At 44.3% G+C, this 69358-nt stretch overlaps 1 protein-coding gene across 1 annotated transcript; it reads left to right on the top strand.

The window, feature by feature from the left end:
• The first annotated feature begins 18323 nt into the window (after positions 1–18323).
• LOC130124394 (junctional cadherin 5-associated protein) lies at positions 18324–45803 on the top strand. The gene is made up of 5 exons (XM_056293851.1): positions 18324–18652; positions 22278–26179; positions 42945–43107; positions 44259–45313; positions 45520–45803. The coding sequence occupies exons 1-5, from the start codon at positions 18324–18326 to the stop codon at positions 45801–45803; spliced, it is 5733 nt and encodes a 1910-aa protein (XP_056149826.1).
• Positions 45804–69358: the final 23555 nt, after the last annotated feature.

Raw genomic sequence — 69358 nt, 5'->3', positions numbered from 1 at the left:
AGATATGGAATTAGTAACACGAGAAAGGGTGTTTTTGTTGTCAAAATTGATATCTTGCATGCGAATATAACTTTTCAAATAAAACTTTGGATGTTAATCTTTGCCTGCCACAATCACAGACAAAGGGATTGGGGAAATAAAAGGCTTCGGGAACGGGACTAGAAGTCAGCACATCGGGTTACTAGGCAGAATCCTGGATGAAAGCCCCGCGTCGTTTCCCCTTTCGACCACTAGATGACAAGGATAGCACGCTCTATCATTGGTCTGCTGCATATCAGCGGGTCCCCGTCTTAGCGGTCCCCCAGGCCAGTGGTTTTCAAACCCACAATACTGCTGGTTTTCTGTCCTGCCTTATAGTGAATCAGGTTCACCTGGTTTTCCATGTTTTCCCTCTCAATCCCTCTCTTTCTGCGCGCGCGCGCGCGTGTGTGTGTGAGAGAGAGAGAGAGAGAGGAGGATAAGCCTGACATCAAGACTGGATGACGGTGTTAAGATAAACACAAATGCTATGGACATATTAATACAATATTCTTATGTCTGTGTGTGAAACTGTTGACCTTCTGTGGGGGAAAAAGCCCTTTATATGGGGGGGAGGGGACCATGATGGAGGTTGACATATTGTTTGCTTGTCAAGATGAAGCCAAATCCTATTAAATGAGGAAATTCTCTCGGGATGAAAAGGGCAATTTTAGTGTTGGACATTTACATCTCACCCTCTGTCTGATGAGATGTCACATTCAAGGTCACACCCGCTCGGTTTTGGAGCAAAAGGGCCAAGTGCCATTCTTCAGAGTTTGATAGCGAGTTCCAGTTTGGCCCAGAGTTGAACCCCCCCCTCCCCGCCGCCCCACATTTATCTGCCATGACTGCAAAAAGGGGGTTTATCGCCACGAACCCCGCCGCGCCAACACTAACAGAGCTTGGGGGAAGAAGAAAAAAACCTCACACCGACGTCTGTATTTCTGTGCAGGCGGGCCGTGGACAGCAGGATTAGACAGCTGTGTTTCTCATGAGTCAAAGTGTATCATGATACATGGCGATAGGTACATTTTTCGCTAAAAATATTCGCCAAGTTGATATTCACTGTCATTTGCGGTGAAATATAAAATGCTTTACTTGTGTGACATTTAGTACAGGAAATGGACTACAAAAAGAAACACGTCCACACACGTTCACACCTAATCAAAATACCAATTGTACCCCCAAAACCTATTAATTTAATACTGTAACGTGCATGGATAATTAGACACGTTGGCCCTTGACTAACGAGTCTGACCCTTTAGTCGACTGGTTAATGTTGTCGCTTGCGCAGTGGGAGACACGGGTTCGCGTCCCGGCTGTGGCGGTCTCGGACTGCCCCCCGAATTCGCTACAATATGCTAATGATATGGACATTACGTCACCAAGCGACCAGCTCACTTTGCAGTGGTTCATCATACAGGCGTGTCAGCTGAAGGAATTTAACTGAGAAAGCCGGTAGCTGAATAAAAATGTGTACCTGCAATTTCTGTAGTTTTCTTCTTTGTTAAATAAAATGCTTATACGGTTATCGATGTGTTGAGCGGGTTCAATGGCCGCAGGGCTGTCGATAAATCCATATCAAAGTGGATTCATTAAAAAAAAACCCGCATTTCTGAAAAAGAAGAAATCTGCACATCATCTTTGCGGTTTGATTCTACCTTTGTCAGATCATTGTTTTGAGGTGACGTCTGCTTTATAGTGTAGCGAATTCGGGGGGCAGTCCGGGGACCGCCACAGGCGGCCTGCTGGGGGGGGAGGAGAAAGGAAAGGGGGGGGAAAGAAGGAAAAAAACATACAATATATCCATTTCTTCCCTACTCATTTATCTTTTTAACATTTTCACACACTTCCGCACTTATTGCAAGGGATATCATCACTTTTATTTTCACATCTCTTGCGGGATTCAAACATATTCTGTGGCGAGAGCAGCCGACACGAGTTTGAAGGAAGCTGGTGTTACGACTATCTCCTTCCTGTGGAAACGTGAGCCAGGGGAGTTATTCGGCAAGAGTTCCGGCCATATGCCATTGGGTTAATCGGGTGGGATAAGGGGAAAAACTAGAAATAAATTAAAAAAATCAATAACAGTAGAACTGATGAGGATTATGTCCACAAAAGCAATGCAGTGGTCTTTGAAAACAGCAACTATAGCCAGAGGTGGGAGATATGCGTCTGTCGCGCTCTTGTAGTCTGAGGTGAAATGATGTCTCGTGACAAGCAAAAAAACTCACGTTAATGCACGAGCGCTCACCAGCCACCTTTCATAGTAACTGCCCTAGCAACGCTGCCACTGAAAATCCTAACCCATACCGAACGCCACCGAACAGCTGATTAGAACGCCATTGTCGCGTCATCCGGAACTTTTCCCCCGGCCGGACCAAATGTACTGTGACAGCTCCAGCGATATGGACTTTATATCACGTGACTTGTTCGGAGCGCTGTTCGGAACTCATTTGGAACGGTTTGATCTCGTTCGGAATGTGTTAGGACTTGTTCGGATCTATTGTTAAATGTTAGGACCTCCTCGGAGGCAGTCCAGAAACCTCATTAAAATGGGTACCCATTGGCAAACTGCAAACGGGACTTCTTATGGTTTTCTTTTAACAATGGCTTTCTTCTTGCGACTCTTCCATAAAGGCCAGATTTGTGCAGTGCATGACCAATAGTTGTCCTGTGGACAGATTCCCCCACCTGAGCTGTGGATCTCTGCAGTTCGTCCAGAGTCACCATGGGCCTCTTGGCTGCATCTCTGATCAGTGCTCTCCTTGTTCGGCCTGTAAGTTTAGGTGGACGGCCTTGTCTTGGTAGGTTTGCAGTTGTGCCATACTCCTTCCATTTCCAGATGATGGCTTGAACAGTGCTCCGTGAGATGTTCAAAGCTTGGGAAATCTTTTTATAGCCTAACCCTGCTTTAAACTTCTCCACAACTTTATCTCTGACCTGTCTGGTGTGTTCCTTGAACTTCATGATGCTGTTTGCTCCCCAATATTCTCTTAACAAACCTCTGAGGCCGTCACAGAACAGCTGTATTTGTACTGAGATTAGATTACACACAGGTTGACTCTATTTAGTCATTAGGTCAACATTCGATCATTCAGCAATCATCAGGCAACTTCTGAAGGCAATTGGTTGCACTCAGAGAAAAGGGGGCCGAATACTTTTGCACACCGCACTTTTCAGTTTTTTATTTGTAAAATTTTTTTAAAATCATGTATAATTTTCTTTGTACTTCACAATTGTGTGCCACTTTGTGTTGGTCTTTCAAATAAAATTCCAATAAAATATATTTATGTTTGTGGTCGTAACGTGACAAAATGTGGAAAAGTTCAAGGGGTATGAATACTTTTGCAAGCCACTGTATTTGCAACATGGATAAAATAATGTTTACATTTATGTTCCGTGGTTTGTTTTAGGGGTGGCACAGTGGTTAGCGCGGTTGCCTCACAGCAAAAAAGTCTTGGGTTCGAGCCCCAGGGTTGTCTAACCTTGGTGGGTCATCCCAAGTCGTCCTCTGTGTGGAGTTTGCATGTTCTCCACGTGTCTGCGTGGGTTTCCTATGGGTGCTCCGGTTCAAAGACATGTAGGTCAGGTGAATCGGCCATACTAAATTGTCCCTAGGAATGAATGTGTGTGCGTGGGTGTGGGTGTGGGTGTGGGCCCTGTGATGGACTGGCAGCCTGTCCAGGGTGTCTCCCTGCCTGCCACCCAATGACTCCTGGGATGGGCTCCAGCGTCCCCGCGGGTAAGGATAAAGGGTTTAAATAATGGATGGATGGATGGATAGTTGTGTTCGTGTGGTTGATGGATGTCAGAAAGCTTAGAAAATAAGTACAAACTATCTGAGACAAGCCACAATCTGTTGCTGACATCTTAACAGACACGATCTGAAATGTCCTGATCCATAGATTCAAATAAGCAGTCATAATTATGGGCCAATACTCTTTGTACCAGATCTGAAAATTATCAGACATTAGGCTACTTCCAAATTAAGCAAAAGTTCCTGATGTGTTCTTGACTGATTATGTTTCCTGATGCTGTCCATCTACTCACAGTCCATGGTTGTCTCCTGTCTAGATGTACCACTAGACCTCACTATGACTCTCTAATGTTGGAACTAAACAAGTACCGATTCCATGCAACCCCACAGTGCTTTCAAGGTGATGTGCAGATCTAACTAACAGCTTATCTCAATGAGATCTAAGCTCTCTGAATCACTAATTGACTAGTACAAAAACACAAGTCAATCTACTTGGCTTGTTGGTTGAGATTAGCAGCTGATCTGTGATTTAAGTGAAAATAGCTTAAAACTTGTGACATAGATGAACAGAAGCACTGCACATACCATAACGTGCTTTTCATGAAATGCCAGCACATGCATTGTCTCGGGATGGTAAAAAGATTATGCCATGTAAAAATCCCAACATATTTTATATTGTGGCAGTCCATATCAACTCAAGTTTAGTTTTCATGGTCTGACAACGGGTGAGTGATTACCTGACCTGCAATTGTGTCTTGAGAAACAAGGTATCAAATCATGCCAGCAAGTCGATCTTCCTAATGTTGCTATACTAGGGAACGTTCAACACATCACAAGCTAGATCTTTGTACCAAAGTGAGTTTCCCACCCTTAGAAAAAGATTTAAAGCATAAGCTTCTAATAAATCACAGTGCCTTTTTTAATTTTTTCAATATGTGATTTAGGTAACTTGAGTTTTTCAGTGACAATTAAGAGTGGGCCCTCTACAGTGTGAGGTAACTGAATGACAAACTCGTAATCTTAATCATTTTTGTTTTAGCTATACTCTGCAGAAGTTTTCAGGGACCAGACCACACTATTTGAGGTGACGGTGCTAGAAGCCCTCTCAGTTTTATGACAGACCTTTCCTCTGACACATCGTCCGTTTTTCCTTCTAACCTTTTTGTCTGGCATTTAAAGGTGGTTATCGAGAAACAAGATGCTGGAAGTCTGCCCCCTTAGTTAAAAAAAGAACTGTTATAGTTATGGTAAGTTGTAAAGCCACCCACGTTTTGCAGACGACAGACCACGTGGCAGACTATGGCCATGGTAAAGTCATTTCCTTTCTGTGAAATGATATGTTCCTATATTACAAAAAGGCCCAGGGAAACACTTAACACTACATGCAGGAAAGTCATCAGAGTGCACAGGAGGCAGGTATAACCTTCAGACTTTTTCCCTCCCCACAATCAGTCTGGGGTGAAATACTGCGGCAGTTAATATTCTTTAAATGTGCTACATGTGTACTTATGTATTTAGCAACTGAAGCCTGTGTGTGGACAAAGTGTTGCCTATCTCAGCTAAAACATTTCACCACATTTCACTCACAATGGTACAGCCTATGTTCATGCCGGTCTAGCGTATGTAGCGCAGTGGGTAGAGCACGGTGCCTACCCTGCCAGGCTCAGGGGTATATTCTCCGCTGGGACCACTCGAGCTAAAAAAGCATGCACCTATAGCACTGTAAGGCCAGTTGGATAGAAGACATATGGTACCATATGGCCTTTAGTGACAGTTAAACTACCTTGTCGGAGTGGAAGGTAGCTACGGGAGAAGAGCTGATTCCAGCTCTCTGCATTCAGCTGGTATTCTTGCCTGGCAGCACTGATGATGTGAGCTGACGTCCAACATGAGACAATCAGATTTACATGTTTAAGGGCTACCACTTAAAAGGAAAACAATCATGATTTTGAACATCATCTCGACATGTTGTGGGGATAACCCTCTATTAGGAATCAGGAATCAGGAACAATTTGTTGTAATTTTTTTCGTGTACTTGCATACATAAAAGAAACAAATTTTCGTTTCTCCCAGCCCACAGCAGTGCAACACAAAAGACAACAGCACACATCCAAAATTTCCCAAAAACGACACCACCAAAAACATACAAAAATGGAGAGAAAAAAGCAAACAAAAAAACCAAAAAAAAACACAAACAGTTAACAACACAGTCCACTCATTGCAACACAGTCCAAAAATGTCACTATCCAGGAGAATGAACGCCAGTCAGGATGACTGTCGGAACTGCCGGTCTACATGTGCTAGCAGTTAGCATTGCCTGCCCCGCCTCTGCATCCTGTCAAACTGCCCTCAGTGTTTCCCCTTCGGGCGCAGCTCCGGTCAGGGCCATGGTTCTTGGGCCCACAGGATGCAGCAGACCAAGCTCCCTCAGCCAATCCAATGCTAGCTCTCCCAGCCAGACACCTTCGACACACCTCCCCTGCACTCCACATGACGACACAAACGCAGACAAAAGCACTGCACAGTCGACGCTAGGTGAGGCCACCGCCAGACCACCTCGGTGTTTCCTCTTAGGCACAGCTCCAGGCAGGACCGTGGTCCTTGGGCCCACAGGATGCAGCAGACCAAGCTCTCTCAGCCAATCCAATGCCATTCAGCGAAAGAAAAAAAAAATCGGCGATCAAAATTAAAATTTCATATGATGACAGAAACTTAGACGCAGACATAATTGTGGATAAAGACCCTGCATAGTCGGTACTGGGTGAGGCTGCCGCAAACACGAGTTCATGCTGCCATCTTCCCACACCAGCAGCAGCCATAATACTGAGCAGTCTACTGTTTGTTTCTGAAATGTCACCAAAATTGTGCAGAAAAAGTGTCTGCTAGTGACATCACTGGCAGACAATCTGTGAATGTGAAAACTACAAGTCTTACTTCCTGGTTTGCTGCTACGTCTGCAGAGCTACATCAAATTAAGCTTCACTGAATGATAAAATGTGATTAACAATGCAAAATATAGTTGTTATAACAAATGCCCGCAAAAAATCATGGATTGTCTGTCAGTTATGTCACTGGCAGACACCTTTTCACATAATTTTGGTGACATTTTAGAAACATAAAGTAGACTACTCAGTATTATGGCTGCTAAAGAGTGTTATCCCTACACATATACATAGTAGATAATGTTGAAAATCTCAATTGGTTTCCTTTAAGTGAGTTGGGAGTGAACTAATTGTTGGAGATGATCCCAAATTACTAGTTAATTGTGAATTTATGTGGCTCACAGCATTGTAAGATGGTGACAGATGTACTCTTAGCCCCCCCCCCCCCCCCGTTCAGGGATGGTCATTCCCTCTTCACATAGATGGCCTCTTTTGACTCCCCGTTCAAACCAGCATTTCTCCCTATCAAGGATGTGCACATCCTCATCCTTGAAAGAGTGGCCACTGGCCTGTAGATGGGTGTAGACTGCAGAGTCCTGGCCTGACACGTTAGCTCTCCTGTGTTGTACCATCCTCTTGGTCAGCATCTGTTTGGTTTCCTCGATGTACAAGTCATGGCAATCCTCCTGGCACTTAACAGTATACACGATATTGCTCTGTGCCCTGGGACCTGATCCTTGAGGTGGACCAATTTCTGGCGCAGCGTGTTTTGGGGTTTGAAAGCAACTGAGACGCAGTGTTTGGAAAATATACGTCTCAACTTTTCCGACACTCCCACCACATACGGAATCACCACTGGTTTATGCTTAGGCCGCTGTTGTCCTTCTCCTCTCTCTGATCGGCCGATGCACTGTTTGGGCGTCTTCCTGGCTTTGACAAACCGCCCAGTTAGGATAACCACACTTAACCAGGGCCCGTTTAATGTGGGATTTCTCCCCTTCCCCAGCTGCTGTGTCGTTGAGGACGTTGTCAGCTCGGTGGTACAGCATCCCGATGACTCCTAGTTTGTGCTCCAGTGGATGATGAGAGTCAAACCTTAAGTACTGATCATTATGTGTTGGTTTATGGTAAACATCAACAATCAAATGTCCCCCATCACCAAAGGCAATTTGACAGTCTAAGAAGGCTACCCTGTCCTTTTTAACATCCTTCCTGGTGAACTTGACGTGGTTGTCCACAGAGTTAATGTGGTTAGTGAAATGTGGTACATCCTGAGATTTAATTTTAAACCAGGTGTCATCTACAAATCTGAACCAATGGCTAAGTAGTGTCCCTGGATAAGACATCAGAGCCCTCTTTTCCACTTCCTCCTTAAACAAGTTGACCACTATAGGTGAAACTGGGGGAACCCATAGCACACCCATACTTCTGCCTATAGTACTGCCCCCTGTATGTGAAGTACATGGATTGAAGACACAGCTAGAGGAGCAGACACACTTGGTCAGTGTTAAGGGTGGTCCTCTTGCTAAGGGTGGGGTCGTCCTGTAATTTCATACGGACCACCTCCACTGCTTCATCAACAGGAACACACGTGAAGAGAGACGTGACATCATAAGAGACCATTGTTTCATCCGCCTCCTAAATGATGTCCCTCACCTTGTCCACAAAATCTCTAGTGTTCTGAATGTGATGTTCAGTACTGCCTACCAGCGGGTTAAGAAGAGATGCCAGAAACTTAGAGATGTTATAGGTCAGTGAGTTAATCATACAAACAATAGGCCGTAATAGCACATCCTGTTTATGTATCTTAGGTAAACCATACAGACTAGGTGTAGCTTCCCCTGGGTATAATCTATCGTACAAAATTCTGTCAATAGCATTGTCCTGTTCTAACAGTTTCAGACAGTCTATCACCTTTTTCTTGTAACCACTTCCCTGATCATGTTGCAGGGCTTTAAGTATTTATGTCGCTGAGTAACATCAGAACTTTCCCTGCATCAGATGAGAAAATCTGGGCTGGGAAAGTAAACGGGTAGTGTGTGGCCTTTGTGGAAGGCATTTAGGCATTTGTCCAGCTGCTCAGTGGACTAGTATAGGACTGTTATTTGCACTGCATGGGCAGCACCTGCCCAGGTGAAGTGACACAGAAAACAAAACAACTCTCCCATTTTAATTTTCAAAAAAGGGAAGATATCACTTTAAACAACACATCTTAATGGGCAAGCAGCTCTCTGGGATGTAGTGCGGCATGCCGGCATGGGCGGGCACACTCAGCTTGCCAAGTAGTCCTGGAATTGGATGGGGGGGGGGGGACACACGCACCGTGGCAAGTCACAATCATGTTCAAGGGTGAGGCGCTGCCATACACTTCCAACTTACATCGAGGGTTTAAGGCACTGGTGTTCAACCATGTGCCACGGAGGGCTATTTGTATGCAGGTTTTCATTCCAACCTAATACTACACCAGCCATTTTTACCGACCTGTCCTCCTCTGTCTGATTGAAGGTGTGCTAGTAAGTGAAATCACCTGGCGTAGCGTTGGGTTGGAGGAAAACCTGAATACACGTGGCTCTCCATGGCACATAGCTGAATACCACTGGGGGTGTCATTCATTGCCACCTATTCTATTTTTATCCATTGGAGAGTGTAAGGTGATTGTAAAGCCCTCTGGGATTTAAGGTTTAGGTCTCTACAAATAAAACCTGACTTGACTTAACTGACATGTGGGAGACGTGTAAGAAACACATGGAAACATAAATTGCCACAAAACTTCATTTTAGCGGTGCCCGGCCATGTGCCACAGAGGCCGGTATGCATGCAGGTTTTCATTGCAACTGACCACTACACCGGCTGATTTCATTGATTAGTCTTTAGTCTTTGGCTGAAGGTGGGTTAGTCGATGAAATCACCAGGTGTGGTGGCGGACCGAATGGAAAACTGCATATTCATGGCACCCCATGGCACATGCCTATGCCGGATTTTTAGATCAGTAAGAAATGGAGCCAGAGCACAGGAGACCTCTGTTGTAGAAATACAGAGGGATAGCTATCATTGTCCTTGTGCGTATGTGTGCGTGCTTGTATGCGCGCGCGCGTGTGCATAAGTGGGCGTAAGAAATAGAAAAAGGGAGATATAGGGCAGCACACTCTTCATTTATTGCTAGCCTACATAGTTGGCATTCAAGTCAACGGGCCACAATCGACGAAAACATGACTGTTGCTATGAAAGAAAAAGAAAAAAAACCCCCAGCAAACTTGAGAGAAACAGTTTGGAAGAAACCATTTTGACATCCCTCCTCACTAGCTGCTAGCATATGACGAGCCCACCCCACCTCCTCCACACAGTGAGGAGAGCCCACTCCAGGCAGCCAGCAACCAGCGCGTCTCTGCCCGCCAATCGGCATGCTCTGCTCGGGCTGTGTGCAGTGCTCTCAGCGACTGGAGCTGGGCGCAGGGGAACCGCGACCATCTAACCAGGTATCTCTCTCTCTCCCTCTCTCTCTCGCGCTCTCTCTCACACACGCACGCTCACATACACACGCACATACTACGCCCTTAGACACGTTTTGCAACGCTATGGCACCCTTTGCTGCAAGATTTTCCGCTCAGCCAACAGCAGCTATTTTTAGGGAGGAGGGGCCGGGTTTTATATATGGATATATGTGAAATCTATGATTTGTATCTCGCGTAGCCTCCGCGGTAGCGCAGGGCAAGCGGGTCTTTGGCGAACACACACACACACACACACACACACACACGCGCGCACACTGTCATCTGCAAAACCTCATCATTCACCGCGCTTCAACTTGCACACACCTCAAAATGTTCGCCCTTCGACAGACCGACGCTCAGCCTGCTGTTTGTTGCAGGACGTGAAACGTGCTGATGTGAGGCGCTGAGGTGAGGCGTGCATTTTCCGGGGGGGGGGGGATGTGAAAATTGCAGCGGGATGATGATTTTTGGCCAAGCGGCGTCAAAACACAGGACCGTTGACTGTATTTTCAACTTAAAGTGCGTGCAGGTATATATATAAAGATTTTTTTTTTTCATAGACGCTGCACTTGCGGCAACTGGGCGAATCAGGTTGTACTTGGGAGCGCAGCAGATTTGAAAAAATCATTTCTTAGCAGTGGATTTTCTGTAGGCTGTGCCATATAACACTGCAGTATAGCAAGGCTATATAGTAGGTCATACCACATACTGTATCCATGCACACACGGCTATTCTATCAGCAATGATGTATTATTGATAGCCATGCGCTATGATATTACAGGTCTATTTTGAGTCATTATTCATTCATACAACGATTATCAGCCAGAGGCAGATGTTTCCCCTCCGGAGAATAGGATGTACTTAGTTAGCTCAAAGTCTTCTTTAATATATAGATGGTGCGCTCCTGCTTGTAATTAGTTTAGATGAGCAGTTTTTTTTCTGTATGATTTGCCTGATCTCAAGCGGTCTGTTTTCCCTGTCACTGGGTAAGACTTAGGTACACTCCCTCGGCAGTTAGGGTGGTGCTGACTGCTGGTGCTAATGTGTTACAGTGGCCACTACCTGTGCATGAAGACTCTTAGGCCTGCACATTGGGGGCCTCCCTCCCATAGCACAGATAAGGGAAGTGGGTGGGGGTGGGGGTGGGGGGGTACAGGTCAATACAAGCGAGTTTAAAGTGAATTCAGACTCAGTCCACTTATGGCTGAGGGCAAACTTGAGATTGGGTCTCTGTTGAATTGGAAAGTTACCAATTAGAGCCTGTGCAAGTAAAAATTGACCTGCTGTCTCCAAAAGCAGACTTGAGATCGGCTGTTTACATTGATAGTTACTGTCTCGCCAATGACATCAACGGTGATTTTCATCGTAGCTGGTGTCATTGACAGCACTGCTTACATACAAAGCCATTGTATTAGTTATGTAGTGATTGATTATGTCAGCTCGGTTGTTGCTATGCAGAAGTTCATATGTGCCCAAGACCTTTCTCAAGTGATGACCTTGTCAAGGGGGGGGGGCAATGTTTATCAATTTTTGCTCCTTCTTTGCTGAGACTTTAAAGTAGAGGCTCAAGAATCCATTCCAACTTGTCACGACTTTTTCTGGATTCATGTAATTTACATGGCCCCTTGAGTTGGATTTCCTTTTTCCTTTCTTTTTGCTGCATTCAGGACCTTGGCTGTTTTACTGTACTTCCACTCCAGCAGCTCAGATTTAGTCGTAGTACTGATTTTTGAATGCTACTTGAGGCTTAAACTCCTCCTATAACTGCCTACATCCATTGAAGCCAGGGACATTGGCGATTGGCTAATCCATTTTCAAATGTGTTGTCCTTGAAAAGATACTTAAACGCCAGCTATTTAACGGAGATTTTCTGCTGAGCACCATATATCTGGATAGTATTAACTGTCTTAACCATTTATTGCTATTTCTTTATTAAATCACCCCACAGATGAGAATGAACTCCTAACTGTTAGTAGTGCAAAGTTAGAGAGAGCTGTAACTAAAGGTCAGTTTAAGGTCAAGAGAAAAGTCAAGTCAAGTCCATTTTATTTGCATAGCCCAAAATCACAAATTACAAATTTGCCTCAAGGGGCTTTATAGCAACACAACTCTGGAAACACCATGCCATTCAAGTGTTTGCTAGCCGTAGTTATGTTGCCTCACAATGTAAATGCTGCACTCACATCGAAGGACATCGTCGTTCTTTTTGCAGCAGTTTTTATTTTTGTGTGACAAGGCTACAGCTATCATATCTAATAACACGTCGCAGCTAGGAATTAAAACTTAATTTTGTGAAACATTGTCACAAACACTGTATAATAGGAGTATAATTCATAGTCTTTCACGAGTAGCATGGTAGGTTATTGTATCAATAGTCTACTTATTATCACAGCACTCATAACAGACTAAAACCTGCAGTTGTTTTAACTTAAAATGCTCAGGAGTCATGTAATTATGAAATCACAATGTTAGAATAATATATTGTCACTGAAATGGATTATCTCGTGAAATCAAACATAGCCAAATCCAAATCCTATGTTAATAGTTTCTCAGGTAGGTGGAGGTAGAACCAATATACAACAAATGCTTTGATTAAAGACCCTGTGAGGTTTCATTAGCATTAGCAAGTTCAGTACATCCATTTTTGGAAATTTTGCTCTATATATCCATCAATATTTTGAAAAACATGATTTTTATCTTAAAAAGGTCATATTTTTTAAAGAAAAATGTTGACTGATGATTCCTAACATAACTAGTAACTTATCAGCAAGTAGGCATAAGTTGTTTGGTTGTTACTGTTTAGGCCGTCCAGCTGAAATGGTATTTCCAAATTATCTGACTTCCGTATCGTGACGTATTCCCGAGTGAAACAGGATAGACAGGCGGGACATAACGTTGGGAGGAATTTGATTTGAACATTGAAAAGTGGATGTGTTTCTAGCTAGCTAGCTAGTGAAACTTAGCTATGTGCAGCTAAAAGGTGAAGATTGATTGATGGGTGGATGTCATGGTATTATTGGTTGAAACTGGTTGGTTACTTTGTTCTCCAGGAAGAAAACATTATTGGATTTTGATATCAAAATACAAAGAAATGGCTTTTTTTGGTGGCATATATTGTTAAATAGGGGCACAATATGACTGAGGATGTGATATAAAAGGGTTAAAAAGAAATTTTTCATTTCATCTCGACTTTAAATCATGGCTATCTTGTGTTCAAATGAAATGCTTCACACACAGACGTCCACACATACACAAAAAACACAATGTCCTGTAACAAATGCGCTAGATTGTGTTGGATCAACTCACAGAGCACATTGATAGGCCAAAGGAGTTAACATTTTAAGATTACCATCATTCTGTTATAAAAAGCATTTGTTCTCGATCCAAGGTTTTAACTCCAGGATCACAGTTTGTGATCTGTGGTTGGTAAATGGGCAGTATCATCACCATGCAAACTTAGAGAAATTCAATGGATATAAATCTTCCTTCCATCCTGTCTCAACATTTTCTCCTGTGTACCATGCTCATATTTTTCACCCTGATCAATACATTCATGGAAAAGTCAAAAGGACAAAGAGCTTTAGCTTCAGCTTAGCTTCTTAATACCAAATAGAAAATGGAAAACAAAATTGTTTACGATCTTTTCTCGGCAAAGCCATTTTAAGTATAACGTCATGGAAGATGTTCCATTCCTCATGTATTTGGCTTGACGCTGTACTTGTCCTTAAGTTGACAGTTTACTCATGGCAAACGAGTGGTGAGCTACAATTCAACTCCAAACGTGATTAGCAAAAATGCTAATGAGCGCAAGGCCTTTGATCACAGCATTGCTGTTTTATAAGCCATGCTAGTGTCATCTCGGGCTGGAGAGTCGGTGATGGACACTAATTAATATATCAGACAGGCTGGGCTGTTTAAACATGCATGCACGCAACTGCCCATGCATGCACATGCACACACAGACCCACTCATAACTACAGTACAGGAATTTTGCAGAATCATTTCCTGATATAACATGTAAAACCGATGACTACAATTATATGGTCATGTGGTAATACTTTTAAAGCTTAAAGGAATGAAATTTTGATATTGGATCTGATGTTTGGAAGGATGTATTCATGTTTTTAATTTGTACCTACCTGTTGCATGTCTTTTGAAAAAAAAATACATTGTTGGAGTTTAAGCATCAGTGACAGTGAGGCCATGGCCATAATTAAGAGGCAACAAGTTTTGAAAACATGAATTATAATTTGTACACTTGTGTTGCTGAACCATATCTGCTCCTGGATACCCTTGATTTAGTGGTTTTGGATATGGGGTTGGTTTTGGCTTGGCATTCATTGTTTTACTTTGAGTTCACATTCAGCTATTTCACCAGTTTCATATTTGATATTCATACTACTTTAGCCGGCTCTTTTCTTTCACGGCTTGTGTTATCAATAACTGAAAGTGATGTTAATGATGAGAATCAGCCATCTGACTCACAAATGTTTTCCTTGAGTTATAAATGAACTTCTTATCGCTGCCCTGCTGACTTTGATGGAAAGACGTTTGGTCAAATAACCCTTCACAGTACGGGCTGGCACAATGTAAAGGGGCAAGGGCAGCTACATAATGGACAGTAAACTGTACTTTTCATCTTACACTTTGAATCCCATTTTCAGTGGCCATGTATGTTCAAGCAGAGTGGCATACAGTTTGATTGTGGCTTCGCTTTACAACGTGTAGTTAGTGACGAGTCGTAATAGCTGGATACAAATTAAGGTATATTCATCAACTGGGATTATACAGAAAAATATCCATGATGGAAAACATTGCATCCTTTGTAAACACCTATTTTTCTTGAAAAATGTGGGGAAAATACACTGCTCAACGAGGTGAAATAATCTGTTTCAAATGGGAATCAGCCTGATATAAGAATTTGACTGAGTCCAGCAACATTATCTCTTACTAGTGGAGGATCTGCCTTGAAAAGTTTCTAGAAAATTCCTGAAACAATTCGGGCAGCAAGCAAGTGAAATGGTTCCATGGCTTTGGCAATTTTTTTTCTCTTGTTTTAAGAAAAATAGCATTTTAGGACTCAATACTAAATAAAACCACAATCCTGAAGATTGTCATGTTTGCTAAATTTACAGACCCCCTGGGCATCTGGGTAGCATAGCGGTCTATTCTGTTGCCTACCAACACAGGGATCACCACTTCGAATCCCCGTGTTCCCTCCAGCTTGGTCGGCATCCCTACAGACACAATTGGCGGTGTCTGTGGGTGGGAAGTCGGATGTGGGTATGTGTCCTGTTCACTGCACTAGCGCCTCCTCTGATCGGTCAGGGTGGCTGTTCGGGGGAAGGGGAGCTGGGGGGAATAGTGTGATCCTCCCACGCACTACGCCCCCTGGCGAAACTCCTCATCATCAGGTGAAAAGAAGCGGCTGGCGACTCCACATGTATCGGAGGAGGCATGTAGTAGTCTGCAGCTCTCCCCGGATTGGCAGAGGGGGTGGAGCAGCGACCGGGATGGCTCGGAAGAGTGGGGTAATTGGCCAAGTGCAACTGGAAGAAAAGGGTGAAAAAAATAAATAAAACGAAAACAAACAAAAAGAAAAACAAGTTTACAGACCCATATGATGACACATGTTAACTGAATGATGTTTATGTTCTCTAAATCATTCATTTGAAATCAAACCATTGTCACCAGTGCTGTTGTCGACACCTTCCCCATTGCAGCGAAAAGAAAAAAAATTGGTTGAACCTGAGTTTTAGCTACTGATGTTGTACTATCTGTTAGTAAAGGTCTTCCATGAGCTTGTTCTGCCAGATCTGCTTTCCAGCCACAACAACTTCACTTCCTACTTCCTCTTCAAGCTTCCCTATCCTTACTTTATTCTTACACATTTGGCTGATATGGTGGAGACATAAAGGTTTTATACTGTCAATTTTCCCAGGAAAGTAACCATTACAGTGAGCAACTACAAAGGTGGTCTTCATCTGGATATTTGTGCATTAGCTATAGTCTTGAATGTAGCGGTGATAGAAAGTGTCAAGAACAATGATTTGCATGTAAATCTTCAGGTTTGAAGCTTTAAATCACATCTTTCTGCTGAGTGGCTCAGGACTATCTGATGCAGACTAAGCAGCTCGTATGGTATGCAAGTTTTGGTTTCTATTTTATTTCTCATTTGTATACAGTAGTAGGTTTTAAGTCCTTTGCTGTCTGTTAAGAAAGAGTGTGTTTGTTCTTATCCCACATAAAAGTATTACGTGTTACCTTCGGCTTGGTCGGGCGTCCCTACAGACACTGGGCATGTCTGCGGGTGTGAAGCCGGACGTGGGTATGTGTCCTGGTCGCTGCACTAGTGCCTCCTCTGGTCATTCGTGGTGCCTGTTCAGGGGGGAGGGGGAGCTGGGAGGAATAGTGTGATCCTCCCACGTGCTACGTCCCCCTGGCGAAACTCCTCACTGTCAGGTGAAAAGAAGCGGCTGGCGACCCCACATGTATCAGAAGAGGCACGTGGTAGTCTGCAGCCCTCCCTGGATTGGCAGAGGGGGGTAATTGGCCGGATACAACTGGGAGAAAAAGGCAGGGGGGGGGGAATAAAAAAAAGAAATGATGAAAAAGGTGTAAAGTAGATAGAGGTTAAGCATTCTGGTTTTCCTGAGAAATCGTTTTCCCTTTGTCAGCAGAGCAACTCCAGTATTTGTAACAAGAAGTGATGTAGTAGTACTAGTAGTCATAGTAGTAGTAGAGGTACATCTGGTGGGGGGTTTCCAGGATGCTGGATTGATATGCCATCACACTTAACCCTCTGATTGCTGGTTAAGGTTGTTTAGCTAGTGATGGTGCCTGTCGGGTTGGGGCACTAGATTCATTATGGTGCAGCCATTTTTCCTCTATGGTATCCACTAGCAAGTTAACGTACTGAGTCAGGAAACGTATCGACACACTGGCTTGTTGTGTGAACTGGTTTTGAGCGTTACTGTGTACTCTGTAGTGGTGCAGAGGGATTGCAACCTTTATCTTGTGTATTGGTAAATGCAGCAAAAGATCGGTAAACTTTGACCTGTTGTTGGTGATCATCATGCGGGAAAACATTACCAATGTTAACAAAATCTATTGCATTTTCAGATGAAAATTTTGTTTTGTTTTTTTCCTCCATCAAAAGTCGCTACCTGCGTATATGAATTATATGTCTGATTTAACTCGCTTTGACACGTTATCTGAGTTTACATCATTAACCTTGGTAAGTAAGACCTAAAACAGTAAACTGAGCTGAGGGGGGTTCATCCTCCATTAGACCTGTTTGAAGCTAATGGCAACACTAAGTTGACTTCCGTTACTTGATTACAGCTGCAAAGTTGAAACAAATAGCCAAGTAGTACGAAGGCTTTTTAACCTATTTTGCGGTATCTCAGATCTAATTTTCCTAATGATCACGAGACCATTTCTTTTTATGGAAGAGCCAACCATTAGGAGATTAGAGTTTCCCAGCTTCCTGCATGTTTCTTGATCATTTGTGTCTCAGTTGTCTGGTTCCTGGCTTTGGGAGAGGGTAGTTAATATTCACAAATATGAAGTGTGCTGCCCTAGACAACAGGGGCAGAACATGTTATCTTAAAGAATAATACCTAAATCAGCAAAGCAATGGTGTCTCATCCGAGGCACACTTTTCTGCTGGAACTGAAACAATCCTGCATGAAAATGTGTGTCATTTCCAAATCAGCCCAACTCGTTCCCCATCCCTTTCCCCTAATACGGGGTTCATATCCTGCCCAACACCGCCCATCCATACACTCGCAACATGAACTTGGTTTTCAACATAACCATTCACATTTACCCTCTAAACAAGAAAACACACAAAATTATATTCTGTGTATGAGCAAATGCTTGCTTTTTGGTTTTTTCCTTGTACATTTAATTTATTCTCCTTTACATTGCATGTTTGTAATCTCCTGTTATGTAAGGCACATTGCATGTCACTCGAATTTCACAAAATGTGCTATAAGAACATGGTTTAATCAATTGATTTACTTTCTCCAAACATTACCTTTACCCTTGACCATGCTCTCCCTTCCAGTGATGGCCTCTGCTGCCAGCTTCCACCAGCAGCACTGTGCATAAAGGCAACGCAAGCATACCTTCTGCCCTCCTGCCCAGAAGTGAGAGAAAGACACCACCATGTACAGCGTGGAGGACCTCCTCATTTCGCACGGATACAAACTGCCCAGAAGCGGCCCACCTTCAGCTGCATCTTATGACAAGCGTCCTGCTGACTGCCAGCGTGAACTCGCCGACAACAGGGCCGGCCGGGGGACACTGAACGGGTATGAGGCGGACCGGGGCGCGTCCATCTCCTCCGGTGTCTACGGCAGCAGGCCAGTGCTGATGAAGGCCTACCCTGGTGCGGACAATGAGAGTGGGGAGAGGAGCCAAAAGAGAAAGGAAGCCGGCAGCGGTAACCTAGGTGACGCACAGCCCCTGGGAGATTCTCTGGCTACAGATAGTGGGTGAGTTTTCTCTCTCTCTCTCTCTCTCTCTCTCTCTCTCTCTCTCTCTCTCTCTCTCTCTCTCTCTCTCTCTCTCTCTCTCTCTCTCTCTCTCTTTCTCTCCTCCAGCAACCCCTCCCCACTAAACCCTTACCTACCCCCCCTTCCCCTCCACACTCCTCCACTCCTTCCCTCACTGGGGTCCTTCCGTATCACATGCAAAGCAGAGTCTGCACTGCGCAGGGCTCCCCCCTCCTTCCCCCATCCACCCATTCCCCTCCTTCCAGCGCTGCAGAACAACCACAGCTGCAGCGGCAACCACTGCCCTTATCTTATGCCGGGGTGAGAGGAATTATGAGAGACTTGACTTTCTGCAAGTTCGATGTTTTTTTTCTTTTTGGCGTCCCCCCCCCACCCCCCCACCCCCACCCCCTGCGGCTGCGCAGAGAGTCTGTGTTTCTCTTAGCGGAGCCCACCTTCCCACGCACCACCACCATTTCCACCACCACCACCGATTCGTATAGGCCGCCACCATGCAGGCAGGTGTAAATGGCAGCAGGAGAGAGGAGAGGGCGAACTGAGAGGGGCTGAACATGCCTCAAGACAGCCGCGTAATCACTCCATTGTAAACACTGGCACACTGAACACCACCCAGCACGTGCTCTGTGATGTAAGCATGTTGCTGGGCAAGTGTGCACACAGCGCGGCTCCCCACTGCCACACAGTAGCATATGCTGCTGAGGAGGAGGCTGTTGGCTTTGCTGCTTAAGCGAATGAGTCTCGGCGACTAGCAGAATGATTCAGACGCTCGGTTCAGTGGAGAATGAATGGATCACTTAAAAGGTTGATTGTGATGGATTTTTACTTCCTTTATTTTTTCCCCCGTTTAATTAGGGTTGCTTTTTTTGATAGGTTTTTGTTTTTTACATCTTTGTTTTTTTTTTTTTTTTTTTACATCAGTATAGGATGTGTTAACTGTATATTCCCTCCCTTTGCTGGCAGTTATATATATATTTGAACAGTACCCTGAAAAAATAACCATAGCTCAGACTTCATTTTCCAAATGATCCCTTCACTATGTCCAACTGGGTTTTGACACCACGCCCCCTGACTCCCCTACAAAGACTTCCATCACTAACTTTTGTCAAGACGGGCTTGAGACATGCCTAGCTCTGACTGTTCTGTAAATACTCAGTTCAAATAATTCAACTTCATTTTAATGGCTCAAGTGCATGTGCACAGACAATAAAACATGGAATTGCATGCTCAGGTGATCGTTCAAATTTTGGCCCTAAAAGTTAAGGTGCAAATATTCAAATCATGGCGGCACAGTGGTTAGCATGGTTGCCTCACAGCAAGAAGGTCCTGGGTTTGACCCCGGGGGTTGTCCAACCTTGGGGGTCATCCCAGGTTGTCCTCTGTCTGGAGTTTGCATGTTCTCCCCATGTCTGTGTGGGTTTCCTCTGGGTGCTCCGGTTTCCTCCCATAGTCCAAAGACATGTAGGTCAGGTGAATCAGCCATACTAAATTGTCCCTAGGTGTGAATGTGTCAGTCCTGTAATGAACTGGCAGCCTGTCCAGGGTTGTCTTCCCGCCTGCCTTCCAATGACTGCTGGGATAGGCTCCAGCATCCCAAGACCCTGATTGAGATAAGCGGCTTGGATAATGGATGGATGGATGGATGGATAGATATTCAAATCAGTCCTATTGTTGTATCTGTATTTATCCAGCAGAAGGGCTTCACCCCAACAAGGAAATTGCGACCACCAAGATTAAAACAATCATGTAGGCTGACCAAATCTTTGAACATGGAGAAGTTTGACATGACAGTTAGATATTAAACACTCAGAGAAAATCTTTTCAGCAAAGCAACCTGTAGAACCAAAACTGTTGTTTACCCCTAGGCACTGCTGGCATCAGCATCACCATGGCAGGAGTCATACTCAGGATATCAAATGTTAGATTAAACATCTAATTAAAACATTTTTAGATTGGGCGTCCGGGTAGCATAGCAGTCTATTCTGTTGCCTACCAACACGGGGATTGGCAGTTTGAATCCCCGTGTTGCCTCCGACTTGGTTGGGCGTCCTTACAGACACAATCGGCCGTGTCTGCGGGTGGGAAGCCAGATGTGGGTATGTGTCCTGTTCGCTGCTCTAGCGCCTCCTCTGGTCGGCCGGGGCACCTGTTCAGGGGGAAGGGGGAACTGGGGGAATAGTGTGATCCTCCCACACGCGACATCCCCCTGGCGAAACTCCTCACTGTCAGAAAAGAAGTGGCTGGCAACTCCACATGTATCGGAGGAGGCATGTGGTAGTCTGCAGCCCTCTCCGGATCGGCAGAGGGGGTGGAGCAGCAACCTGAATGGCTTGGAAGAGTGGGGTAATTGGCCGGATACAGTTGGGGAGAAAAAAGGGGGACAATTAAAAAAAATATTTTTTTAGATTAAATGATTATTACAATATTTTGGACATCACATATTTGCCATCAAAAGGCAATAAAAATTTTACTACTAGACTTCTTATTCGTTTTGAAATTTTGGCTTTATTATTTTACATGGATTCTGTTTTTTTGTTTTTTGATACGCTGAAGAGAATGACAGTTTATAGCTTGTAGTAAGTAGTGTAGGTAGTGTGGTGCTAAAAGGTTTCATTTAAAATTTGATTGTTTATGTAATTTAGTCATGAGGTAAATTAAGCAGTGGGTCTTGGAAAGCAGTCATTCTTCCATTGCCTCAGTTCACATGATGGGAAATGGAAGTGGTACATAAAGCTACTTAATAGCCCAGACTAAGAGGGTAACAGTGGTTGTCCAGATGACCAGCTTTCAGAATAAGGTCAGCACAATTTAATATGCAGATCATATTGCAGTAGTTGCACAATTTCATGGTGTCTTCAGGGGAGATCGGAGTTGCTGACTCAAGCACTTCCGTCTCATATGTGCTGGCCCTCCTCTATTGGGTTGAATGGAAAGACTAATTCATCCCCACTCCCAGAGCCAAAACACAAGCTTGAACCTGAGCCAGATATGCTACATTTTATAACATCCCACTTAGCAATATCCTAGCTTTTCAACACATCTCTGAATGGTGGTCAGCAATATCTCTAGTTTTAAGTTTGATTAGAAGAGTGTGTCAGATTTTCTTTTGTATTGTTTTCGGCGAGTCAGGTGTTTTGTCTGTTAAATCTGTGATATAAGAAGTCAGGGAAAGGCCAACAGAGAGAATGAAAAAAAAAGGTCACCACAAACATGTTTAATAAGTTACAGTCTTAAAAACACACTGCCTAATGCACCCTGAAATTTGTTCAATGTAATTTGATGTCACAACACTGGCTGTCTAGCACACACTGAATATCCTTGCAGTTTTTTTTTTATGCAGAAATCTTCAAGTCTTTTTGATTCTATTCAAAAATGGATGTGCTGATTATTATTTGTTTTTTTTTTAAATTTTGTAATGAGTAATAACTAACATACTGAGTGAGTTCATCAGGCCTGGTCAAACAGTATTTGTAAATACATATTTCAGCATTTATCATTACTTGAATGGAGTATATTTGCAAGTACTAGTTAACCTATGCCTAATGTCCACTTCACTCTGCATCTCTATCACTCCCTTGCCAACCCTAAATTGCATTGTCCTCCACAGGTTCTACGATGTTCCAAGTTTGACTTACTCGGAGCCGCTGAGCCATGATGAGAGGGATGTCTCCTACTGGAGGAGGCGGGGTCAGGACTTTAGTGTCCTGCTGGACTATGCTGATGGCAGGGAGCTGAGGGCTTCTGCTGGTGCATGGAGGCCACAGGCCCTGATGGCTGCTGAAGATCACCGGGCAGAGAGGCAAGCGCAGCAGCTGTGGGAGGAAATATCCTGGCTGAGGGACCCAGATGCAGCTCCTGGTCAGTTGAGGGTAACTGGGGAAAGAAAGTGCCAGAGCCTAGGAACTGAGGAGTGGAAACCGGCTGTGGGGTTGGGGAGGCAGCTTTCTGATGGGGAGGGTGACAGGTGGGCTCAGGAACAGCACCGTCTGAGGACTTATGAGGGGTCTTTCCACCCCAGAACTAAAGCAAAGTCCCAGTCCCTCCCCAGAGTTTTGTCGCCTGATGGAAATGGACGCAAAGAGGTCATCCCATCCAGGCCAAGCTTACCTGACAGGCAATCGAGAATGAACAGTACCGTCTTCTCTGGGCCTTATAGTAGGTATATCTATGGAGGTGCTCTTGGCAGAGACAGGTGGGGCAGGAACGCCTGGCCGAGCAGCCATGTTGCACTTTTACCAAAGCCCAGGTTTAGCAGGCCTTTAAAGCCTCCATCATATGAGATTCACCAGCAGACAAGGGGTAGCGCAGAAATGATTGCTATAGACCAGGGTGCCAAACAAAAAGATAGGCCTATCTATTATCCACGGGGTGGAGAGCTCCAGAGACAAGACTATTTCGCACAACACTCTGCTATCTTTGGTATGGAGCCCCCTGGATACATCCCACCCCCATCCTATAAGAGAGCCCCACCCCAAAGAGCAGTTCCAATCAACCGCAATGAAATGGCAAGCTTTAGGTGGAGGGGGGAGCCTCTGCAGATGCCCAGCTCAGATGCTGGAAGGTGGTTTTCGAGACAGGCAGGTTCATGGCTGGAACATTATATGGATCGAGGTGTGTCCTACCGAAAACAGGTGCATTCGGGTTATGAGGAACATCCAGGCCAAGCCCGCTACTTACCTATTGAAGACCCAAGAGTGAGACAAATCTCAGGAGGGCCTGGTGAAAATTCTCTCACTGACTCAGACAAGATCCGCAACATCAACAAGGAGATTCCCTGCGCTAAGGTTTTAGGACAATCTATACATGATAGTGCCTTCCCCCCCACACAGGGGCTTGCTCTCAATGCTGACAGCCGGAAAACATCTCTCAATGAAAATGACAGCAGTAGTCAATGGTGCAACAAGGGAATAAAAGACAAATTAAGTGACAGTGTAGCTCCTGAAAAAAGCAGAAGAGATTTTTTTCCTTCATCGTTTCTGGGCAGACCACCGCCTCCTCCATGCAAACCTGCCGATCAGGGTCCTTCTGAAACTGTGACAGAGGTAAAAAAGGTGGAGCAGCCTGAACTACCAGAGAAAGACAAATCAAAGAATCTGAAGAAGAAACTTAGTGAGACTATATTTTGTTTGGTGTCTGTCCCTGTTACCCCGCAGCTCAGTGGGACATCCCGTGACCAGAATAACAATGATGAGAAACCACCTGACCCGGTGGGCAGCCCTAGTGATAACAAAACTGGCCACTTGACAAACCAAAGTCTCCAAAGCACATCTTCAGCTGAGGCTGAGCTGCAAGCCCTAACTGGTAGCATAGCTAGCAGCAAAACAAGCAGTAGAGCAAGCAGCAAATTGGTGAAAAAAGTACCCTTTAGGCCCCCTAAGATAAACCATTACAAGGAACTGAAATTATCAGGATCCTGGCCTGCGAACCAGTATCGAGACCAGGAAACACAAACTAGCCCAGAGGCCCGAAAACCTGCCCCTCCAGGACCTGAAAACAAGGAAGCACAACAAGACCCTGTCCCCCAAGGCCCTGATGTCCCACCTGATGGCGGTGGTGTGGTGAGCACTGCCTTCAGTTTTCCCATAAAGGGGGTGAAGAGCCTGAAACTGTCCAGCAACAGCGCTTTCTCCCTTACCGCCACTTTCTCCAACCACCTGACCAAGAGCACAGCTCAGCCGCCAGCAGCAGCACTACTCTCAGGAAATGTGGACGAGGCTAAACCAGCAGCAAGTGGTGGGCAGGAGACATTTGGGCAGTTCCTGCTAAAACCGACCAGCCAGCGACCATGGGATGCTGTCAAAGAGCTGGAAGCCATCAACAAAGAGCTCCAGGATCAGCAGCAACAGCAGAGCAGCAAACAGCCCAGTGTTGACAAGTGTATAGAGGACCTCAATGAGGCCTACAAAGATATCTTGGAACTAGGCACTGCCAGCAATAAAGTTCCTAATGGCTCTGTGCAAATCCCTGAGCGCATCAAGATCCGGCTGACATCCGAACCCCTCAATAAACCCAGCAGCCTTAGGCGGAGCGCGGTAAGCTGGTCAGTTGATCCGGACTACAGGGAGGTAAAGAGTGCTTTCTCCAGACCAGCAACAAAGTCAGTAACTTTCAGCAAGCAGCTAAGGGAGGAGCTCCCCGTCCCACCTCGGGAGACGGGCTTCAGAGAATACAGGGTTGTCACGCATCTTTCACGCAGGCGGAGCAGCGATGGCAGGACAGTGAAATTAGACCTGCCGGACGAGCCAATTGAGACACCAATTTGTGACTTCAGCCCAACAGCAATGCACACAACAGCAGCTGAAGTTCCCTGGGCAGATCGACAGCCCATGCAGGATGCATCAACACTCACCAGTCCTCCTGATTATGAGGACATATGCCAGACTTTGCTTCAGCCGAGAGACTCAACGGATGTCAATAAAGTGTCAGCAGGTAGTTCCAGACCTAATGATGCAGAACCTCCTCAAGGTGTTGGTATTGAATCTGAGGAGGAGTGCCCCATTTGTAAAAGGGAGATGGAGAATCAGATGAGACAGGGCCCACTGCCTCCACTCCATGAGGAGAACAGCTCTGACAGCTCAGCCAACCAAAATGGCAGTCCACCACAGTGTGCTGGGCTAGACAGCCCAGCTGAAGATATGAAAGCAAAGGAACCCAGTGAGTCTAACCCCAGTCCTGAAATTAGTGAGCAGCAACCATTGACAGAAGAAAATGTGGCTGGTTCTGGGAAAAAAGAAGATGTTCAGGCAGAAGACTTGAACGATCTAAGTGCGAAAAAGCCTGACGAGTCCACACCGGCAAATGAATCTATGGAAATCGGTGCAGCCAAAATATTAGCAAGTGATGTGCCTGCAGACTCCCAGGTCACAGGGGAACAGTATATTTGTGAACCAGTAAACCAGGAAGAGGAACTAGCCCAGAGCAAAGCCATTACAGGAGATAAACCTGGAGGTGGAACAGACAAACAGACAGTTGAAGTGAAAGATAAGTGTGAGGGACAGGATTCCGAAGCATCAATGTCTGATAATGGGCAGGAACAAGAGAAGAGGCCATTTGCTGTCCCAGAGCATAGACTTGTTCTTAGGACCCATCTAGGGCGAGACCACTCGGGGTTACCAGAGTTTCCACCAGATAGACTGCCACTTTCGGTTCCACCAAATCCAGACCGCAGGCTATCTCTGAGCTTGGAAGGGGAGAGGAGAGTCAGGGTTCCCTCGAGCCGCATAGAGGCCCTGCAGGACAAACTGTCCTCTCCTCCAAGCCGGGTGGCTGTTGAGCACCTGGCACGGATGAAGGATGTAGATACTATATATCGAATGAGGCGCCTAAGCATCAGGAGCACTGACTCTGGGGAAGGGGATGCAGAGGTAGAGGGAGAAGTCAACAGTGAGCTTGTAGAGGAGCCCCCTCCTGCTCCCCCGAGAGACAAGGAGGACGATCCAGGGGACACCGAGTCTCAGAAGGTCTCTGAGGAGACAGTGTTGAAAGATGAGGAGGCATCATCTCTCACAGGTACAATTTTAACCTATTAAATTGCATTTAACACTGAAATCTGCGATTGCCCTTATTTTTGACCGTCTCTTGCTCTGGCGGGAAGAACTATAAACAACCACTGTAGCAGCCATTGACACTTGTGTGCTGTCAGCGCAGCAGTAAACAGTTCCCACCCTTTTAAAAATGGGATCATCAGACCAAAGCTAACACAGGCAATCAAATGAAATATTGATTTAAGAATTGGTAGATAACATGTGTAACAGAAGCTTTGCTACATTGTCATCATGTTTCAATCCTTTTTTTCTGTTTGAGTAGGAATGTGGTTGCTGCTGCACCAGTGTTTGTCCTAACCTGGTCAACATTTTCAGCAGTAGTATATGGAGACTGTCTCCACCCTGGTAAAGATGCCAGTTAGTATTATGTAACCTGACTTCATGGTCTAGTGGATAAAATCACCATTTTTAATGGAGAAAATCACAGATTTCAGCTTAATGTATGTTTTAAATATTTGATAAGATGCATTTCAGAATCACGAGGTATTAAGGGCATTTCCAAACCTAGTTAATTCAGAGTGTTTTATTCGAACCCTGGAGGATATCCTCCTTAAGTTCAGTTTGTGCAAATGTGAAAACAACAATCTTATTCAGGTCAGATCAAAAAATTAAAATGGAGATTACCAAGAAAAAGTGATTGTCTCGGTATGCTTCCAAGACAAACTCTGGAGTGGTTTGTTTGTTGTGAGAATGCAATCCAACCCAATTCATGAAATTGCTATGCATTGTGGGGTCAGTTCACCGTGAATTGGTCAGGTATGACATTGATGTTGATGATGACATTGCCTTTATTTGTATTGAAATTGCTCATGTATGTAACTGAAATATAAACCACAGCATAAAAGCAAAGACAATGATCTATTGACTCAACTGATGTTGATTTTCCATTTCATGCTATCAATCTGTCAAATGGCAAAATTGCTGCTAACTTATGCAAACTTGTGTTTATCCCTGAAGACAGTGAAATTCCCATATAGAAATTCTGACCAGTGGGGGAATAGTTTGCTTGCAAATTCCAGTTATTAACAAATTGTGGTTTGCTTAGAAATATTGTTGTGTAAAACAGACCTATTAATAACTGCAGCAATGTAACAAACTGGCCCAATTTGGTACAAAGGAAACAAACTACAGGTTTGAAAATACCCTAATTAAAACGGCAGGCGGCACGGTGGCCCAGTCGTTAGCACTGTCGCCTCACAGCAAGAAGGTCCTAGGTTCGAACCCTGGGGTTGTCCAACCTTGGGGTTCAAACAAGATCCCAGATCCTTTCTGTGTGGAGTTTGCATGTCCTCCCCGTGTCTGCATGGGTTTTCTCCGGGTGCTCTGGTTTCCCCCACCTTCAAAAAGACATGCGTGTTAGGGTTAATACTCCTGTCTGTGCCCCTGACTGAGGCATGGCAAGACAAACTGGAGTTGGTCCCAGTCTGGAACTGGAGTTGGTCCCGAAGGAGTTGGCACGGTGGCTGCCCACTGCTCCTAGTTACACAGCTAGGATGGGTTAAATGCAGAGGAAGAATTTCCCCACGGGGATCAATAAGGTAATAAAATTAAAATAGATAAAATAAAACCGTCAAAGACTTATTTCCAGGATGGCTATTGGTTTAAATGACCACAAAGACTGAATAAATAATTGAGATTATTTTTTCTAATCTTTCAAGATTTATTCGTCCAAGCACAACTTCATTGTGCATGCTTCAAGAAGATTCTACATTTAATTAAATGAATGAATGAAATTGACATTTTAACATGTAAATGTTTCTTAAATATGAACTACATAACTGCTTGGTTTGTAAACCAAGGCCCTTATGAACATTTACTTAAAGTTGCAAGCGTTATTTCAGCCGCTATGGAAAATTCTGAAATTTTCCCCACAGTATCATCCACAGTGATTGTAAAAGTATTTGCTCCTTTGACATTTTGTTTTAAATAACTGGTTCATATTGCATTCATTTATGATTTTTGGTCAGGAGGCATAACATTCCAACAGAGAAATCGGGTTTGTAAGTGCATTGAAAATGTCTTTTCATACTTGCTTGATGTTTACATTTTTTTGTCTCCAACTAGAGACACAACCCCCCCCCCCACCACCAAACCAAACCTTTTAAGGCAGTCAAATACTTCAGTAGTTTATATCATTATCACAGGTCAATCAAATATTCTTTTAAGTTTCACCATGTGTATAGGTGTGTTACAGGTTATGTTTTGATGCTTTGATAGAAAGGAGAATTTAATATAGTTTTTAACCAATAAAATATAAATGCATGTATTTTGAAACATATTTCTACAAGAAAATTTGACATTTTATTAGAAATGAATAAAAAAAATTCCACCAAAGTTAAATCTGGGTTTGCATCATCTAGAGGAGACATAAAATTAGATGTTATGGATACTTACTTCCCCATACTTTTAGTAAATAACTGTAATTTTTTTTAAATATATGTACCAGAACTCGTAACTCAAAACTAAAAGAAACATAAATCGAGGCTTTGTTGTTTAGTATACTTCCACTAGATGGAGGCATTGTTCAAATAAACATTCATTATTTCTAGAACTACATATTTGCCCTTAAGACCGGGATTTCACTCCTTCCTAAAACGACCATCGGCGGTCAAAATGACGGCCGGTTTTTAAACTCTATATTCTGTCAATATAAATACCCAACTGAGATATTAATGCATTGCATATGTTAGTATGTCTGTTAGGAAACGTCTGACACCAAAATTAAAATTTTAACCACTATAATACTATTTTCAAACCATTTAAACTTCAGAGACATGGTCGAACTTGAATAACAAAATTGAAAAAGTGAAAATATTACCTGAAAAACAAAACGGAAAGCACATAATGCTGATCTAACAAACGTAACAAGGCCTATAAAACGTGAAATGAAAAAAAAGAATTGAAAATAATCATTTAAACAGTCCTAAACAACGACGGGAACTTAAAAACTACTAAAACAACCACGGGTTTTAACATTAAAAAACAATTTGTACAAGACAACTCAGCGCTGATAATTTTTATTTGAGGTTTTTTTTTTGAGTAAAGCTCACTGATTATCCTCTAAATTACATTTTGTTTTTCCCCTCTTCACGTCCCAGAGCCCTCTGACCCAAGCCGAACGGAGGGAGTGTAGAAAGACTGCGTCCATCATCTCCATCTGAGGTTTTTAGCTCCAACACTGTGACCTGGCTGCCTACTAGAATGCCTTCATCTCATCCCGAAAACTGAAATGGCCTTCTTGTCCGACACGAGCATTGTGTACACCCCCCTCCTCCCCCCCGGCGCCGCGTTACTACTAAGAGTGCTGTTCCACTGCCAAAGGGAGGCGTCCTCTGAACCGAAGGGGCAACTTCCATCCCCACCCCCCAAAACCGACTTCCCACCACTCCATCTATCCCCATCCCCTTATAGGGTTTCTACTAGTTAGTCTTCTTCTAGCGGCTTGTCCTTTCTATTCTCCTTCTCCCTATGCTTTTCTCATTTTGCAGACATTATGCAATTCTACAGTGCGTACTAGAAATTTGAAGGGGAAAAAAATGTCCATAGTAAAAACAGTCAAGTCATACTCCGCAAACCAAGAGGTTCTGTTTGTTTACGGGCGAGCTGTTGAAGATATGAATGTAAGCGCTTATGTTTTACGTTGACGTAGCTTTGGGAGGGTTCGTGTCACAAAGCTGTTCTGTTGCATTCAGATGTAAAACTACACCAAAACTGCATTTTTTTTCTTTTACTCACGCTTTTTGATTGTCGTGGTGGAGCGACAGCTGCGTTGAACTGCCTCTGGCTCAAGAACTGTTTTGTTTTTTGTTTTTTTGTTTTTTTGTTTATTTTTTTCAGACGCAACTGATCAGCCTTTTTTTTTCCCTTCAATTTGACATCATTGTGAATCTGTTCCATTGCTTTCCAACTCACTGTATCCATAACCCACGGAGCTCTTCAGTGAAGAGTGACTGTACGCCATGTGAGATGACAGATCAACCATGTTATTCTACCACACATCGGTTCTACATGGAAGAAGGGAGAGACGCCCTCTGTATCCAGATGTACTCCTCCCGGCTGGATCAGGTTTTAAATCTCCGGTTAGTCCACTGATCAGTCCGGTGTATGGCTCCACTTTCCCAGGTACTTTCAGGAAGCAATAAACGGCACGGTTTGAGTTGAAGTGGGGGTGGGTGGGGTGGGGTGGGGGTCGTCCAAGTTTTAAAAAGTTGAAAAAAACCCTAAAACAAAACAAAAGAGTGTGTAAAAAAAAGAAAAAGAAAAAAGATAGAGCAATATTGTTGTACTAACAGTTCAGTGGCGTAGTGGAGCAACCTGTAGGGAACCATTGTCAGGAGTTTTAATGTGAGCCTGTCATTCAAATCACATTACAGGGACATGGAATCGTGTCAGGGTAGATGGGCGTGGTGTGGGTGCTTACGTCATAGTAGAGCTCTGTTCACACGTGTACTGAAAAGAGACGGCATTTCATGGAATATTTATTTTTGTTATCATTGAATTGTTAATCAGTTTGCATAATGTACAAAAAATAAAGTATATTTTAAATATTTTAAGAGATATTTTGTATTTAACCATGAAATTTTATTTCTCCACACTTATATCAAGCTGAAAGTGTCATATGTCTGTATAGTATCACACGGAGAGTATACTTAATTTTTCTAGTGCTTTAAGAAACTTTAAAAAGAGGGATTTAAGAAGGGATGGCCCTGTGGTGTGCCTTGTTCACACAACTTGGTTCAGGTGAAGGATGGGGTTCATCATTGCGAGCCTTGACTTGATGAGACATTTCTGATTGTGCCATCGTTTCCTATTTGATAGTGCTTTTTTCATATGCGAAAAGAAGAGCCGCTGTTTGATGCTCCTTGTGGTATCTGATATGTCTGTTCATCTCGGCTGTATTCCCTTATGTTGATGGTCAACGCGTCTCTTGTTTGTCTTTGTATGTCTTCCAAGCCTAATCATGTATTCATGTTTCGTTGTTGGTTCATAGCACCGTGTTTAGAAATAAAATTGGAAAAATACATTGTTTTATCCACGCCAAAATGTTCCTTCTTTCTGTCGCTCTTTATCTCTTTCGTTCCGACTCTATCTTTCTAGTGTCTTCATTTTGTGTGGACTGCTTCTGTTGTCAGTGACACTTCTTTCCGGTGAAGGATAAAAATGCATTATGCTATATTTTTGGATAAAAAAAACCACGTATTTGCAAAAGGTATGGAGAGTTGCAGCACTCGTTTTCTCAGAACAAACAGCCCAATTTTAACAGAGGCCCGAGGGGTCACAAAGGTCAACACATAAATGACCTTGAAGACTCACAAATAAAACGGGGAGAAAAAACGCCCCAATTGCAGTTAGGCGGCATCCGGGTAGTGTAGCGGTCTATTCCGTTGCCTACCAACACAGGGATCGCCGGTTCGAATTCCGTGTTAACCTCCGGCTTGGTCAGGTGTCCCTATGGGTGGGAAGCCGGATGTGGGTATGTGTCCTGGTCACTGCACTAGCGCCTTCTCTGGTTGGTCGGGATGCCTGTTGGGGGAGGGGGGGAACTGGGGGGAATAGCGTGATCCTCCCACGCGCTATGTCCCCCTGACGAAACTCCTCACTGTCAGGTGAAAAAGACGCGGCTGGCGACTCCACATGTATCAGAGGAAACATGTGGTAGTCTGCAGCCCTCCCCGGATCAGCAAAGGGGGTGGAGCAGTGACCGGGACAGCTCGGAAAAGTGGGGTAATTTGCCGGATACAACTGGGCGAAAAAGGGGGGGGAAAATCCAAAATGAAGAAAAAGAAAAAAAATTGCAGTTACGTGGTTTTTCTGCACCATAACTGTTGCGTCGGTGTGATACAACCCATTTGTAGGAATCCCTCATTGTTCAACCGCCAGTCAAGTTTCACTCAATTGTTATGTAGCATTTTACAGTTGTAGCATTTTATCAACTTGGAACTTTGTCTTAGTATTTCTATCTTGACATATTTACTGTAAATTTGGAATAATCATGTCGCCTTATTTATGTGTGCATTACATTATACTGAAGGCAATGCCAAATATTAACTTTACTAAGCACTGTTTAACATCTTAGGTTTTTACAAACTTACTCTTCTGCCATTCTTCAAGCTTAGGAGGTATAGTAGCAACCTCCGAGAGTGTTGGCCCCTCGTGCCCTTGAGCTTCAGGAACATTGAATCAAAACTGTGAGCACCAAACATTTTTTTTAAAAAGCATAAATTTGAGAAATGTGGAAAAGATTCAATGGTTCAAACCAGTCCATAGTTGGCATCTCAAAGAGGACAAGCTAGCACGTCCATGAATATGAACACATCACATTTTCGATTCATTTTAAAGACGGATAAGGCCTTGGTCTAGTATGTAAACTGCCCTCCACTACACGAAAACGACTGTTTCGGTACGTAAGCCCCCCTCTACTACAAATTGGCATGTCAGGTACACTTGAACATGGTGTCATTTGACTTTTTGTACTGCAGGTTCTGTGCAACATGAAGGGATTATGCACACTTGTAATATTTTCTATTTTCATACGAGATTTAAGTGCTTTTTGTACTCACTGACATCTTTTTTTTCTTCCTTGCATGAAATGCAAGAGATTGGAGGAAAAAATGTTTTTCATAAAGTATATTTGCATTTGGTACTCCAATAGTAAAACCAACGGGCGAAGCATTGTTTCATAATTTGATTTACAAAACTATGCCAAGTATTTGAAAGCTATTTTTAGAGTAAATCAAAAAAAGGACTCATTCTTTTTTTTTCTTCATTCAAAACATACCTTTATCTTTCTATCTATAAATATGAGCATAATCCATAGTCACATGATTGTGCTACTGTTGTAAGATACTGCGGTCTGATTCATAAATAAACTCTTTGCATGAAGGCTGTGTTTGTGATCAATTGGCCAATAGGGCAATGCATGAATGTATTCATTCCAAAATAATTCATAGATTAATTTTAACTAATTGAAACTACTAAAATGTGACTGTATTGTCAGCAACAAACAAGCTCACATTCACCGTATTGTAAGACTGCAGCTTTTAACAACTAAAAGTGAGTTTGACCTTCTTTTTTTCCTTTTACATTCAGTGAGGTTTGCCAATGTTTTTCACAAGGGAGGGATATCGTATATTGAAATTTAACCCCCTTTTATAGTTTTGTCGACTCTTTCTTCCAAATGAATTAACATGGTTTATGACTGAGCTCTTCAATCATTTTATGAGATGAAGAGAGCGAGAGAGAGAGAGAGAGAGAGAGAGAGAGAGAAAGAGAAAATGAATGAATGAATGAATGAATGAATGAATGAATGAATGAATGAATATACATGTGTGTCTGTGCATGCTTACTAGTTGTGTACTGGTAATTTCGGCCCAATTACCCTGCCAGACTCTCACACTGAGCTCTGCTGGCTGGATCAAAACACTGGCACGACAATACTTGAGCCAAACCTTGTAAAACCCCCCAGCGTGCTCTCTGAGACTTGGAGGACATCCACCCTCAGTCACCTCCCAAATGTCTGCCCACTATCCTTTTTTGTTTTTTGGCAGAAGCGGGGGAGGGGGGCGGGCAGTTCGCTTTGCATTTCCCTATTATTTAATGGAAACATTGCATTTTTTCAATCCCACGAGGGATTTTTTTTCTCGCTTGCCCTTCTCCAAAAAGAGGTCGAGAACAAGGGATTAGCCACAAAACAGCGCCCCCGAAGCTGGTAGCCATTCAACGTCTTGCTCAAGGACACTTCAGCAGGGCCGAGTGGCGCCTTCCAGAAAATCTCTCGGGGGGGCGGGTGTTGCGATGATGGGTAAAGTGACCTCTTCAGTGGGTAAAATAACCTGTTACCTGCCTAAATCAGCTACTTAACTTGACATTGTCACGTTGCATTGCACATTTTTTTCTGAGCACCTCACGCCACTAGATGGCAACATTAAGACAAGGATTGTTCCTTAGGCTACATACTGTACAGTATTTGTGTTGTGGCGCGTTTGGTCGCACGCGTGTCTGTCAACAGTTAATCTCGCATACTGCTGGACCTATCAGCCTACTAGTTTTTCTTTTTTGCGCACAGTTATGACTGTATGATCAAGAACCTCTCGTGGTTGCGGTGATTCAGACTCTTTATAAAACATTTGTTCTCGCTACTGCCTGTAATGTCCATACTTTGTTAACATGTTTTAGTAACGTTTCTGGCGTTAGTTTTAATGTTTATTATGGTCACAAGGGGGCGCTCTAGGTTAAAGTGTCGTATATGTGAGACGTTTTTGGTTCACGTTAAGCCCGGAAGTAGCGGAGTGAGAGAGGAGCGTTAGTAGCCATGGATAGCAGGTACACTAGCAGATGTACCGCTGTCGTTATGCAAAAGATTCACTAAAGATTCCAAAACGCAGCTTTATGATATTTCAGTTCATATTTCAACATTTACACTGGCGACGAGGATTCAAAGTTTTTTCCATTAACATGGCTGCTGCATTGCCGTCGTTCTCTGCCTTTGATATAAGTGACGGACAGAACTCAGCTGCCCGTTGGAAGGAGTGGCTACGACACTTTGAAAACTTCGTAGTTGCTCTGGATGTAAAGGATGACACAAGAAAGCGCGCGATGCTTCTACATTATGCAGGGGAAGGTGTACAGGACATCTTTGATACCCTCACTGACACCGGGGAAGCAAAGAACTATAAACGAGCAGAAGATTACCTGAGTGAGTACTTCTCCCCTAAAATCAACGTAGTCTACGAGACCTACAAATTCAGACAAGCCAAGCAACTAGCAGGGGAAACACTCGACTCCTATCACACCAGGCTGCGGCAGTTAGCAGCAACTTGCGACTTTCCTGATGTTGAAAGAGAGATCAAAACTATGATCATTCAAACGTGCACATGTCATAAACTGCGGCGTCACGCGCTACAGAAATCAGAGATGACCGAACTCCTCTCACTCAGTAGAACCATGGCACTTGTGGAGATTCAAGCATCGGGAATGGAACAAACACAACAAAGTGCAGCTCAAAGTAATCTAAGGGAAGATGTTCTGGCAGTAGATGTGGGGAGGGGAGCTGTAAAGAAAAGAAGATACAACTGCTCTGGTATCTTTCCCCACCGTGAAGAAACGCCGTGCCCGGCACGGGGAAAAACATGCAGCGCGTGTGGAAAACAAGGATATTTCGCAAAATGCTGTCGCTCTAAGCGGCCACAAGGGGGCATCAGAGGTCGACATGAAGTGCATTATGTACACACCAGTGGAAACAGTTGCATCACATCTCAATAAACAAGCAACTCAGGCACAGAATCTTCTGAGGAGTATCTGTACAGTCTCCCAATCAAAAGCAAATCTCCCACATGCAAAGATAAAGGTTAGTGACTGGAATATAAAAGTGATGCTTGATACAGGGGCAACTGTGAATATCATCAATGAAACAACTTACCAGAGACTGAGACAGAAGCTCTCACTCACCAAATGCATGGTTCCCATATTTCCTTATGATTCACACACACCACTGCCTGCCCTAGGAAAATTCACCTGACTGGTCGAATCCAAATCGCGCTTCACAAATCCAACATTCCATGTGCTACAAGGAAGTAATGGCAATCTACTGGGCTATGACATTGCCAGTCAACTGGGACTAATCAAAATCACCAATGCGCTTCACACATCTCCACAACAGCCAGAGCAGCCCACAAGAACTTCAAACCAGACAGAAGTGAGGGCAGTGGATGATCTCCTCACTGAGTATGCTGACCTCTTTCAGGGGATAGGAAAACTGAATGACTTTCAAGTCAAGTTGCACATAAAGAGAGATGTCCCTGCCGTCACACACCTCACAGAAGAGTACCTTTTCATGTAAGGAAGCGAACTGAGGCTGAACTGCAACGTCTAGAGGACCTCGACATCATCGAGAAGGGATGGTCCCACTTCCTGGGTCTCTCCAATCGTTCCTGTTCCAAAACCAAAAGACCCGGAAGCAGTGCGCATTTTTGTGGACATGAGGATATTAAATCAGGCCATCGAACGAGAATGACATCTCACACCTACAGTAGATGATGTAATACAGTCACTCAATGGAGCCAGGTTCTTCTCAAAGCTAGATTTGAACAATGGGTATCATCAGCTAGAACTAGAGTCATCCTCTCGATATACAGTGCATCAGCAAAGTATTCACACCCCTTCACTTTCCCCACATTTTGTTATGTTACAGTCTTATTCCAAAATGGATTAAATTCCTTTTTTTCTCATCAATCTACACACAATACCCCATAATGACAAAGTGAAAAAGGTTTTGTAGAAATTTTTGCAAATGTATTAAAAATAAAAAAGTGAAATATTGCATGTGCATAAGTATTCACACACTTTGCTATGACACTCAAAATTAAGCTCAGGTTCATCCTGTTTCCACTGATCATCCTTGAGATGTTTCTACATCTTGATTGGAGTCCACCTGTAGTAAATTCAATTGATCGGACATGATTTGGAAAGGCACACTCCTGTCTATATAAGGTCCCACTATTGACAGTGCGTGTCAGAGCAGAAACCAAGCCATGAAGTCAAAGTAATTGCCTGTGGACCTCCAAGACAAGATTGTATCAAGGCACAGATCTGGGGAACGGTACAAAATTTTTTCTACAGCTTTGAAGGTCCCGAAGAGCACAGTGGTCTCCATCATTCGTAAATGGAAGAAGTTTGGATCCACCAGGACTCTTTCTAGAGCTGGCCGCCCAGCCAAACTGAGCAATCGGGGGAGAAGGGCCTTGGTCAGGGAGGTGACCAAGAACCCGATGGTCACTCTGACAGAGCTCCACGCTCCTCTGTGGAGATGGGAGAACCTTCCAGAAGGACAACCATCTCTGCAGCACTCCACCGATCAGGCCTTTATGGTAGAGTGGCCAGACGGAAGCCTCTGATCAGTAAAAGGCACATGACAGCCCGCTTGGAGTCTGTCAGAAAGCACCTAAAGGTCTCTCAGACCATGAGAAACAAGATTCTCTGATCTGATGAAACCAAGATTGAACGCTTTGGCTTGAATGCCAAACGTCACGTCTGGAGGAAACCAGGCACCTCTCATCACCTTGCTAATACCATCCCTACAGCGAAGCATGGTGGTGGCAGCATCATGCTGTGGGGAAATTCTTCAGCGGCAGGAACTGGGAGACTAGTCAGGATCGAGGGAACGATGAATGAGCAAAGTACAGAGAGATCCTTGATGAAAACCTGCTCCAGAGCGCTCAGGACCTCAGACTGGGGCAAAGGTTTACCTTTCAACACGACAATGACCCTAAGCACACAGCCATGACAATGAAGGAGTGGCTTCGGGACAAGTCTGTGAATGTCCTTGAGTGGCCCAGCCAGAGCCCAGACTTGAACCCCATTGAACATCTCTGGCAAGACCTGAAAATAGCTGTGCAGCGACGCTCCCCACCTAACCTTACAGAGCTCGAGAGGATCTGCAGAGAAGAATGGGAGAAATACCCCAAATATAGGTGTGCCAAGCTTGTAGCTTTGTACCCAAGAAGACTTGAGGCTGTAATCACTGCCAAGGGTGCCTCAACCAAGTACTGAGTAAAGGGTGTGAATACTTATGTACATGCAATATTTCAGTTTCTTATTTTTAATAAATTTGCAAAAATTTCTACAAAACCTTTTTCAGTTTGTCATTATGGGGTATTGTATGTAGATTGATGAGAAAAAAAGGAATTTAATCCATTTTGGAATAAGGCTGTAACATAACAAAATGTGGGGAAAGTAAAGGGGTGTGAATACTTTCCAGATGCACTGTATCACAACATCCTCCACCCATGTAGGGCTGCAACCTGCGGCAAACCATCAGGGCCTTCTAGGTCTTTGGTGAAGGCCCAAGACTCCACAGAAAAAGGAAAACACTTTCATAAATATAATACAATCTTCTAATCAATTTGTTAATATCGCATTACATTTCGATTTCGACTACACAGACAATTTCGGGAGGCTCTGCTTGCAGCCTCTTGGCAAAAAAAAAAAATCATCCAATCAGCTTTTTCCCTCTGTTGTAACCGTGTGAGAAGTTTCCTTCTGCCAGCGCCTTCGGCATCTCGAGTGAAGGTCTCCGCTATCTAAATAAATTAGGCGTTAATACGGGATTGATAGATTACTCAACCAATCAGATTTTGATGTGTAGCGGATGGGCGTATTCTTTTATACTTGCACAGCGTCATAGGACCTTTGCTGCACACAGCCTACGTGACCGATTGTTCAGCCAATCAGCAGCAACGCCTTGGTCGCGGTATTTGGTGGCTGATGTTAGCTAGCATTTGTGTTTTTGATTTAGTTGGCTAAGCTAGCTAACCGTGAATGAGAATAATGTCTCAAGGAGAACTCGTGAATGATGTGGTGGTAGATTTATTCGTCACACCATTTTCAAGACGATCGTTTGGGGAAAAGCAAAGGATTGTGGAGATGGGCAGGTCAACCCCACAGTTAGCGGCTCTGACCCAACCGGGGAAGACGTATGTGCGGCATTTCCAAGCAAGCACCTACGAAAGGTACCCGTGGCTCACTGGATCCGAGCAAGGCGGACAACTACTGCTGGGCGTGCTTCCTTTTCTCATCAGAGAAGGGGTCATGGAACTACACAGACTTCCAAAACCTGGCTTGTCTTATCTAAAAGCCAGAGGAGTGCTCTATGACCGTGTGATCGACCGTTTCATCCAGAAACAAAGGAGAATGGATTTTGTCTTCAAATCGACAACACTGGTGAGTCAAATGTATTTTTTTGTACAGCTATTTGATTTGCTTAATGTTTGATTGTTTTTATGCCCAGCGGCCTGGCTGGGATGTGTTTGTTGAGTTTCTTGATAGCATATTTATATGCCCAGCGGGATTACTTCCAGTAAGGTTGTACGTTACACCATGTCGCCACACCATGTCGCTGTTGTGAAAGTGAAAAGTCAAATAACGACGATGGTGATGATTGTGAATAAACACTTTTGCGACTAAACCATTGTAGCATGGCGATATGACGGCTGTCTCTGGGTAATTATGAGGAGGTGATGTCTCACCGAAGGCCTAAGTCTGAAATGCACGGTCCGCTACTGGCTGCAACGTTACAAAAGACTGAGCTTTGGAGTTTCATCGGCTGCAGAGGTGTTCCAAAATGCCATTCAACAAACCCTGGATGGCATCCCGGGAGTAATCAACCTAAGTGATGACATATTAGTGTTTGGGAAAACAAGAGCTGCCCATGACCAAGCTCTTGGAGAAACGTTTCAGCGACTGAGGGAGACTCACGTATATGACACTTTAACCTAGAGTGCCCCCTTGTGACCAGAACATTAAAACAAACACCTGAAACATTACTAAAACATGTTACAAAGCATGGACATTAAACTGCCGCCCCCTCTCTTCATTCACTCTCTAGCTTGCTTGACCAACACACCTCTCTCTCGTCTGAAGCCAGAACTGACCTGACTGTGGTTTTCCAGAACATTAGCAAAGGCAGAGTTACTAGACTGTGACCAAAATGGTTGCATAGCAAACCTTTTCTTTTTGGGAAGTGCAAGTTCATAGTACACTTGGTCACGTTCGTCACTGTGCATCCACATGTAACCCTGTGGTTATATTATAGGCCTTAGATATATTACATTGCACTATTAGATAAGAGTTTGGCCTATGTCTGTTATTTTGAATACCTTTTGAATATGAATATATTATATTGTTGATATTGTTCTGCAAAACAGTTGTTTACCAATGTGAAATGCATTTACTGTTATTGCTGAAAACTTACCATTGTTGTGATTGGTTGGCTGTGGAGAGAATAACTTACCTTGAATGTGATTGGTTGAGAGGGCAGCGGGAAACGTGAGGACGAGCAGACTGGACGGGGAGGAGGAGGTCTCTCGTCCCTGGTGTGAGCCAAACGGAGCAGTTTGATGTCGAGTTGTTACATGCTATTTTGCGGTGAGAGAAATGTAATTGAAGTTTAGTGAACAGTGATGTGTGCGGGTGTCTGACCGAGACCCATCCTGGGAACTATTTTTGTGGATTGTGGAGACAAACTGACTACTCGTCAGTCCCATATGTGTACCCAGCTACGTTACGGAGCGAGCTAGACTGTCTGTGAATGTTCTCATTCATCCAGGGCATGGTTATCCAAAGGAATTGAATCGAGTGCAACTGGACTTGGTATATATCCGTGAATACGTTTCGCCTCTCATCCAAGAGGCTTCATCAGTTCGTGCTTTCTGACTAGACCAAGCTAGTCTGACTGGCTGGTGATGAAACTCAGATATCTATCCTCTTTGGAGTCGTTATGAGAGCTATTGATGTCCATGGCTCTTTGTGTTCCGATGTTTCGCAACGCCCGTCGTTATCAGAGGTATTGATATGCGTGGCTCTTTGTGATCCGATGTTAAGCAGCGACGGTCATTGGGGGTGTTAGTTTCGACTTCGTTAGTGCTCCATTCAGTGGTCATGAGTCGTTGGAGCTGTTAGTGACCGACTGTTGTTCTTGGAGGCTAAGCTTGTTGAATCTCCTGGGTAGAGATGAAAGGACGGCACTGTAAGTGGGAGATAGGTGGTGTCGCAGACCTCCTCCTCTGTTGAGGGATGGTTTTTCCAGTTTCGCATAGATGGCTTCCTTCACCCCTTTTTCAAACCATCTATCTTCCCTGTCTAAAATGTGTACGTTGCTGTCCTCGAAGGAGTGTGTCTCCTCCCTTAGGTGTAGATAAACTGCTGAGTCTTGTCCTGAGGAGTTTAGCCTTCTGTGTTGGGCCATCCGTTTGTGTAGTGGTTGTTTGGTTTCTCCTATGTATAGGTCAGTGCAATCCTCATTGCATTGTACAGCATACACCAGATTGCTTTTGTGGGTGTGTGGTGCACGGTCTTTGGGATGAACCAGTCTTTGTCGGAGTGTGTAGCTGGGTTTGAAGTATACCGCATCCCGGTATACTTCAAACCCAGCAAATACTGGTACCAGTAAGCCACAACATATGGAGAAGTGGCAAGCGCCCTATGAAAAAGAGTGGCCATTGTTCTCTGCTAGCTAACATTTAACATTAACATTTGCTAGCTAACATTTGGTTACATTTCTTTACTAACAGGGCTGGAGTTGAGCTGACAATATATGACCACAACATCTATATATTCATTTTGATTTTGCCAGGTATGTTGTTTTCTTGAATATAAATTTTCTGCGATGTACATATAGTTATATTCATTTCATATTAATACAAACGGGTTCAGGGAATGTTATCATGTAAAATATTTATATTAAGTAGTGAAATTTAACACTGTTGTAAGCTATACGATCAAGTCTTATTTTGGTTGAACCAATTGTTATTATTGTATTTTATTTTGTGTTTATTATGTATGTATATATCAGAAGTAGAAAGCCCTTCGTCACACGACAGTGACAAAGTTGGGCTGGAGTTGAGCTGACAATATATGACCACAACATCTATATGTTCATTTTGATTTTGCCAGAACTGAGTTGCGCCAAAAATAGATGGGGATGTAGCAGCTACCCTGAATTCAGAGGATTGGTGTGGTTTCTACACGGCATAGCCAAGAAAAGGGGGTTACATTTGGTGCCTTGACTCATCGTCAGGATCAGCAATCAGCTTGTCCACATCGTTGGCATGAAGACACAGTCCCTGACTTAGTCGGCACAGTCAAGGATAATCAAGCTGTCACACTCTCCCAGCCAGGAACACCTGGTCTGGGGGAAATTACCAGTCAAGTCCAGGGGTCTACTAGGCAGCACTGTGATTGTGGAGCCTACGGGTGCACGCTCTGCTCCAAGAAACATCACGGTCGGCTGCGTGGTTGCCCCTCTTTGGGCTGACGGTTGGTTGCCACTGAAGATCATCAACCCCACAGACAAGCCTATAACCCTGAGACGTAATGCTAAGATAGCAGAAGTTTACCCTTGTCTTGCTGTGGAGGAGGTATTCAGTGACACAGCCAATTCTGCCATGGTTAACTCTGAGCAGATCTCATCCACAGAGAATGTAACTAGCGAGCCAACCCCTGGGCTGGATTCCTAGAGCGATGAAACAACATGTGCAGGCAGCCATGCCTGGAATTCTTTCTGATGCTTTGATACAGTATGAATTGGAGAAACTTGACCTTGAGGACTGTGAAGTCTCTGAGTGGAAAGCTAGGCTGTGTGACATTGTCGTCAGCTATGAGGATATATTTTCCAGACATGCTCTTGATTGTGGTGAGGTGCAGGATTTTGTACATAGAATCCATCTTGTTAATGAGAAGCCCTTCCGCCTCCCATACTGACGTGTTCCACCTGCTCAGTATCAGAAATTGCATGTGGCTCTCAATGAGTTGGGGGAGAGAGGTATAATCTGAAAGTCGACAAGTGAGTATGCCTAACCACTCGTCATTTGCTGGAAAAAGAATGGTGACATCCGCATCTGCACTGACTTCCATTGATTGAATGCAAGAGCTATTAAAGACACTCACCCTCTACCCTATCAGGTTGACTGCCTTGCTGCCTTAGGTGGTAACACTCTTTTTAGTACCATGGATTTAACTTCGGGGTTCTATAATATCCCTATACATGAGGATGACAAAAAATATACAGCATTTACCACACCTGTTGGGTGGCATGAATATAACAGGCTGCCTGCCACAGGGCCTTTGCAATTCGCGAGCTAGCTTTATGAGGGTGATGATGTCAATTTTTGGTGACCAGAACTTCATGTCCCTTCTTATGTACCTTGATGACCTCATGGTTTTTGCTCCAACTGAAGAGGTGGCCTTGCAGAGGCTTGAAATTGTGTTCAACGGATTGAAAGCCCACACTCTCAAGCTCTCCCCAAAGAAATGCCACTTCCTGCGTCAGTCTGTGCGGTTCCTTGGCCACATGATCACTGAGGAGGGTGTGTTGGCAGACCCTGACAAGGTCATGCAATTGTCAGCATCACAACAAGGGACATTATGTGCCCCGATGGCGTCACACTGTCAGTGAAGAAACTACAATCTTTTCTCGGCCTCATGATGTGGTATCAAAAGTTCATAGAGAACTGCTCAGCGATAGCCAAGCCAATGTAGAAAAGCGCTATATAAAATGCAACTTGATTGAATGTTTGACCTCACGTCTGGCGGCAAGAGGAAAGGAAATTATGGGAAGCCAGGCCCACCTCTCAGAAAGCTCACCCCTGCTGACTGGACTCCTGCATGTGAGAAAGCTATGTCTCAACTGAAAGAAGCACTGCTTACACAGGTCGTGTTGGGCCACCCTGATTTCAGCTGTCCTTTCATTCTGTCTACGAATGTTTCCTCTCTGATGGTCTTGGTGCTGTCCTGTCTCAGCTGGCTCCTGGTGAAGACAGAGCATGACCTGTTGCTTTTGCAAGCCAGTTGCTGAACAAGGCTCAGAGCAGGTACCCTGCACATCGCTTGGAGTTTATGGCTCTTAAGTGGGCTGTATGTGACAAGTTTAGCCACTGGTTAAAGGGACACAACTTCACAGCATGGACTGATAACAACCCCCTTACACACATACTGACAAAGCCAAAATTGGATGCATGTGAGCAGCAGTGGGTGGCGAAGCTTGCAGCATATGAGTTCGACATCAAGTATGTTCCGGGTCCTAAGAATACGGTTGCTGATGCTTTGAGCAGGGAACCATTTGTTGGCCAAAGGATTAGCCATCGCCTGATAAGAGAGCTGTACTGATGGTGGAGACAGAGAAAGTAGCTAATTGTGCAATCCAGGACATGTTCAGAGCCAGTGCCAGTCAGAACAGCCAGTTGGTTCACAAGCAACAGGAATCAAGGAGGACAGATGAGGATGAGCCTCACATGTCCATAAATACAACCTCCTGTGCTGCTGGAGGAATACCATGTGACAATGTCCTCGCTAGTGTTACAGAACCATGTGGACTGGAAGGCTGGGATGAGAACGAGAGCTGTCTCGATGGCAAGTCATGTTCAGCGGCTGTCAGATGTTGGCCAAGACATGCTGCCCTCCTATACTTAGCATGAACTGAGGGCCAAGCAATGTATTGATCCTGACCTGACCAGAACATTCAGATATGTCAATTGTCACAGGTGTCCTTCTAGGCGCGAGAAGGAAAAGGAGGCAAGGGCTGTCGTCAAACTTCTCAAGCAGTGGGATAAGTTGTCTGTGGAAGATGGTGCCTTGTACCGTGTTTCTAAAGATCCCCTCACCAAAAGTAAGCGTTACCCGTTTGTAGTTCCTCCATCCTTAAGACAGGAAGTCTTGAGAGGCTGCCATGTTGATGCAGCCCACCAGGGCCAGTTCAGAAGCCTGCATCTTGTCCGCCAGCGGGGCTACTGGGTGGACATGGAGAGAGATGTGAGAGACCACATGAAGTCCTGTGCCCATTGTGTCATTGGGAAGACTCCTGAGCCAGAAGGGCATGCGCTGTTAGAGAGCATCAAGACCTCTACTCCGTTAGAACTCATGTGTATAGACTTCTGGTCTGCCGAAGACTCCACCAATAAGACTGTGATTGTGTTAGTGATAACAGATCACCTCACAAAGCTTGCTCATGCATTTCAGTGCCCTGACCAGACTGCTCGGTCGGTTGCTCGAAAGTTGTGGGACGAGTACTTCTGTATTTATGGTTTCCCGCAACACATTCACTCTGACCAGGGTGCAGTTTTTGAAAGTGAAGTCATTAGTCATCTTATGCAGATCTCCGGTGTTCAGAAGTCTCACACCACAGCCTACCATCCTATGGGTAATGGTGTCACTGAACGCTTCAATAGGACAATGGGCAATATGACAAGAGCCCTCCCACCACGTTCAAAACAGAGCTGGCCACAGATGCTTCACACTGTCACGTTCATATACAACTGCACTGCTCATGAGACTACTGACTTTCCACCATTCTATCTCATGTTTGGCAGGGTTCCCCGCATCCCTGTTGATGTTGACTTTGGGAGCGTTCTGAGAGACAGAGGAGATACATCTTATCCTAATTACATTGAACCTCTTCAAGAAGATTTGAAGGAGGCCATGGCCTTGGCCAACTCTTACATCGCGAAGGAGCAGAATCATCAGGCAGAGAGCTACAACAAAAGAGCAAAAGGATCTACCATCAGAATTGGAGACAGTGTTCTCATAGTCAACAAGGGCGAACATGGACGTTGTAAGCTTGCAAACAAGTGGGAGAGTGTAGTGTACACCGTGACAGATTCCGACCCACAGACTCACATCTACAGGGTTAAACACCGAGAGACAGTGGGGAAGAAGTTATCCATTGCAACCTCTTGCTGTTTGTCAACTTCCTACCTCTGGAATGTGATGTACATGAAGATAGTGACGTATTAAGTGTGTTGTCCGATGTGGATTCAGACTCTATGGAGCAGTTAGATGGTGCCAAGGCAGATCCGGGGAATGTTTCTTCGGAGCCAGATGCCTCATTGACTGGTAGTGGTCAAGATGAAGCTGTATCTCAGGAAGTGTTGGATGATGTGGACAGGACCTCTCTCATTGCTCAGGCATTGTCAGGTGATGTGCTCGCTGACGAATGTACAGATTCGGATGATGATGATGATGGCGGCTGCCTAACGGCCCAGGATGGACAACAGTCTAGTTGCTCTGGTCGCACTCAGGACCAGAAGGTGCAGGATTGTTAAGCCAGTTAATTGTCTAATACAAACAATGGGTTGTCAAAAAACTTTTAAGACGTTTGAGGCATAGATAGATACATTTCAGGAGTGGATACTTTTAGTCTTATGTTTAAGATCTTATTCCTAAAGTCTGTTGCTTGACTTTATCACATCCTAGTCCCGTACACATGACCACACATTCAAACAGACAATACTTTGACAGCTACTAGCACAGTTTGACCAGTTATGAGGAATTGTAGTGTAAAAGTGTAAAAGGCACTTTATATAGTTGGTCAAAGGAGGAGTGATAAAGGCTGCACTTTTCCTTCACTAGTTCTCTTTGGGAACAGCTTATAAGCTAACTACTAACGTCAGCAGAGGGCTCTGCGTTAGGGTAACAATAGGCCCTTTTCACAATGATGTCAATTAACTTCCACCTCTCCGCGAAGCAGGTTATCTCCATTTGCGCTGTAGATGACTCATGGATGTAGAGACGACTTCTGAAAATGCAGGAATGCTCAACCTGAAATAATTTCAAAAGGTAACGTTAAAGACTAGCTAATCATAGTCATATGACTATGATTCTGTCTGTCTGTCTGTCTTTCTTTAAAGTAATTTTTCCGACTATCTATCTATCTATCTGTCTTTCTGTCTGTCTGTTCGTCCATCCATCCATCCATCTATATATCTATCTATTTTTCATAAAACTGCAGGTCTTATGACACATAGCATGGCTGAAATATTTTAGTTTTTGTCTCTGAGTGGTCGACAGAAGGATCATATTTGTTCCAAGTTGCTATAGCACACTTCATTTGTTCGTTTTTCTATCTAACCTATTCTCAGCAAACGGCAGCAAAACCAAATTTCGGCAGCATTGCTGTAATGAATGAAAGGTCACGTGTTTAACTTGACCTACTCACGGGTGTACGTGCAGTGCGTGTGACGTATGCAGGAAGTTAGACGCGCATGTTATGAAGGTTGTAACTCGGATGAACGCTAGTAAAAGCTACACAGTTAAGAACCTACGAAGTCGGCTCGTTCTTGAATTATTCTTATGTCAGTAAGACAAGGCGTCTACGGACATTACATGGTGTCAGAATAGTCTGTGTATCTGAACACGAGCGGTCATGCCGAAGTTTAATCCGCCGAGTGAATTCAAGTTTGACTGCCCCGTTGAATGGCTGGAGTGGAAACAACGGTTTTCGCGCTTCAGGCTCGCGACAAAGCTGGATAAAGACGACGGGGAGATTCAAGTGAGTTCGCTGATTTATGCAATGGGCAGCGAGGCTGAAAAGATATTCAGCTCGTTTGACTTCGCGGCGGAGGGTGATAAAGTGGACTATGATATCGTACTGAAAAAGTTCGACGACTACTTTATTCCCCGCCGTAACATCATACATGAGAGGGCGTGCTTCTATCAACGTAGCCAGCAGCCAGGAGAGACAGCGGAGATGTACATCCGGACATTGTATGAGTTGTCTGAACACTGCGAGTTTGGGGACAAGAGGGATGAACATATCAGAGATCGTCTGGTAGTGGGCATAAAAGATAAGGTGCTCTCCCGTCAGTTCCAGCTCACAGCGGACCTTACTCTGGCGAAAGTCATTGAACAAGTGCGCCAGGCGGAGGCAATAACAAAGCAGCTCAGCCTCCAAGCTAACCAACCAGAGGCCCTGCTGGCTAACGTCAATGTTGTCCGATGGCGGGACGAACGCCAAAACAAAAAGGGCGGACAGCGTCATGGTGGCGGCAGTCCGGCAACCAACAAAGTAGACGAATGCGGGAGGTGCGGCAAGACGCAGCACACCGATGAGCGGAAGTGTCCTGCAACGAACAGTAAGTGCAACAAGTGTCATAAAAAGGGACATTGGGAGCGTGTATGTCACTCTAAAGCGGTGAGAGAAGTCACTGAAGAGGTTAAACAGCTGTACTTTCTGGGAGAAGTTGGCAAAGAGAGCAGTCAGGAAGATTGGACTGTTAGTTTAACAATAAGTGATGTACCAATAACCTTTAAAATTGACACGGGGGCTGACGCTACTGTTATCAACCAAGGGACATTTAAAAAGCTGAAGCCAAACATAAAACTGGGACCTCCTGACACATGCTTCATAAGCCCAGGTGGAAACATCAGCTGCATAGGACAGTTTCAAGCCACAACCAAATACAAGGAGAAACAATACTCCTTTCCAGTGTATGTGATCAAGGGGAGAGGCAGCTGTCTGCTGAGTCGTCCAGAGGCAGTGGAGATGGGTCTAGTGAAGCGGATGAATGAGGTCAGTGGAGTTTTCGGTTCAAGTGGACTGCTGAAAACAGACCCAGTGAAAATAGCTCTGGTGGAGGGTGCCCAGCCATACGCGGTGCATACAGCCAGACGGATACCACTGCCACTTGTACCACTGGTTAAGAAAGAACTGCAGCGCATGGAAAATGAGGGCATTATTGAAAAAGTGACTCAGCCCACAGAATGGTGCGCCGCTATGGTGCCGGTGCTGAAACCGAACGAGAAAGAGGTTCGCTGCTGCGCTGACCTCAGGAGGCTGAATCGAGCAGTGAAACGTGAGAAATACGTGCTGCCCACTATGGAGGAAATAATGCCAAGGCTCGCAGGGTCAAAGTTCTTCACAACGTTGGATGCAGCAAGTGGGTTTTACCAGATCCCCTTGCATGAAGACAGCAGGGGGCTCACCACTTTCATCACCCCATTTGGGAGGTATGCTTTCTGCCGCCTTCCATTTGGTATAACGAGTGCTCCAGAGATTTTCCAGAGAAAGATGGCGGAAACTCTGACCGGGCTAGAGGGCACAGAGGTGTACATGGATGACATCCTTATACATGGAGAGACTGAGGAAATCCATGACCGGCGCCTAGCAGAGGCGCTGGGGGTCATTGAAACAGCAGGTCTCAGACTGAACCAAGCGAAATGCAAGTTCAAACAGAAACAAGTCCGCTTCCTTGGTCATATCATCAACGAGGCAGGCATCAGACCTGACCCGGACAAAGTGGCCGGAATAGAGAACTTTCCTCAGCCCCAGAACGTGACGGAACTCAAGAGGTTCCTCGGGATGGTGAACTATTTGGCAAAATACGTCCCAGAGCTGTCCACTGTAGGTCAGCCGCTTTATGGACTGCTTAAAGCAACGACAGAGTGGCTGTGGGGACCTGCACAGAACACAGCATTCCAAGACCTTAAAGCAGCACTCGCCACCGCCCCGGTACTCACCTTTTATGACGTCACTAAGGCTACGGTGGTGTCAGCAGATGCCAGCAGCTACGGGCTGGGAGGCGTTCTGCTCCAGCAGCACGGGGAACACTGGAAGCCCGTGGCCTACTGCTCCCGACGGCTGAGTGACGCAGAGACAAGGTACGCACAGATCGAGAAAGAGTGCTTAGCCAGCGTCTGGGCATGTGAAAGGTTCGAGAAGTACCTGTTTGGGCTTGACAATTTCAGACTTGTCACCGATCATAAACCACTAGTGCCTCTCATGAACAGCAAAGACTTGGATAATGTGCCCATTAGGTGCCAGAGACTGTTAATGAGGCTGATGCGTTTCAATGCAGTGGCTGAATACGCACCAGGCAAAACTTTAGCTGTGGCTGATGCACTCTCCAGAGGCCCAGAGCAGCGCTACGGAGATGGTGCTTCTCATGATGATGTTGCAGCGCACATTGATGCCATCGTGTGCCAGGTGCCTGCCACACCTCAAAGGATGCAGGAGATAAAACAGAGCACGGATGGGGATCTGCAGCTCCAGACAGTGTTGGGCTTCATCAGACACGGCTGGCCTGAGTATGTCGATAAAGTGCCGGAGACAGTCAGAGACTTTTATCAGGTGAGAGGGGAGTTATCTGAGGTAGATGGTTTAGTCATCAGAGGCAGTCGTATCGTCATTCCCACAGAGATGAGGGAGGTGATCTTAGACAGAATACACGACGGGCACCAGGGGATAGTTAAGTGCAGAGAGAGAGCTAGCCAGTCAGTGTGGTGGCCCAAAATGACAGAGCACATTACAACAAAGATACAGCAATGTCAATTCTGCAGAGAACACAAGAACACACAGAGAAAAGAGCCTTTAATGTCAAGTGAGCTCCCATCCAGACCATGGCAGAAAGTTGGCATAGACCTGTGTGAGTACAAAAAGCAAAACTACTTGATAGTGTCTGACTATTATTCTAGGTTTTTGGAGATCCTAAATCTACCAACAACTACTAGCAGTCAGGTTGTAGCTAGGCTGAAGGCTACATTTGCACGTTTTGGTATCCCTGAAATTGTAGTTAGCGATAATGGGCCACAGCTAGTTTCAGAAGAGATGAGGAGGTTCAGTGAGGATTATGATTTCATCCATGTGACTTCAAGCCCACACTACCCCCAGAGTAATGGACAGGCAGAGAGGGCTGTTCAGATAGCCAAAAGCATATTAAGGCAGGAAGACCCTCTCCTCGCCCTGTTGACATACAGAGCTACACCCTCTTCTTCCACTGGAGCCAGTCCAGCGGAATTGCTCATGGGTAGGAGACTCAGAACCACCTTACCCACATTGCAGCATAACCTGAAACCGGCCTGGCCTAAAGAGGAACTGATCAAAACCGCTGACGCCGCAGCCAAATCGAGGCAGGCTTTCTACTACAACCGCAGGAACGGCGTGCGGACACTGCGCCCACTGAACTCGGGTGACGCAGTACTCACCAAACCTGATGGACAGAAAACATGGACAATGCCAGCAGTTGTTCACAGTCAGAGCTCCACTCCCAGATCCTACATAGTGGAGACAGCTCAAGGTGAACATTACAGAAGGAACAGGCGCCACCTGTTGATATACAGGTTAGAAAATCATCTTAGAGGGGGAGATGTAATGAATGAAAGGTCACTTGTTTAACTTGACCTACTCACGGGTGTACGTGCAGTGCGTGTGACGTATGCAGGAAGTTAGACGCGCATGTTATGAAGGTTGTAACTCGGATGAACGCTAGTAAAAGCTACACAGTTAAGAACCTACGAAGTCGGCTCGTTCTTAAATTATTCTTATGTCAGTAAGACAAGGCGTCTACGGACATTACAATTGCTTTTCTTTTCATTTATTTTAAGCAAAGTCCATCCTTCCGTATATCATGACTGGCCATACGACAGTTTGTAGTATCTTCATTTTCAGATTGGTTGAGATGGCGCGATCTTTCCATAAGTTATTTAGTTGAATTCAAGATCTCTCTCTCTCTCTCTCTCTCTCTCTCTCTCTCTCTCTCTCTCTCTCTCTCTCTCTCTCTCTCTCTCTCTCTCTCTCTCTCTCTCTCTCTCTCTCTCTCAAGCTCTCGCTTTTTTTCTGACTATGATTTAAAGTTATTGCCCTTAACAGTTATTTAGCATAATCAAACAGGTACCGTTCGATGAAGAATTTGTAGCCTTTGTCGAGTTTGGATTGTTTGGTTAATGCAAATGTTTCGGCAATCCGTGGTACATTATCTAGCCGTATTTGAAGCAGGTTTGTGGGCGACTTTGTAAACGCCATAGTCCGTCCGGAGTTAGCATGCCCTGCAAGGAGTCAGAACGGAAGTTCTCTGACGTCATGTGAAAAGGGCCTATTCTGCCACTTTGATGCGTTTTAAAGGGACATGGCGATATGGTCTTTCCGTTTGAGTTTTGTTTGTACTGCATATTTAGCCGAATTCGGGGGGGGGGTGTAACAGAGATGGGAATTACATGTTGTAAGGTTGTTGAAGTTCGGTAAAATATATTAAGTTATTCTTTATATATTGCGTTTCTCTTGTACGTTCCATTCAAAGCTGGCATCTTTCACTTAGCACCGCCTAATGGTGACGGTTGTGGTCACGTGCATTACGATGTCATTCGTCACACGACGGCGACAGAGTTGGTATTGTAACGTGCATGGATAAGGAGACACGCTGGCCGCTGGCTGGCGGATCTGACCCTTTAGTCGAGCGGTTAGCGATGTCTCCTGCGGTGCGGGCGATACGGGTTCGTTCCCCGGCTGCGGCAGCTCCTGTGGTTGTGTTGTCCCCCGAATTCGCTACATTATGTTGTCCTAAAGAGCTTACTCCAAATATGGCCGAAGTGTTATATAATTGATAAAAGCGCATTCCAGTCACGGCAATCGTTGTATAAATGTATGCACAATATTTTTCCATGCTGTTTCCCCCCCCCCGTGTTTCTTTTGTTAAACTTCACGAAACGTTCACTCAAGCTAGTGAACCGTGTAATGGCCGCCATTGTTCTCCGCCAGCTAACATTTAAATTTAACATTTGCTAGCTAACATTTGGTTATATTTCTTTACGAACAGGACTGGAGTTGAGCTGACAATATATGACCACAACATCTATATGTTCATTTTGATTCTGCCAGGTATGTTATTTTGCTGATTACAAATTTTCTGCGATGTACATAGAGTTACATTCATTTCATATTAATACAAACGGGTTCAGGGAATGTTATTATGTAAAATGTTTATATTAAGTAGTGGAATATAACTGTTGTAAACTATACGATGAAGTTTTATATTGGTTGAACCAGTTATTATTGTATTTTATTTTGTGTTTATTATGTATGTATATATCAGCAGTAGAAAGCCCTTCATCACACGACAGCGACAGAGTTGGGCTGGAGTTGAGCTGACAACACATGACCACAACATTTATATGTTCATTTTGATTTTGCCAGAACTGAGTTGTGCCAAAAATAAATGGGCCAGCAGCAGCTACCCTGAATTCAGAGTGTGGGTTCTACACGGTATAGCCAAGAAAAGGGGGTTGCATAAAGACTTTGGCAGTGAAAAATTTTCTCGCTGTGCCCCCAAGGCATTTAAAATGTAAAACAACCAATAACATTTACAATAACGTTAACATAAGGTGTTTGGCTGGGAGAGCTAGCATTGAATCGGCTGAGGGAGCCTGGTCTGCTGCGTCCTGTTGGCCCAAGAACCACGGCCTTGCCTGGAGCAGGAAGGAAGCACCGAGGGCGGTCTGACAGGATGCGGAAGCGGGGCACTGCTAGCCCATGCAGACCGGCAGTTCTGACAGTCATTCTGATTGGCGTTCATTATCCGGACAGCAGAATTTTTGGACTGTGTTGCACTGAACAGACTGTTGTTAACTGTTTGTGTGTGTGTGTGTGTATGTGTGCGTTTTGTTGTTGTTGTTTTTTTTTGCTTTGTTTTCTGTTTTTGGGGTTTTTGGAAATTTGGATATGTTTTTATCTTTTGTGTTGCACTGCTGTGGGCGGGGTGAAACGAAATTTAGTTTCTTTTGTGTCAAGTACATGATAGAAATGACAATAAATTGTTCTTGATTCTTGAACAACTTAACAATATAAAAACTGCACATAAACATTGTATAAACACATCTGATATAGGCATACGTCTCAACTATCTATACATCTGTACTATCCGTTTATCTATAAACATATAAGCAAAATGGACAAAATGTGTTTTGTCTAACAGGTGTTTGATGTGATTTGGCGGTTCCGCCCCTGAGCAACGTAGCACCCGCAAGCAACTCCAGAGGGAAGAAGCTCCTCCTGATCCTCCTGGTGTTGGTCTTCAGGCTGCGATATCTTTTTCCTGACCTCAACACAGAACAGGCCATGGTCCAGGTGACTGGGGTCACTAGCGATCCTCCCTGCCCTAATTCTGCACCGCCGTGTATAGACCGATGTTCTGCAGGGCAGGAAGGGGGCACTTGCTGGCACGCTCCATGATAATAACATGTTTAACATGAAGCTGTGTCAGAGTAGGATACTGGCTCAGTTATCTGTTCATCTTCACTCGGTAGTCCTCTCCACGGGGTAAAACGTGTTTAGTGTTCTTCCATGGATTCAGAAAATGAGGTGTAGAAGAAAAACAGGGTCATCCATATTGCATGTGAAGGTAGACATGGACAAGCCTCACAAAAGTGAGATTTTATACTTTTTTTTTAAATATATATTTTCAAACAGTATGTTTCACTGGAGTAACAGAAATGGGTTCAAAGATTGGCAAATTTTGCTGAAAATTATTAACACATCCATGGCAGGTGGCATGGTGGCGCAGTGGTTAGCACAGTCACCTCACAGCAAGAAGGTCCTAGGTTCGAACCCCGGGGTTGTCCAACCTTGGGGGTCATCCCAGGTCGTCCTCTGTGTGGAATTTGCATGTTCTCCATGTCTGCATGGGTTTCCTCCGGGTGCTTCGATTTCCTCCCACAGTCCAAAGACACGTAGGTCAGGTGAATCGGCCGTATTAAATTGTCCCTAGGTGTGAATGTGTCAGCCCTGTGATGGACTGGCGGCCTGTCCAGGGTGTCTCCCTGCCTGTCGCCCAATGACTGCTGGGATAGGCATCCCCCTACCCAAATTCAGATAAACGGCTTGGATAATGGATGGATGGATCCATGGCACTAGTGGTAGACCCAACCGGGGCTTGTGTGGCTCATACAGCGCACAACCATGTTTTGTAGTCTCTGTTTGTGGTCTAATAACCATATTGCTCCAATTGGTTGGAAAGTTATTTCTATAAAAAAAAACACAAACCACAACTGCTGTGTAAATTGCTGTACCCTTAAGTAATAAAAACAAGCAACAACCAGCCAAACAAATTAATGGGTTCTGTAGAAATAATGGCACTTCTAGAAGTATTCTAAAGAATACAAATGTACTAAAATTAAATGACAGCTAGCCACCAAAAACTCAAGTTTCATTAGCTGGCTAGTTATCTGAAAAGGGGACTTTTCATTAGACAGGTTAATAAGGGATAGTAACATGTGACACTATTGATCCAAGTAAACAATGTCTTAATTTTTTTGCCTTTTTGTGATCGATCAAGATTTTTAAGGCTGTGATACACATTGCCAAATGTGTTTTACACCTGATTTTATAAACATTTGGTGGTTCGCCAATGCCACATGGACACAGCCTACAACGGCAGCTTGCATTTTGCTTTAACTTTGATTCTAAATAATCATACACTGAGAAATATGTTGAGAGGATTTTTGTTGCTTTTTTCCAAACATAGCCAGCAAATCCTGTAAATCCACACAGTAGAAAACGGTATGACGCCTTGGTGTGTTTTACCCCCTCTCACACGTTGAGTCTTACAACTTGTAACATACGTTGAATGGTACCAAGATTAGTTTAAGTAGCATAGTCTCTCACAAATTAAGGCTGCCTTGTTTCCTTGCCTCACTTTGAGTAGAGCATGCTCACAGTTTTGGACCAGTTTTAGGACCGACGTTGTCCTCGATATGGCAGGTAAGCAGGCCTTAACATTCTTGTGCTTATACAATAGGCCCATGTGGAAACATGTATCCGGCGGTATATGGAATTTACCCATACACCTGTTTTTCTGTTTGGTCTTGTCTTTCTCACTAGTTGGTAGTCCATCACAGCCACGCTAGTCTCCACAACAGCAGTCGGTAAGTAAACTATGAATCTGTCGTTACATTACCACACACCTGTCAGGGCCGCTCGGCCCTTGGTACTTGGGGGAATTGGGGCATTCTGTGGATGATGGTCCACTGACAGTTGTAACCCCTCTCCCTTCTCATTCCTCTCCTCACTCCACAGTCATTTCATACAGACTGTGAATGGCATGTGCCACACCCTAAACCTCTCTTGCAATTCCTAAAAGTCAAGTGGGATAATAGTAACGCCAATGGCAATGAAATTGTTCTTTCCGCGGAGAGCAGGCAGTCCACTCCCCTTGGCATTTTCCTTAAAGTTGGACAGAAATCAATTATCAGAATTACTTTTCACATCCAAAAACCTTGAATCTGACATACTAAAAAAGATTCAGCAACATTTTTTATTTGTAAATGTGCTTCTTTATATTGTCATCGTAACTATTCTCAATTGTCTCAAGAATGGTGAGGGAGTGGTCTGGTTCATTAATATTCATGAGCTGACCTTTGAGTGAAAGGAACAAACAAGAGTTGGTAGTACTTAGCTGATTTGATCTCATAGGCTGCATGCAACTAATACCCGTGATGTCATCAGACATAAGTATCAGGAAAAAAAAAGATAAGCTGAGAAAAGCTAAACAAGGCGGAGTTGTTCTACATAAAGAAAAATAGTAACACTGAATTCTACCTTTTATACTTCCATTTTTTTTTCAGCAGAAAGACAATCATAAATCCATGACAGTTAAAGTAATATGTGATGTTAGAAAACAGAAGGGTTTCAATTTCCGTATGACTTTAAAGGATAATTCTGTTTTTGTTCTACAACCTGAGTCCTAATTTGTCATTTTTGACATTATGCATATCGGCTATGATATCGTTTTACTCACCGGCTTCATTGTGAAGAGTTTGGATATGGGACCACTTGTTAGACAGCGCTTCATGAGTGTCTCGGGGCAACTGAACACAAGCATCAGACATGTTTCAACAAGTCCAATTTAAACCCAATTAAACCATGTATTTGGAAGAATAAAAAATTCAAGTTAAAAGTTATTAGCCGAAAGCTATTTCTTGGTGCAACTTGCAGGAATGACCAGTCTATAATCGTCAACTAACTACCTGACCATGCACAATTGAGAAATCATAGATAATGGGAAATCACGTACACAGTCTAACCTAGGTGCAAGGCTTTTTTTGTCATTATTTTTGAAAGGAAAGGTTTAAAGGTTTGTAAATAAGACCCAGGTGGTTAAAAAAAAATTTCTCTGAGAAAAGTGGATAGTAGGAAAGCTAAAAGCAATGTAGTAGAGGTTAAAAGAAATGTGGTTCCAGTGTTCTGACCATATGTCCTGCCTTGGCAAAATGTCTTACTGTCATGCAAATTTATTGCAACCGAAACCCTAACCTGTGCATGTGCTATAACATTATGTAGGGCCACTTGATAGGGAGGATGTAATGTTAGAACATAAGCAGGATTTCACCTCGGGCCAAATGGAGGAGATGGAAGTTCTGACATGGTGTCTCAGCAATGTTTTGCTGGGAATGATGCTGAAGTCATCGTATTGTAAAATGCATTTTTTCAGAATTCAGAACCTTTCCACTGCCTGTTTCATAATCTGAGGTAATATTTTGTAGCCAGTGAGTTTTGAATGAAACACTGGTAGAGTTTCAGATAGCCTGGCGAGGACTGTATATTATGACCACTAGATGACGACAAACTTTAATAAACCAACAGTATAACATTTTTTATATATTTTTTTATACTTGCCATGCTATTGCACAATTCAAGGTATTTGTAAGGTAGATTTAATTTGCAATAGCCCAGTGTTTTTTTCCCCCACGAAATGGTAGCTGCATTAATTTTAAAGCTTGCAGTAGGGAATAATGGGAATATAGTTTTGTCCTGTTTTGAGTTACACATTTAAAAAAGTGTGTGTGGATGTGTGCGTGTAAAGTTTTAAATGCAGTGGTTGAATTCACAGGTCTCTGCCCATTTTTGGAGGTAAAAGGATTTAATTCCAGATGGGTTTTCCTAAATATTTATCTCAACAAACGAGTGTATTTGTATTGTGACACACACAAACTCACACACACACACACACACACACACACACACACACACACACACACACACACGCACGCACACGCATACACACACACACACACACACACACACACACACACACACACACACACAATGTGGAAGACTTCTTGTTATGCGTTTCATACGAAGTACAGCTGATGCAAGGGTCTAAGGGACAGGATGTTGTATTACTATATAGCCCACTGAGGCAAATTTTTAACTTGTGATAATGAGCTATACAAATGAAATTGACTTGACTTGCCCTGAAACTCTTTAGACAGTCGCACAGTTACAACACATACAAACTTGAGTGGACATAGAAGCCCCTTGAATTAACCTGTCACCCAGCATGATGGGTAAAATGAGGGCTCTGTGATGTTGACATGTGCTGTCACTTTTTGTGGTGTTAAACAACTATTCTATTTTATTCTGCTGTTGTACTAAATGTAAATTTCTGTGTAATAGAGTATCAGCTCACCGAAAATGTAAATAGATTATAATGCCAATCTATTTGTCGATAATGCTACTCAGATATTTTTGTTAGCTTTAGTGGGTCTTGCCCTGTTCTCTAGGCCTGGTGTTGTGGTCCAGGAGACCCCCTGTACACAGCGGAGGATACTGCAGCGGATTGTTGTTTTAGCAGCTGATTCGATCCTCCCTTTTGCTGGGAGCCCGTTGCTCCCTGGCTATTTATGGCAGATGCTTGCTATCAAGGCTGCTCTCTTCAGCCCATACATGGTTGCCACGGGATGAGGTTACAGTGCCGATTTTGGCCCAGGTTCCCCACAGCTCAACCCAGCCCCACGGAGGCAGCATCGCCCTCGCCACTCACTGTCAGTCTGAGCTGTCAGACTGAGACCCCCCCCCATATGCAAACAAGCCATTGTTTGCAGGAATGGACATTTTAAGATATGCAACAGTAGTATTGAGTTGAATTGAGGACTCTTTTTAGCATCCAACTCCTCAAATCCATCTTATGGAATTGTTTAAACTGCAGCCTGGAGTGTGTCTCTGTTTAACTTCCCCTGTTGTGTAGTTTTTTTTTTCTTTACCTTACCCTACCCTTCTCTCCCTGTCTCCCTCACCCCCTCCCTCATCCCTACCCAGGTTCCTCTTCTGCTTACCCCCCCCCTTCACTCCTCTCTCTCTTTCTCTGTCCTCCTCTGTCTGCCCTCTCTTCTGTGTGCTCCTGTTTCTGGACCGATTTATTTGGCTCGGTGAAGCAGAGCAAGTGGGGAAACGCCAACCTATATTTGTCTGAGGTCAGATCAGCTTCATGGTGGATGAGTTTTGGATCCCCGGTTTGGGTTTACCTTGTCACACCTGCGTCTTCTGCCTCCTCAGCCACGACTGCGCTCCTCCTGGGACAAATAAGACCCATTTGCTGTCATGTTTTCAAAGAAGTTTAACTTTTCTGTCAGGATATATGGACCCTACCTGTGAAGCATTGCGTTCTTTCACCTGTTGAACGTTTGACTTGATTTGGAATTTAAGCATAGTAAGTATCAATCTGTTTGATTGTTGGTTGCAGTTTGCCAACTGACAATCAAAACTTAAAATTTTAAGTTTAAAAAAAAAGTTTTAATGCATTGCAAAGTATGTTTTAATTCATTGATGAACCCTGTGTACACCAGTGGAGAGCCTTTAATATTGTTTGAGCCCACAATGCAATAATCTACATTCTCTTGAAATAGTCATAAATTGACAAATTTAAGAAACATTCTGTCATAGTCAGAGGCGTAGTGATATTATAAGAGCAAAAATAAGTTTCAAAGTGCAATGCATAGATAGCAAGTTGACCTGGAGCCATAGGTGAAAAGATAGAACATCAATTTGTTTTTAGTGGTTGGTGGATTCCGAAATTCAACAGCTACTGTCATTACTTAATCCACTAAACTGCTTTGTAAAAATGACAATGACTACTCCCTCTAACAAAATATCCGGTAGAACCAGCAACCTTTGCTGTCACAGCTGAAATTTACCGGCATTGGATTGACATCAAGTGTCATTTTCTATCCTTGGAGTCCTCATGTGAGAGCCTCAGATTTGTCCTCCACTCATTGCTTTGCACTGTCTCAAGTAACCATATGGGTAATAGTGTTTCACTTTACAGAACAGAGCCAGCTGTGTGATGGTATGTCCACAGCTGATAGATAGATCTGCTATGTGTTTGGCAAGTAAGTTGTTCTAAAGCTGGGCAGGCATGATTTTTTTCAGTGTTGCTTTTATTGAGCGTGCATCTGAGCAAATGTGTGTGTGTGTGGGGGGGGGTATAAAGGGCCTGTTGTGGCATGGCTCCATACTGCAGCTGTTTGCTGCCCTGCACCTGTTATCTCCATCATAAGGAAGGGACAGGTTTAATGGCCCCAAGCAAGATCCTAAACCACAAGGCTCTCTCCATTTACAATAGACACACACACACACACATGCACCCCCACATCAACTTAGTGCCCAGTAAGGGTGGGACGATATGAAAATTTCATGTCACGATTATCCTGACCAAAATAATTACAATTTACAATATTATCCAGATAATCATTAAAAAGTGCTTAAAACTCTCAAAATGGCACTAAAGCATACTGGAAACAAATATTTTTAATTGCATCACAGATAGGACACACATCTTTTTGGCTGGACCAGCAAGTGGGGTCAGCCTTACAAACGTGAATGTCCCTGACTGAACGACTGAGTGATCTTATGCCCCTTTTTCACTACATGGTATTGACTCGACTCGACTCGACTCGATTCGCTTCTGTGTCTTTTTCCATTACCGTAACTGTACCCCCTCAGTGTAGCTGGTTGCTGGCTCTCCATTTTTTTTTTCAATTTTAAAATGTACTTTTAAGATAACTCTGCTTTGACCGCTTCGGTATGTAAAAATACTGGGCGATATCCCATGCGCGCATTGATGACCCGGTGACGCAAAATGAAGCAGTGACGCATTTCTCTGACCAATCAGGTCTGCATTGATTTTGGTACCCACTCCAGTGTTTTTGGAACCTCAACAAAGTCGGTACCAGAAAAGTGGTAACAGTTACCAAAATGCCGGTACTTTCCAGTAATGGAAAACGAAAAAAGGGCAGGTTGAGTCGAGTTGAGCCGGTACCATACCTTCTTCGGCAGTCCATCGAAATGATGATGACAGTGATGCAGTTTAAGCTCAGCAAGCACACCTGTGGGTCATCAGGCCCGCATTAGAGTGACAATATCATCCACATTTGTCACAGATGAATGTTGTTTGAGTTAGTCTGTTATGTCTTACATGATGGGCCTTATCATAGGCTTCTTGTCTCTTTTGTTCAACAGCTGTTCTCGATTGTCTTACTGTGGAGCGCCATCTCTCTCTGTCCAGGGCCACTGTCTCCCAGCTGGAGTCATCTGTGCCGCAGATCTTCGTGTGGCGCTTGAGCACATCTTTGAAGCGTAGCTTTTGGCCTCCCTGCTTCCTTTTTCCCTGGCCCAGCTCCCCATAGAAAACCTCTTTTGGTAGGTGGTTGTCTAGCATTCATGTGGCCAGCCCATCTGAGCTGGGATGCTGTTATTAGGGCTTCAACACTGACAGTACCAGCATGTCTCAATACTTCCATGTCAGGCAACTTGTCTTCCCATCTGATTCGCAGCAGCTTTCGCAGATGATGAAGCTGTATGCTGGTGAGCTCCTTGATGTGCTTCCGATACAGGGTCATGCATTCAGTGGAGTATAGTAGAGATGGGAGAACAGCCGTGTTGTAGACCTTGATCTTTGTTGTCAGCCTGATATCATGGTGGGACCAAAGTCATTTTTGGAGGGCACCAAAGGCTTTTGTGGCCGCTTGGGTTCTTCTGTCCACTTCTAAGTCAGAGGACTTTGTTTCTGTCACAGCACTGCCCAGATAGGTAAAGCACTCAGTGGTCTTCAGAGTTGCTCCATTAACCAAAATACTGGGCTGACCCTCTTCGGGCTTTTCTGAGGGGGAGGCTGATACAGAAGCTCTGTTTTGGAGACGTTGATCTTCAGTCCAAAGCGGGTAGCTGCCGGAGAGAAGCGGTCTACTATTTCTTGCATTTCTCAAGGATCATTGGCATCCAGAGCTGAGTCATCTGCATAGAGAAGCGCTCGAACAGAGTTCTCTTGTTTTGGTAGACGCCTTGAGTCTCGCAAGATTGTAGAGGTTTCCATCTGTTCGGGTTCTGATGGACAAGCCACCTCTCAAGTTGGCTGACATTGTTTCTAGGACTGCAGTGAGATATAACGTGAATAGGGTCGGTGCAAGCCCACATCCCTGCTTCACTCCACGCTTGATGTTGAGAGCATCGCTGACATCTCCTCCAATTGATACTTTCCCTGTCATATCATTGTGGAAAGGTCTGATGATACTGATCAGTTTCTGGGGGCAGCCATAAGTCTCTAGATCTCTCCACAGTGTCTCGCTATCAACAGTGTAAAACGCTTTTGAGAAGTCCACAAAAACAATGTAAAGCGGCTGGTGCTGTTCGGTTGCTTTCTCTTGAAGTTGTCTCAGGGTGAAGATCATGTCTGTGGTGGAGCTACCATACCATACCATGTAGTGGAAAAGGGGCATTAGTGAGTGACTGACAGTGATCAATTTGATATGATTGGGCTGCTGGATCAAGTGACCAACGACGGTTCCCGCTAGTAGCTACGAACAACGTCACTAAAGTTATACGATTGATCGGCCGAACAATGACATCGCTGGTAAACACAGAAGTGGAAGTTTCCCTATTGGTCATGAATCAGTAGCGGTTCATATGCTAACAAGGGTATTATATTGCTGCTTATGGTTATAACTTGAACACCTCATTGCAAAAAAGTCCACTTCACAAACACCAGCACTACTAGACACACACAGTATGAGTGAAAGTTATTACCGTCTTCAGACAGTTGATGGTAAGTGAAGCTCACTTGTAAGGGGTGTCACACTCAGACTTTCCAGTGATCATGGCAGCAGTAATTGTAGCCAGGTAATTAGTTCATAATTATTTCATATAAAAAAAATGGTGCTATTAAACTATATAAATAATCAGTGTGAAAAATGCTGCACAGTACAGCTGCTGTTCACGGAATCGATGTCAAAACAACAGCTTTTAAAACATAGTTGTGCAAAAACAGCCGCTTTCTAAATGTAGTCGTGGTCCAGCCATATACTAGGTTTCAACCTAGTTTTAGTGAACATAATTTTTAGAGAAAAATAAACAAGGACAGAAGACTCGCCAGCACCCAGCAGGTAATCACAATGACAATTTGCTCTCTCTCCTATGGCCAACAAAAAATCATCTACTATCACACTGGGCTCTGGCGGGACTATCCGGATCCAATGAGGGATGGATGGAGGTAGCGTCTCGGAGGACGCCATTCCTTCACAAAATAACCAGTAAAAACGGCCGGACAGTCACCAATCAGCAAAAAAGAAAAGAAAAAAACACTTACCTAATTACGCAGAAAAAACAGATGAAAAAAAAGGAGAAAAAAAATCTCCGTAGTTAGAAACAAAGTACAGCCCTAATTGTGCTAAACGCCCGATCTGTCAGCGGTAGATGTGAGTCGCGCATGCGTGAGCGTAAATGATTTACGTCAACGAGAGAGAGAGATAGACAGCTTTTTCAACTCACTCGTGGGGATGTTCACGATTGTTCCGATAATGGAAATTCACCACGATCAACTTTTCGTGAATGTTTTTTATTGTGATCCGTGATAAAATCGTTTATCGTCCCATCCCTATTGCCCAGTATTTTATCATCATCATCATCATCATCGGCGGTCACTCTTGAGTCGAGTATGACTGTCCTCCTAGGTCCTTGTGGGTCTTCAGGTGGGCGTAGAGGCCAATCCTGGAGCTGCATATTTTGGGGCAATGTGGGAAAGGGTGTGACGAAGTGGTTGAGGATGTGGTTTGGGCCTTTCTGCTAACTTGTTCCTTTCTGAGTCCACGCTTGTTTTCAGCAGCACAGTGGAGGTCATGGTTGTAGCGCCCAGCACCCTCACGGACAGCCAGTCTCAGGCCTCCCTGTTTTTTGCTGCTTGTTCTCAGATGTTAAGGTCGATGCCAAACCTTTTGATGTGGGCTTTGATGTTATCTTTATGTCGCTTCTTTTGTCCTCCTGGGGCATGGCGTCCTGTCACGAGCTGAGAGTAAAAGACTTGTTTTGGGAGGCAAGAGTCAGACATGCAGAGGACATGGCCAGTCCATCTCAGCTGATGTTGTGTGATTGTGGCAGCTATGCTAGGCAGTTTGGCCTACTTGAGGACACTGAAGTTGGTGCACTTATGCTCCTAGCTGATCTTAAGGATCTTCATGAGAGATCACTGTCGGTATGCCTCGAGTGCCTTTAGGTGCCTGCTATATGTGGTCCAGGTTTCTGACCCATACAGTAGGGTGAGCAGCAATACCGTTTTGTACACCAGAATTTTTGTTCTGGCGTGAAGGTAGTGGTTTTCAAAAACCCTTTTACTCAATCTTGAGAAGGCCTGGCTGGCACAACTGAGACAATGGTGTATTTCAATATCAGTGTTGGCTTTGGAGGAGAGAAGGCTGCCAAGATATGGGAACTGTTCCACATTTTAAAGTCTGGTATTGTCTACAGAGATGGATGGGGCCAGAGCATATTTCTGTTGGGTGGGGGTTGTTAGATGATATGGATCTTTTTTTATGTTAAGGGCCAGGCCAAGCTGCTTGTATGCCTTTGCAAAAGCGTCCAGTGTGCTCTGTAGTTCCTCTTCTATGAGGGACATTAAGGCATTGTCATCGGTGTACTGCAGCTCTGATGGATGTGGTGGTGGTTTTACCTTTAGCCCTGAAGCTGTTAATATTCAGAAGATTTCCCATCAGTCCTGTACATGATTTTGACTCCCTGAGGCAGATTGGGACCTGTGAGGTAGAGGATGGTGGCAATGAAGACAGAGAACAGGGTTTTGGCAATGATACAGCCTTGTTAAACTCCTGTGTGGACGTTGAAGGACTCTGTCTTGTCTCCATAACTGCTGAGTACTCTAGCTGACATATAATCATGTAGTAGTCATAGTACTCTGATATATTTGTCAGGGCAGCCTATTTTTGACAGAACTAGCCAGAGGGCCTGGTGGTTTACAGAATCAAAAGCTTTGGTTAAGTCTATGGAGGCCATGTACAATGGATGATTCTGTTCCTGGGCTTTTTCTCTGAGTTGGCAAGCAGTAAAAATCATGTCCATGGTGCCTCTGTTAGGACAAAAACCGCTCTGGGATTCTGGCAGAATTTCCTTTGATATTGGGAGGAGTCTGTCAGCCAAGAACCTAGCCAAGGCTTTCCCTGTGGTGGGAAGCAAGGAAATGCCACGATAGTTTTTGCACTCAACTTTGTCCCCTTTCATAAAGATAGAGACAATGAGTGTGTCCCTAAGTTGCACAGGGATTTCCTCTTTTCCCATATTTTAAGTAGCAGGGCATGGATATGTCTGAGGAATGTAGGTGCACCTGCCCTCGGTACTTCTGCCCATATTCCATCAGGACTAGCAGCCTTGTTGATTTTCATCTTCCTGATGGCATCCTGCACTTCTCTTGGGCTAGGTGGTGCTGCCATGTCCTCCTCTTTAGGTTGTTGAGGGAGTTGTTGTGGGGCGTCCATCTCCGGGCTAGAGTCCCAGTTTAAAAGGTCCTGGTAGTGCTCTTTCCACCTCTCTTTGATTAACTCATTGTCTGTTAGCAGTGTGTGCCCATCTTTGGAGCAAAGGGGGGTTAAGCCTCATTTATGCCCAACGTTAAATACGTATACGGATGGAGCCTTCTGTCTGTGCTCTGCGTTCATTTCGTCTGTATTTCTGCACGTTTTCTGGAGCTTACGGATCCGTACAAATGGAGCAGTACCACCGGAAATACCACAAGAAATCGTGGGGGCAGTGTTGCGCAGTGTAGTTAATAGCTGACGTGCGACCAGCCAGCGACACACAACAAAGAAGACGAAGACATGGCGGAACTTTTTGAGGAAAGGCTGTGCAAGTTAGTACGTAGTTACAAACATATTTATGATGTTAGCTCACCTGGGCACAGAGACAAACAACTGCTAAAGAACAGTTGGGAGGAGATTGGACGTGAATTGGGGGTGAGTTGGACGGCAGCGAAGGAGAAGTGGAGGTCTGTGCAGGACCGATTTGTTTGAACCTACAAGTCCATGAGCAAACTGAGTGGCGATGCTGCTCTGAACTGCCCTCTAATGGATGTATTGCTTAACAACCATGCCAACGTAAAACACGGATGGGAAGTATGTGGGCAGTGACGTTTAGTACATTTGAAACGCACGTATCTATTCACATACGTAAAGGGAGCATAAATGAGCCTTTAGACGGCGGTGGCTGGGACCGTATATTGCTTTAATAGCATTGAAGAACCCTCTGGTATCCCCAACATCTGCAAGGTGCTGGATCTCAATGGCCTTCTTCATCCCCTACTGGTTCTTCAATTCCCTTACCTGTCTTTGGATGACTGACTTTGCTCTTGCATGGGTAGCTCATTTATTTTGGCAGTTGATGTCATTCTGCTAGCCCAGTATTTATCTCCACGTAACACACACACACACACACACACGCACACACACACATCCACCCACAGTCTCTTAGCAGTGATACATTCATTTGTAGTAACTTGTAAAACAGAAGATACAGTAACAAGGTTGTCCTAGACAAAGGATATCAGCAGGAACAGACATTATATAAGATGGACTTCATTGTCTTGAAGGACATTTGTCTTAGACACATACAGTATCTGCTGTTAAGAAATACAAGTAACATATTGCATACATATAGTATATACACAGACTCCCACCCATAGACATGCACACACACAGTGCCTACATGCACAGACTGCATCATAGTGGTGTACATAATATATAGTAAAGCAGCCTCGCCAATGTAGCGTCATCATAAAGTGCATATGAGTGTGGTTAAAATTAAAAGTAGCATTACAGGGGTTAGGCTCTAGCTAGCTTGCCATTTAGGACTTTGATGGAAAGGGGACAAAGGAGTTCTTAAAGCAGTTGAGCCTGCACTGGGGGACCCTGAAGCTTCTGCCTGAGGGAACAAGCTGGTACTCAGGGTGGAGGACATAGCGGGGTCTGAAATATTTTTTTGGGCCTAAAAAGTCAGATGGAAAAAATGATATTTGTCATGCCATGTAGTTTCTTTAACACCAAAGGACCCTTATTTAGGAGCCTGTCTGAAGCAAGTTTTCCTCCTTGGAACAAAAAAAAAAAAAAAAAAAAAAACCACACGGTAGTCAGTGCTTAAATTCTGTTGTGTTTCTCAACAGGATTTTAGATTGTCAGGATAAAAGCAGAATGTTAGGAAGCACGTTAGCTTGGTTGACTAGTGGTTAGTTAAAAAGGCTGTACAGTAAATGAGAGGACACGGTGGCCCAGTGGTTAGTGTTGTCGCCTCACAGCAAGAAGGTCTTGGGTTCGAACCCTGGGGTTGTCCAATCTTGGGGGATTTCATCCCAGGTTGTCCTCTGTGTGGAGTTTGCATATTCTCCTCGTGTCTGCGGTGGGTTTTGTCTGGGTGCTCCGGTTTCCCCCACCATCAAAACAAACATACATCTTAGCGTTTATACTGCTGTCTTTACCTCTGACCAAGGCAATGGGAAAAGAACTGGAGTTGGTACCCGGGCGCAGCATGAAGGTGGCAGCCCACTGCTCCTAGCTACACAGATCACAGCTAGGATGGGTTGATTTGCAGTAACTGAATTTCTCCAAGGGGATTAATAAAGAAAACCCAATTAATTAATTGAGCCCCATCACAGCTGAGTGTCCTGTTAACCCCCCTTTGCGCAAGACACTGAAAATCAATTAAACACAATGGCCGTAAATGTAGTGGTCTGCCATTGTGGAAAGAGTCAAAATTTCCCTACACTCTATTTATTTAGGCTTTTTTCTTCCCCCGCCAAGGACGAAGTTTCAGATTCCAATTTTCCAATGTTTCAGAGACACCAATTAAAAATGCTAAAAAACATAAACAAATTAGATTATCCATCTATCCATTATCCGAAAAGCTTATCCTGCTCTCAGGGATGCTGGAGCCTGTCCCAGCAGTCACTGGGTGACAGGCGGGGAGACACCCTAGACAGGCCGCCAGACCATCACACAGGCCCGTCATACACACACACACACACACACACACACACACACACACACACACACACACACACATTCATACCTAGGGACAATTTAGTATGGCCCATTCACCCGACCTACATGTCTTTGGACTGTGGGAGGAAACTGGAGCCTCCGGAGGAAACCCACGCAGACACGGGGAGAACATGCAAACTCCACACAGAGGACGACTCAGGACGACCCACAAGGTTGGACTAACCTGGGTCTTTATTGATCTCCACAGGGAGAGTTTAACAATCATTTCGAAAATGTAAAAAAGATAGATAAAAGTCTTGTACCTGATAAGTCATGATAAATTATCATGAGTCCGCACTGTTTGAGGATGAGCCAAGCCCCCATTATGCTGTGAGGTCCGAGACAAGACCTTCAAAATGTGGCTTTAAAAGCGAGTCCACACTCGTGCCCTACAAAACTAGACACACTCTATTTACTCCTGTTTCCGCCACTTTCCCCTATCCCTACCCAGTGCCTGCAGTCAGTTCCTACCCCTGCCCCTGTCGGTGCTCCTACACCGACTCTCGCCCAGCTGTCGAGTATGATCTCATCAACCAATTAACCCCCGAGCTTGTACTCCGCACCATTTCTGATTGTCCCCACGGTCTACTGTTACAGTCAGCACCCAGCATGGCAGCCGGCACAGAGAGCTTCCCACAGGCTCCCCACTGCCATGCTGGACACTAGCCAACCTCCCATTAGAATGTGTGGACTGCTGTTTGGGTTACATGTGGTATGGATAGGATGATAGATGGTGCATCGGCTCTTAATCATTAATCTGTACTCTAGCCGAGACTTCCCAGCTGCTTAAATGTTCAAGGTAGGGAGTGAGTGTGGTATTTTGTGGCTCCACCGGCACAGTATAAAAAATTTTTTTTTCATTTATTTTTATCATTTAAACTCAATCATACAAAAACACAGTGACTCAGTTGCTAGTGCAAGTATCCCACATGCATAAAGAGTGTCCTGTGTTTGATTCCAGCCTTACTTTGTGAAGTTTACATGTGTCCCCTGCAAATGAACAAACAACTGCATTTCTATAGTGCCTTCATAGTCTTGAGACAAAGCTCCTCACAACTGCATCACATTATGGGTGGTGTCATTGGGTATCAAACCCTTAACTTAAGCAGTAAACCCTTAACTTAAGCAGTATCAGTGCCATGATTTAGGCACATGGTGCCATAACACTGGGCACTCTTATCGAGTGAGCCTCACAGGACCACACGTTCCCCATGTGTTTGTGTGGGATTCCTCCAGATGCTCTGGTTTTCTCCCACAGACATGCATGTCTGGTGAAATAGGACAGGCTCCAGCCCCCATGATCCTGAATAGGTGGGTAAAACTATGGACAAATAATGATAATAGAATTAATCCAATTTCTAAACAAATTTTTACAAATAAAAGCAAGCAACATAATTAAAAATAAGTTCAAACAAACATTTTCAAACAAGAAGACACCCAAAAATTAAAGAGAACAATTAGTGGACGACTAGCCAGGCTTTATCAAGAGGTGCAGGCCATGAGGTCATGGGGTCAAGTGTTTTCCCTGGCCTTTTTCAAATTCACCTCCCATCCTTCTTGCCTCTTCACTGTAAAAAATTCAGCAGAAAATAAAGTCATAGAGACATCCCAGTAACATTTAAAGAGGCATAATAGCATGACAAGACTGAGACACTCATAAGAATAAACCCCAAAATATGAATGGATGCTTATATCACAGGTATATTAAACTTACCACACAGTGTTACATAATTACAGAAAGGTTTCATGGCCACTGATAGAGGTATTTTTTTCTTTTCTCGGGGGCGGGGGGGGGGGGGGGGCTATATTCTGAGTTTAAGACCAGACTCTTCTCTTCTGTAGCTCCCCAGTGGTGGAACAAGTTACCAAATTCCATTCGACCCGCTAAGTCCCTCTCCATCTTTAAGAAGAAGCTAAAGAACCAGCTCTTTCTCAAACACCTCCACACCTGATGGTATTAATATTGAAAAAA

Source organism: Lampris incognitus, chromosome 14 (genome assembly GCF_029633865.1).
Source record: "Lampris incognitus isolate fLamInc1 chromosome 14, fLamInc1.hap2, whole genome shotgun sequence".
NCBI classification, from domain to species: domain Eukaryota; kingdom Metazoa; phylum Chordata; class Actinopteri; order Lampriformes; family Lampridae; genus Lampris; species Lampris incognitus.
This window is presented reverse-complemented; position numbering and strand designations above follow the sequence as displayed.

Bases quoted from the DNA above. Each gene is read 5' to 3' on its own strand.
- LOC130124394 (XM_056293851.1), top strand. From the start codon at position 18,324: ATGTACAGCGTGGAGGACCTCCTCATTTCGCACGGATACAAACTGCCC. The intron at 18,653-22,277 runs GTGAGTTTTCTC...TGTCCTCCACAG, and splicing joins TCTCTGGCTACAGATAGTGG to GTTCTACGATGTTCCAAGTT. The intron at 26,180-42,944 runs GTACAATTTTAA...CTCCAACTGAAG, and splicing joins GGAGGCATCATCTCTCACAG to AGGTGGCCTTGCAGAGGCTT.